Below are 72,089 nucleotides of genomic sequence, written 5' to 3'. Positions count from 1 at the left end.
AACCGGCCATCATCTTCTTTTTAAACGCTTGTGTGGAAAAAGAAATAAAATAAAACAAGTTTGTATTTCGAGGTGTTATGGGATTCTAGATGTCCAACATTTGAAGGGGGTTTGGGTTTCTTGAGACTTTTTTCTGAAAACCTGTATCCTCATGGACACGTCACAGTAGCAGAGACGTGCACGCCGACTTCTAAGTGTGCAAAAAAACCTGTCATTTCTTTTATCATTGAGGAAAAATGTGTTGCAAGAATTCTGATTTGTCGTCTTCTATGCAGTTGAGTGCGACGAAACAAAATATTCGGTTCTCGCACGTGAACGCCGCCACTCTCACGGCTGTCGTAGGAGGTATTTTGGATCAATTGCGGTTAATGGTGTCCTGGCGTGCACGGCGTCACTCAGGCACTGCAACTCCCTCTGAGGACGGAGCTTAAAGGACTCGGGGCGGAGGCTCTGTGCATTTATTCTTTTTGACAAACACAAACCACTGGCAATTTAAGGATTCATTTGCACGCGCGTGCAAGAAGTTGATTGAAGCAATCAGATATACATCAGCAAACGCTACGTGCCACGTTGCGCACGTGACATCGGTGACTCGTTCTCGGTTTTCCCTCTTATACTTTGGCACAAAGAGATGCCACGAAGCTTGTCATGAACTTTAGAGAGAAAAAAAAAAAAAAAAAAACGCTCACTCCAGTTTTGTTATCAATGCCCAAAAATGGGATTCCTCTGGCCTCTGGCAATTAATACATTTGTGTCCTTTTTTAACACTAGTGAGCGGAGCTTGAAATTACCAATGACTGGCTGCGATTCATTTGCATATTTATTGCGGTGGAGGACGAGGTGGCGGCGGCGGCGGGGTGAAAACCGGGGAGAATGATTGATGTGGAGCCTGCCTCGTGCATTACAAACAGCCCATTATTAGGCAGACGGAGGAAGAGAGGAAGACGGAAGGGGGATGGAGAGACAATAGGATTGACTGAGAGAAAGAGATGGAAGCAGAAAACCGTCCGGCGTTCGGTTGATTAAAGTTGAAGACGACGAGATCGGTCGGCGCCGGAGCTTTTTCGTCCTCCGACCCTCCGTCCTCAATTTTGCTCCTCTCCTTTCTTTTCTACCTCTCCATTCTTTCTCTCCCTCCACGCATCACGGGGGAAGACGGCCGGGGCGGCGGCAATAAAGGCGGCGTTAATAGATGTTGACAAGAAGTGGACCAACAAAAGCCGAAGCCCGAGGATCGGCCTGAAAAGATTCAATCAGACATGTTTTCACTGAAATTAATTGGCGGACGGGGAGGGATTTGGGGATGAGGGGATGAGGGGATTGGCAACTGAGGTGTGAATTAGTGTGATTGTTGTGAGCGACACCCCCGACCCCACCCTTCCCCCACTGCCGCTGTCATTTTGAGCAATAGTTTGGAAATGTCCTTTGAATGATGCTAAAGAGCAAACTCCTCCTCCCCCTCCCTCACCTGCCCCTCCTCCCAGTGAGTTATGAGTATTATATGTGCCATGTGGGGAGACAGAGATCAGGACAGCACTTCGCTGAATGAATCTGACCCGCCCCCTCTACTATCACACACACACACACACACACACACACACACTCACGCATTGCTGCATGTCCTTAGCGTGTAGCCAAAGAGGTAAAAGCAGTGCTGATGACCTCAGTCTGAACCTTGGAGCTTTAACACCACACTGTATCCTGACATTACATCTGACACCTCAGCAAGTCCCCCTCTCCACACACACACACACACACACACACACACACACACACACACACACACACACACATTTCCCAGACATCATTTTCTGGCTATGAATCATCCAAGGGTGTGTTGTGTCGTTTCAGTGAACACAAATGATATTTATATTTAAATCACAAAACAGACCATCAAATTATTTGGATTTCTCACACCTTTCACAGATCTAATTGGATTTTATGTGATAATCATTATTCCATGTCATTTGCTGACTCTTCGTTAAGTTCCTTTTTCTTTTCTTTTTTCATAAAAGTATTTTATATTTTGTTGATAAATGATACTCTGTCACAGTAAGTAGTATTTTGCTTGCAGTTTGGGCTCCAGGGCTCTTGAGCCGTACATTATGTGCCATATCAACAGTCACATGTCCTCACAGAGATGAGCCTGATTTGAAGGGACCGGATTTTCTAAGCTGCTATTTTTCCAAGGTGAGTTGCAATCATTTGCAGTTACACTGTTAAAAGTGTCCCGAACTAAAGTGTTCTTTCCTCAATGTTCCGTCTTGGGATCCTTCTGGAAGTGTCAGTCCAACACACATGCTTGTCTTTCACCTGGACTCTTATAGCTGTCATATAGAACCAACCCACTGTGACATCATTGGCATTTGCTGGATTTTGGAGGGAGTGATTAAAATAAAACAAGTATTTTCAGGCGTAGTAGAAAAGTATTTCAAGAGAGACTAGATTTGTACATTTTATCATAAATGTTTGTACATCTTTGCTTGGCAAGAATTATTTTGAAACGTTCCCATTTATTTAGTTTTACACCCAGCGACTCATTTTATTTGTATTTATTATATTTGTATTTATTTGTATTCTAGGGTCGATCAATTGGACACTCATGTTTTTTTTCAGGCAGCCATAACATGATATGCAAACGGAAGGTCTTCTGATCTACAGCCTTCGGATTCAAGCGCAGTCAGAATGTGATCTGAGAGTACATGGGAAAATTGTCCATCCAAATATCATTGCCCTTGTTTTGAAAGCTCCCTCTGTTTCAGTTTCTTGACAAAATACTACATACATAAATAAAGGTACTGCTTTTTGCACATGTCAGCCAAACTGTGACATAAATGTATTTTGCATCCAATGATGTTCAATAAACATGAATCAGCCCCTGACAGTCTTACAGTCTCTCTCTACGTTGAGTGATTTGCAAAACTTTTGATGTAAAAAGTCAACAAAAAGATTTGTACTACTGAAAATTAGTTGTGCACAGTAGTGGCACCACAGGATTGAACCCAGTTTATTGTGTGTGTGTGTGTGTGTGTGTGTGTGTGTGTGTGTGTGTGTGTGTGTGTGTGTGCATGCGCGTGCTTGTAACAATCTTCTTCCTTTCAAAGTCAGCTTTATTGTCAATTTCTCATCCATTTCCTGTCACTCAGTGCAGAGGACAGTGGGTCGTAACCTCAGTGTCTGCAGACCAAAGCAGCGAGATGGTTTTCTCAGTGCAAAGTAGCAGTGGTGCAAAAAATAGATAAGAGAGTGACAATGTTCCCTTGGTCTTTTCCCTTCGGTGTCTCAGCAGCGAATCATCTTCCTCCATCTCACCCTATTCTCTGGATCCTCCTCTCTCACACCAACTACCTTCATATCCTCTCTCACGACGTCCGTCCGTCTTCTCTCTGGTCTTCCTCCAGACCTCCGATTCAGCATCCGTCTATTCTCCCTCCTCTGTCCATGAACCAACCGTCTCAGACCTTCTCCAAAACATCTAGCATGTGTCGTCCCTCTGATGGACTCCCTCCTGATCCTCTCCGTCCTGGTCGCTCCCAAAGAGAACCTCAGCATCTCCATCTCTGGGTCCTCCAGCTCTGCCTCCTGTCTTTTGGTCTTTGTCAGTGTTTGTAAACCATCCAGCCAGGCTGGATGGAACAATAGTTAAACAAAATAACGGAAAAAATGCAGCAAAAAATAGCCCCCCCTACATATGAATCTGCATTTGATATTTGGGGTAAATATTCCTCTGAACTTGCCCATCAGCCTTTCACTTTACTTTACATTACATTATCTGGCGGACGCTTTTATCCAAAGCGACTTACAAAAAGTGCAATTCAGTCAGCGATGAACCGAAGCACCAGTAGTTGGAAGTCAGAAGTGACCACTCAACCAGGTGGCCATCTCAGAACCACATACATAAATACATTTATTTCATCTTTTCTTTCCGGGGGGATTGGGAGCTAAGTGCCATTAGCAGGGTGGTGCTTGGTGAAGACGTATGTTTTCAGCCAAGACGTGCTGTGTTTTCTCTACACAAGGTCAAGGTAGAGCCCATGAATCTCACTGTAGAGCTATCAGTCTCATCCACAAGTTAAACGCATTATGTGCACATATATAGCCTTCACAACACACACACAATAATAATAAAAATAATAAATTGTCACGGGTCTAAGGTGCTGTGAATGAATCTCATCTCCCCATAAATTATAGCCGTAAACTTTTACCGTCAAGCAGCCTCGTTAATTTTTGTGCGATTACACAAAAGGAAACATGGAGTGACAAATGGGCGGCGAAGATGAAAGCTGCCGGGTGTGCATAACATTTTACTTTCCAATTTTAGTCTATTTTACTGTTAATCATCAACCTCAACTGCCTACTTCAGAACGCATGACAATATGGAACTTGTCTAACATGAGAGCAGGAAAGAATACATGGCTGTACTGTAGGTACTGAAGGAATGAATAAAGATGTCCAAACAAATCAGGGGTTTTTAGTTTTGACTCCCTCGGCAGTTGATCTTTACCTTCATTTCAAAGTGTTTTCCAATATATGGACTGTTTTGTGCCAGCAAAGCTGCCAGTATTATCATCCATTACTAAACTCAGTTGGACAATTCAGCCCAAAAGCTGTGGATGTCCGGCATCTTCTGCAGGTCAATCAAAGCTTTCACTCAGTATCTGGTCGTCTGGAGCAGACAGTCTTTACATCTCATTTTTGAACCAAAAACCCACCCGTGACTCCTGGCGATGCAAAACAATATTTTGTTTGGTGTTGAGATTGATTGCGTGAAGCTGATTTGTCCATTCTTAGTTAGCGCTTTGGTATGAGAGATGATCAAAACAAGAGCTTTCAGTTTGGAGGTGACCTCTCTGAGCGCCTGAGCCGCCCAGCAACTTGAGAATTTTACAATATTATGTCGATGAGATCCGTATTTTGTCATCAAGCGGTTGACATTTTAGAGCCCGTCGGTTGGATAATTAGAAATGTGTCTGCGGTAGACATCGTTGGATAACGTCCCTTAAATTGCCGTCTGCGCTTCTACAAACATCTCATCTTGACACCTTTTAGGAGAGGACAAGGCATGAGGACAAAGAGGCTCCATCAAGCGCCCTCTCCTGAGATGAGTCCACCTTAAGGAAATGAAGGTCGGCTCTCGGCTCGTTCCCCGCCGGTCCTCCTGCTGCCGCTTCCCCGCTCACGAGCATCCAATCCCATCGGCGTCCAGCCTGGGCTCGACATGGTGGACAGCGTGGAGCCATGTGACCGAGAGCGTCACCTCACGCCGGAAGAAAGCTCACTTTAACTCTACATTGATCAACAGGCCGGTCGTCGGGCTGATGGAAATACCTTTGCGGTGACGGACGGAGACCGGACCGCCTCGGCGCAGCCGTGAGGAATTAGTCCGCCCGCTACCCGCCGCGCAGAGATCTTTCATCAATGTCTGGAGACCCCGAGCCAATTTGAATGTGACTGAGGCACTCAGTGACTGTGACAGTGACGAAAGAGCCCCATCGGAAGCAACGGTTCAATGACTCATTATCCGAGGGCCACAAACCATGTTTTCTGTCTCTGGTGCGGAGCGAGGATTTAAAAGCACTAATTGGTGTGTAAATGTGTCCTTTCACTCACTTTTTGTGCTCGTCTCGTCAGAGAACGAGCCCGTGTCAGAAAGGTCATCAATCTCGGCGTGATTTACACGGAAAATTTTGCCCTCGAGGCCATAAGTTCGGATCGATCGGATCGATCGGATGTTGAAGGAGAAAAATTAAGTAGCGCAGATAAGAGCCCGGAGATATCGGAGATGTCTTGAACAGAATTGCAATGGATAAAGTTTGCTTTGTGGAGCCAAATGTTACACTGAAACAAACCGTCTCTTTCCTGAATATACAAACCGGTGTCTGTACGCAAATTAATTATCACGGGTTTTAGAGGTAGTGTTTGTCTTTACTGCCACACTGCACTTTCCTGTGCCACATGGCGGTGCAGGGTCTCTGCAGGGGGAGCCTGGTCCTCTTGGAGCAGGAGAAGCTGAGGAAGGGTCAGATCAGAATGAGGACAACACCATCCATCCAGTTCGATAAGGAGAAGGAGAAACCATCAGCTCCCTGGAAGACAAAGAGGAGCCTCCTCCACGCAGCACAATCCTGGGAGATGAAGGTGGACCTGGGACGGAAACTCACTCTTCCCCTCCATCCTGCAAACACTGCTGAGGCCAGATGGGGTCTTATGATCGCCTTATGAGGAGGTGAGGAAGACGGTCCTGATCGAACTGCCTGTCCCTCAGGGAGGAGGAGGCTTATGAGAGGAAAACCACCAAATATTTGGACGTCGTTGAGCAGTGCGGGGCGAAGGATGGCAGACCTGGCTACTCCCCGCCGAGGTCGGGTGTTGGGGTTTCCAGCCGGGAGGAGACGGACGGTGACCGGCCATCACTGCCGACTCACCGACCGGAGGCCTGTGCGGTTCGGACATCTTCTCCTTCGCGAAATCCACAATCCTGCGGACATGATTGATTTAGACGGCATCAATGAATGAGTATTTTATCGATCCTCAAGGGGAAATTGGTATGTTAGTGTAGCGGTTGAGCCGCTGCAACAGGCTGATGTCTTCCTGAGCCATCTTAAAGGAAAGAAAAGACAACGAGGGCAAGGAGAGGGAAAAAATAGCCCCTCCCAAACTAGGCTCCCGTAGGGGCCACAGTTTGAGATGAGGAACAAAAACACCTCAGCACACAACAACGTCACAAGGCATTACAACAGTCCTGGAGACTTGCAGGTGTGGGAGGATGGAAAAGGTGTCGCGGCCCAGACACCAGCCGCTGCATGCTGCCCAACCAAGGCGCTCGCACCGCCCTCCGTATGCTGCCCTGCACCGAGGCCAATGTACATGTATTTAACAGTTTCTATCAACTACTCATGTGCAACATTTGTTCAGCTCCACCAGTCAGCAAGAGAGTTTTAAGAAAGACATATTGAGTGATTTTTGTTTGTTTTTATCCTGCTGCTGACTGTATGTTCCATGGTTATTTAAACGGGACAAATTCCAGCGTCATATCCATTGGCTTCATTTGCACTTTATATATCGCAATGTTATATTTCTTATATTCCAGTTCCAGATCACCTGCATGCACCATCTCTGACTAAACAGGCCACAGGTGTGACTGAGTATGACCGCTGGTATGGCTCTGGGTCTCCCCTTGTGTTCCAAGGATTCCTGACTCCCAGGATTCTGTGTGCCGTAAAAGAAAAACAGCTCATGAATGAACAATAACAAATGAAAGAATCCCATTCTCAGTGAGGCGGCGGATTTCACCTCACAATCAAATGTTGTCAGTGACACCGGGTTTCACTTATACCTGGCATTTATGTAATCCTCCAGAAACTATGAAGAACATTTAAAGTGAAGTATTTTTTGTGTCAGGATGAGGAATGACAACGGACATTAAGGCGAGTTCAACTTTATTCCTCGACACCTTCACTGAAGGTACTGGAAAGGACGGGGACGTAAAGCGCGTCCCGAGTTAACAGCCCTGGAGGGTGAGAAGCACCGCCGCCGCCACCACAGTATCTGTGAACGGACATCTAAGATACGACTTTGTAAAAACACGATCTGCAAACCGGAGTCATTAGAGGAGTTCACTTGCCACCGTAAGATGTGACAGCAAGTTGCCATGACTTGGCTGATTGAAAACCGTCCCAAACGCTCACGGACAGTTTATTCTAAGTACAATGGTATGTTTGCTAACAGGCCAGGCCTCTGAACTTTAACCATGATTTGAGTGCAAAAGATGATGGTGAATGTCAACGTTCACGCATTAGGTCGAACATCACTGAAATCTAAGCTTAACTTAAATAAGATTTACCAGGCGTGAGGAAAGTTACCTATAACAGTATCTTGTCTTCTAAGTATGATTAATGACTGCCAACTGTCATGTCTGTGTCAAGAACAGACTCATACATCATGCAGTTGGCAAACAAGACAAGAACACCGAAGCCCTGCTACATAACCAATCAGAGAGCATGATTCAAGGTTCAGCACTTGATTGAATACTCAAACGCCAACGTCCAAAAAATATCTTAATTGAGGCTAAACAACTCAAACATACACAAGCGCTCATACAATGACCCTCTTCAAAGTACACACTCCTATTCTCTCGTAGTGATTAGATATTTTACAAGCCAGTGCAACATCAAGCAATGAAATGAGACGTTGTAGTGCCAGAAACAGGTAAAGGCTTTAAACACTGAAAAATCCGTAAACGGCTGTCAGGGTTTGCTGAATTATTTAATCCTCTTCACAATTACTCACACTTATTCATTTGCTCATCAGCTCCTCTGCGTATGCTGCGTTCAGGGTCCCAGAGGGTCTGCAGCCCTGCAGCCTGTTCGGCTGTCACTGGGAGAGCCAGGATACACCCGGACCCGACACCGGACCATACACTCACTCATTTACACATCTAGGAAAGTTAACCTTTCACAATCAACCTTCTCCACACACACACACACACACACACACACACACACACACACATATATATGTGCATATACATACATAGAATTATGTAGATGAGAATGTCGTCACTGAGCCCGACACAAGAATCAGACCTCCACTGATTCTAGACTTCAGAATTGAAGAAGCCTGTGAGATGAGAGGTGAAATGTCTGAACGAAAGCGAGTCCCGTTGTCTTTCCGACCCGAGGCTATCAGACTTTTTAATTCCTCCTCCTTCAGGGAATCTCAAAATCTTTGTGCTTAACCCTCATATTATGCTAAGGGTCAATTTGACCCATTTCACCCATTGATCCAATGGGTGAAATTGATCCTTAACATAATATAAGGGTTAAGACCTTAAAACACTTAATAGCCTTGACTTTGACACTTTATAGTTTTATTTGTATTTCTTATTCTCCCTCCCTTTTTTTTTACTGTTTATACAATTTCCTACTATTATTTCTTATTGTTATGCTTTACTTGAAACTCTGGCACAACAATTTCCTTCAGGATAAATAAAGTTGTTCTTGTTCTTCTTCTTCTTCCTATTATTATTATTATCATTATTATTATTATTATTATTATGAAATTTTTGCTCATGGCCTGGCTCACTGAGAACCCCCATTCACGCTGTTCCTTTTTGTCGCAGATGAAACGCCACGATGCAAAGCTGTTTCTCCCCCCCAGGCTATGAGGCTCCTGCCCAGATCCAGAAGGAGCTCCGAAGTTACGGAAAACCATGCCGATCAAGTCGACTCGGGCTTCGCGATGTTATCTGTCGAGGTGATTTCTACGTACACAACAGGTTTCGCTCGATGCCATTTGTTTGAATTGTAATGTTGGTCTTCAAAATAACAATGTCTCATGTGTAAACGCCTGCCGCAACGAACAAACACTCATAAATCAATAAACTGACATATGAAAGTCGCTGCAGTCTGTGGCGCTGGACTCTATACTTTGTGTTCCACTAGAAACCGCTTGCCATTATACAACTTTAATGATATTAATGACTATTCCATTTTCTTATCAAATCAAAGAAAGCTCAAATGGCTACAAGTATTTTTTTCATTTAATCTGACATTTCCACCATTTAGACAGTGTGCACACCCTGGGCCTGTCACACCAAATCACCTGTGCAGTTGATTGCATTGTTATCCAGTGACACCACTGACCTCAGGCTTCAAATAGAAAACATCATTTGTTTGCCTCTTTGCATCAGTTACTTGTCCATTTTCATCTCCGTATACAATATATGCAGCATATACACACACACACACACACACACACACATCAACAAATACATAATATAATATAATATAATATAATATAATATAATATAATATAATATAATATAATATATCTATATATATACTGTGTTTACTCTGATGAGTATTGAGCACACTATGTACAGTGTCTTATATATCTATATATTATATATAATGATGATGTACATTTATGTACAGGATATATAAATATAAATATATGCTCTCCATAATGCACTCGATACTCATCAGAGTATGCACAGCAACAACATTGGGGCAAGATTAGTGCCTGTGCAATTTCCACCTTCCACAAAAGTGAATTAAACGAATGAATTAAGTGTCGGATGGTTTTAAATTGAGCTGGCGTGCTTCAGATATGAGTTGCAAATCTTGTGCTAATCCAGGTATTTCCTATTAGGATAAGCATGAGATTGCTTTAGTTTGTAACATGCTTGTGTGTGTTGGGCACAGTAACATTGTACACTTTGGCTGATAAAGGTTTTCTACCTTGGTCCATTTAGCCACTTCCTCTAACACGCACAGATAATGCCTAAAAATATAAGCTGATAGAAAATAGCAAAACATATGAATGTCCAAAATAATCACAACAACGGTGCAATGTCAAGAATAAGACTAGTGCAACTTTGGTGTTTTGGCTTTTCAAACTCTATTTGTCTTATATCCACTTTTGTTTTAAATTCAGGTGTGTTGCCCACAGTTGTCAGGACCGCAGTGAGTCAGTCTCAAATCCCTTTCCAACTGGATGGAGTTTGCGTGTTCTACCTGTTCATGACTTCAAGATACAAAGTGTGTATTGTCATGTGCACGGCGAGGCAATATGTTTCCCTGTACTGTGATCTTCTAAATTTGTTGGCCGCAGTGAAACTCGCCAACATGGCAGGGTGTTAGTAACCCAGAAGTAATTTAGTAAAGACGTACTGTAAAACAATAAATAAACAAACATGAGCCGGCATGGTTCGCGCTCCTGCCTCCTGGTGCAAAGGACGCTGGTTGGGGGATCCTTGTCTTTGTGGAATTTGCACGTTCCCCCTGTGTGTGCGTGGACTTCCTCCGAGTTCTCCGGGTTCTTCTTACGGTCCGGAAACATGCGGCAGGTTCGGTGGAACGATTGTCCAGATGTGTGAATGAGAGATCGAATGGTTGTCCGTCTCCATGTGAGGCCCCGCGACTGACTGGCGACCCGTCCGAGGAGAACCCGGCCTTCACCCAGCGGCAGCCAGGAGAGGCTCAGGACCGAGAGCTACACATGGTGGACGGCTGGAAAAAGGACCGTGTATGAAAAAGAATTGTCTCACATTTGCAAAGGTGCAAATACAGACTTGTGAATTGGCAGGTGAATCATCAGACGCCGAGGACTCGTTCGTTAGAATGCCGTTCTTAGACTTCGACGAAGTGAAGCTCATCCACGAACGGGAGCCTCCTGAGGATGCGTGCTGAGCCTCCTTCCGGAGGTCGACGTGTCGAACTTATAGATCTGCTATTTTCACAATTTCCGTGTGACACTTTAGTGTGACGAAGTCTGGCAGAGGTGCCAAACTCACGGCCCGAGGGGTTTAATCCGGCCAAAGTTATTAAAGCATAAAAATGAGCTGCAATTTGGCGATGAAAGAAACTGTTGTTATTCCATGATTGGACCCGTCCGGCCCGCTCCAGAAAGAGTTTCCTCCACGTGGCCCCTAAAACTTGTCTAACACCCTGAAGAGATGACAACCCCGAAGTCATCGGACATCGATTCATGAAAAAAAAAAGTTGAAACATTTTGGAAAAAAAGGTCAGAAGTTGAGATACAGAGATGAAAGATTTCTGTCCAGCAGCAACGTCCAACACTAATTAACCTAAAGTAATTTAGTCATTCAAATAAATTACACTAAAACCTTGGGCTGAAACTTGAACTGGACTAAAACTATTGCATTTAGAAATGTTAAATCTGACTAAAACCAATAAGCGTTTTAATCCCAAAAACTAGATCGGTGATGTTGCGGTGTAGCCGGCGCTGGCGGCTGCAGGAGCCTGCAGGCATTTCCAGCTCTGCTGGTGTGAAACGAGTGAATTTCAAGTGCGTGTGGGAGTGGGAGTGGGCCGTGTCCAGGTGTGGCTGCCTGCTGGTTCACTCAGGCATCGGTGCACCAACAGAAACCCCGGTGGTCAGTTTCCTCCCCACCGTCCATCAACATGCATCAGGTTAATTGAAGGCACGACATTGTCTGGAGGCGTGAATGAGAGAGTAAATATTTGTCTTGATATCTCTGAAGGCAGCCCCGTGAGCAGAACCCGACTGGCTCGGCACCGTTCATCCCACATCTTGCCTGCTCGGAGCTGGGAACGCCTCCAGATGATAAACGCCGTGTAGAATATCAAATCATTAAAATCATTGTAAATTTGGGGTTTCATCGCTGCATGTCGGCACCCTCCATTTCACCTGACCTGTTTGTCTATTTGTACATATAAATACACACAAATAAAGGATGTTGAACACCTTTTTATGTGTTGAATTTGTCCCCATATTTGGATCATAAACTCAATGAAGAAGAGGATTTTATTGATCCAAAATTATCTATTGAATAAAATCAAAGGTGAATTAAAAGATCCAAAGCTTAACAACTGGGAATGTCATCCAATCTATTGCAAGTTCAAAAGCTACATCTTGTATCCAAGTACATTCAAGATACAGTAAATGTGTTCAGCCAATAAAAGTAAAAACTGGATATTAACACGTATATCGGGGGAGCGAGGCCAAGTAATTAGATAGGTGATAAAAAAACAAATGATTATTTGTTTCTATAAGTTAAGTCTACAAGTTAAGACAATTCATATTTCATATTTCATTATATTTCTTATTCTTCCTCCTTTCTACTATTATCTATTACTGTTATGTTTTTTACTTGAAGCTCTGGCACAACAATTTCCTTTGGGATTAATAAAGTTGTTCTCATCTCATCTCATCTCATGTAAAACGCAACATTAGCAGCTTCTTTTCTGTGGTCTTAATACATATTCACTGTCTAGAAAATGATAAAAGTGCATTAAAGTGTTCTTGCAAAGTGAAAGAGTGCGGCTCGTGGTTGCGATGCTTTACTCTGTGAAGTACAACGGGTTAGTTTACGTGAAGTCAAGTCCGGCAGCCACCTTCCACTCTGTTGGCTGCATTATTCCTTGTCCATCACTGTAAACACTGTGAACATTAGCACTTGCTTGCTTTGTTTGTGTGAACAACCTCAGAGACAAGCGACCGCTGCGCTCCTTCTCTCTAAGAAGGCTTCAGCACCTTCTGCTTCACAAGGCCAAGGCTTGGAGCGAAGGATGACGCAGGATACAGAGATCAGGCCATTTCTGTTGGACATACAAAGCAACATGTTCCTTTTGAGCGCATTTACTTCTGTCAGCACAAACTGTACTTGACAAGATACGTTCTCTTTGAAAACCTTAACCGTGTCATTTTTCAGGAAGTGGAAATATTAACTCCAGGCAAGTGTTGGAAAGCACGTTAAGAGTGAGCAACATCAGGAAAAAGAATAAATGTGTCCAACCTACCAGACCTTGTAGATATTTTTGACCGTCCTTGCAACCCAACAGTCCCTTCTGACTCCTGCTCTCCTGCCGAGTGCGCTTGAGCAACACCCTGAACCCCGACCTGCTGCTGCTGCTGCTGAGGGGCTTCATTCTGCTCATTCTTCTGCCACGACGCCCAAATTCCACTGATCTCGTGCTTGTATGAAGGTCTTCCTTCGTCTTCTTTCTTCTTCTTCATCTTTCTTCTTCTGCTTCTTCTTCGTCCTCTTCTTCTTCTTTCTTCTTCCTCCTAAAAACTATCCACCCTCTCATTCACACGATTTGAACAATCTTCCCAATTTGCTTCCAGTTGCCCTCCAGGGATCTGGAGCCCCAGAAGGAAACGCTTGCAGCCCCAGGAGGAAACGCTGGCAGCCCCAGGAGGACATGCCAACTCCCGTGGAACGCAGCCGTACATCATGCTGCGAGGACACTGATTACACCTTATTGAGCTTTACACCTTTTATCCATAAGTATTTCCCAAGCGCTACAACCTTTTCCTTCAATATTCATGAATGTAATCAATAATTGACTTGTTTTTTTTTTTTTAGTAAATCCAACCACATGTTTACTTTCTAAACCAATCACAAATGTCGACATAGTTAACTTATATATATAAATGATATAAAACAAATGATAAAATGATATAGATGAAATCATCCATTAAAAAGTGTTGTTGGGAAAAATTATTTGTGTGTGTGTGTGTGTGTGTGTGTGTGTGTGTGTGTGTGTGTGTGTGTGTGTGTGTGTGTGTGTGCTGTAATTTCAAACAGCAGTGAAGATATTCCACACAATAGGAAAGTGAAGTTTGTAGAATTTTGCTCTGAGATTTGAAGGTTGTGTTTTAGAATGAGGACTGTCACACAGCGACACACACACACGGGGGGAAGATTTACATGATCGTTGGATTGGACTGTCAGACTGTTTCCATCAGCATTTATGGTCACCGTCTTCAGGAACGTCTCCATCTCCAGGTGTGAAAACTAACTTTTGACTACTTGCTGATACCGATTTTCAGTTTTAAAAGAAAAGGCTAAAATGACAAAGGTCTGTTTGATCACAGGGGTTTTGGCAAACGTGATCTGACGATTGACTCCATGCAGGACACTCATCACATCCTGCTGGAGATCCAATGAATTTAAAATTAAAGTTTTTGTCCATGAAAGAAAGAAAGCCACTCTTTTTGCTTGTTGAACCTCTGAGCAGATGTTGCACTGAAGAGTGCATTCAGTGGAAAGAATTACAGTTGGAAACGGCAACTCACTGAGAAAACACCTGCCCTGGCAGGTCAGAGGGCGCGCACACACACACACACACACACACACACACACACACACACACACACGCACACACACACACACACACACACACACACACACACACACACACACACACACACACACACACACGCACACACACGCACACACACACATACACACACACACACACACACACACACACACACACGCACACACACATACACACACACACACACACACACACACACACACACGCACACACACATACACACACACACACACACACACACACACACACACACACACACACAAACACACACTCCATGCTCAACACATGCAGGCCGGCCTGCACAGCTCACACACAAGTCACAACACACAGCTAACACACAGCTCACACACAGCTCACAACACACAGCTAACACACAGCTCACACACAGCTCACAACACACAACTCACACACAGCTCACACACAAGTCACAACACACAACTCACACACAGCTCACACACAGCTCACACACAAGTCACACACAGCTCACACACAGCTCACACACAAGTCACACACAGCTAACACACAGCTAAAAGCAGCACACTGGTTTAACATGAACAGAATAAATGTTGGATAGACTCCGGCGAGCCTCGTGAGGCCGCGGGCCGTCAGACTGCCGGCTCCCATCCTGGCTCGCGTGTCTTTGTCCAGGATACTAGTTGAGGTTGGATGACGGAGGGTTAACCAGTAGCGTTCCATAAAACCATAAATGTCATGCCGAAGGGGGAGCGGTTGAAAAACTACGGTCAGTCTTACAAGAGAAAAAGTATGAAAATCTATTTGAAATTTGTAGATGTATTCATTTGTTTCATTTTAAGATATGTATTCTGATTTCCAGCTGTTTTTAGAATTGAACGTTCCTTCCCCAGCGGTTGGCGACAGTCTTTTCAGTGGAATACTGACATATCCATTGTATTTTCCTCAAATGGATGTTTGCTTTCAGTTTCCTCATGCCTCTTGCACTATATTTGGTTTAAATCCATCAAAGTTGCACCTGCAACGAAAATATTCAACTGGCATGTGCAGTTAAAATACTGTGTCATATTTGTCCCATTTGAGAAAAATACAAGCATTTATATGTATATATATAAAATGCACCCTGCACTCGGGGTCTGGGGATGCTGGAGCCGAGCCCAGCTGTTATTGGCCGAGAGGCCTGGTTCACCCTGGACTGGACTGGACTGGACTGGACTGGTCTGGTCTGGACTGGACTGGACTGGACTGGACTGGACTGGACCAGACCGGTCTCATAACACAGAATACATTCACTCACTCATTTGGGCCAATTTTCCCAATGTTTTTCCAATGAACCTGCTGCATGTTTTTGGACCGTGGGAGGAAACCCACTCAGACACGGGGAAAACATGCAAACTCCACACAGAAAGGTGTGTCGAAGGTGATAAGACAAAATGTGTTAAAACGTAAGTGTGAATTGAACCGGGGTCTTTCGTGCTGTGAGGCTGAAGCGCTAAGCATATTAACATATACTGCTCCAAAAAACAAAGGGACACTTCGACAACTCAGTGTCACTCCAATTCAATCACACTTGTGCGAAATCAAAGTGTCCACCTAGGAAGCAACACAGATTCATTTGGACTTGTTTTAAGGACATTGGATCAGCCTGGTGTGTGTTTGTACACTTTCATTTGGAGTGTGACTCCGAATCCAGACCTCCAGGGGCTCAGATGTTTCATTTCTACTGATCATGATGGTGTGATTTTGTTGTCACCAAATTCAACCATGCAAACGACAAAGTATTTCATGAAAATATTTCATTCATTCACATCAAGGGGGTGTTATTTTAGTGTTCCCTTTATTTTTTGAGCATAGTATCCTTCTATCTATCTATCTATCTATCTATCTATCTATCTATCTATCTATCTATCTATCTATCTATCTATCTATCTATATTAGCAGGCATCACCAAACATCTTGGAAGCAGAGGCAGAAGGTGATGTGATCCTGCAGGTTGGTGTCAACGTTCCCTGAGTTTCCTGCAGGGAAACAAAGTGTGTGGCCTCTCCTGCAAAAAATGTCATTTTTTCGAGGAGATCAACGTTGCAACGCCGTGTGTTTGCAGGAACACATATTGTGCCTCCGACCTTCTTTTGCTAAGCATATTCAAGTCCTGCCACCTCCCCCACCCGCTCCCACCCAACACACCCACTGTCACACACACTGAAATTTAGATCCCGGTGGGTATGCAGGTTATTCAAACATCCTGACTCAGAGATTTAAAATGTCATTTGAAAGCCATTGAAGGGCTTGTTTTATTTTGCGAGCATTAGATGACAAGGTCAGTTTGCACCAACAGCTGATGAACGATCAATGGGAGATTTGAATTTAAAGACCCGTGGCTCAGAGGGCGGCCCTCTGCCAGGCTCAGAGGGTTACATTGTGTGTGTGTGTGTGTGTGTGTGTGTGTGTGTGTGTGTGTGTGTGCACATGTGTGTGTGTGTGGCGGGGAGGGGGCAGCAAAGACCCATATTATCGTAGCAAAGACTCTCCTCCCCAAGGTTGGTTAACTCTCAAGTCCATGATTAATTCATGGTGGATTATGGTGTTGAAGCAGGGGAGAAAACTTGGATTGCGTGGGTTGGGAACAACACACACACACACACACACACACACACACACACACACACACACACACACACGGGGTGAGGGAGGGAGATAGAAGTTGCTCTTGATTCATAGCACCTCTTTAGAAGTGCCTGTTCAATCCCTTTACTGTTAACGTTGAATATTTTTTTAAACTTCTCACAGATGGTACCTCAGCGATGCTCGGTGATTATTATTATTAGTTAGCACGCGTCCCTTCTTGTCGACCGAACTGCGAGAGCTCTCGGCCGCGGGGAATAATATTAATGTCGGAGCGTGATAATAAAAGCGTAACAAGCGGGAGGGCCGCGGTCACAGACGTTTCCTCCTCGTCCTCCACGGTTTGCCCGCTAACTGCCGATGACGACGAGATGATCTCGGGCGCGCCAACAGAAAACTCTAAAGTGAGAGTAAATGTGGTGAGACGGCAGAAGTAGCGAGTTCACTCCCTCTCGTGTCTGAAAAAGCCGAGCCGAAGCGAACGGGAACTCGGTTCTGATGATCGACGGACTGTCGGCGAAGACGTGAGGAACCGAAGCGCCGAAGAGAGGAGCCCCTCGGTTGAAGGTCGTATCAAAAAGCATAAAACCCCAACATCTCTCACTCTGTGCGCCTCCAATCCGTCCGATGTCACTGGCGTCCCGTGCATCAGAACCCAGATTTTTTTTTTTTTTACGCGATCATATTTCAGGAAAGGAAATTGATTTATGAACTGAGTGAGAAGCAAACGTTAAGCCAAAGAGAAGATGCTAAAAATAGCAGCAGCAGCCCTGTAAGTGGCCGCGGGCTCGTGGTGATGTTTGGCCGCGCCGACGTCCCTAAAATGGGTTAATACGAAAGTACGCTGTCACATATCTAATCCAAAAAATAAATGTTATGAATATTTTCTAGTTTATTTAGAAACACATTTTGACATGTTGTAATTATACAGTGAATGGTCTAATACGCAGTGGAGGTCACGCGAGCTTCTGCTTCTCGGAACAATCGAAGACATACCACGGGGGGCTCGGGATCGGAAGCAGCTACTCGCTGCAATATCGGATCAATTTTTAATCGTCTGAATTTTTTTTCTCCTTTTGAAGACACAAAAAACTGTCTAAATATGTTATATTAACAATTTTATGAATGCATTGTCAGCAGACTAGAAAATTCAGAAAGGAATTCTTTCTTTGAACACGTACATTTTGTCTTATCACATTCGGCAGATGAGAGCGCAAAGCACTTAGACAGTATTTCTTCTTCTGCTTCTTCTTCTTTTTCTTTTTGTTTTCCCGACGACTGATGTTGAATTCATTTTCAACCTGTTTGTAAACAACATTTTGTACAAACTAGCACAGTGAACCACAACCTCTGCAAATGTGTTGTTATCTCCTTACAATATAAATTAAATCAATACAAAAGTTTGGTTGGTTGCTTGGAACATTTTTATATGGATCGGGGTGTTTTAAAACATGGTCTTCTGGACTCCTGAATTAATTACGTAAACAGTTGACTGTCCGTTGTCCCGTTTAGGACCCCGGTAGATTTTTCGAAGGTAGACTTCAACGTTTCAAGTCGGCTTCCATTTTTGAATAAAGGGTTTGCAATCCATCGAGGGTTTTTGACACGTTGCCTTTTGAAGGCGGCCTTTCTCCGATTGAGTGAAAATTCTGAAAACAAGAAGCGAAACGAAAGACGACGAATTGTCCGGATGAAGCGGATCGTCCTTTTCGACGACCCAAAAAACAGAGCATCAAAAAAGTCAAGTGTCAATATAGCAAAGCCTTGGGAGGCGAAGAGGTCTGAGGAGCTTCAGAATAAATACAAGTGACTTTGACAGAGTCTGAACACTGCTCAGCTGTCCTGCAGCGCCAGGTCAGCTCGTACCGCACACTCGGCCGCATTATTCTCTCTGTAAAGCTATCAAAATCTTTGACGGTAGCTACCGGTGTCTCTTTTTGTTGTTGTTGTTGTTGTTGTTGTTGTTGTTGGTCTGTTTGTTGTTATCACTTTCTGGAACATACAATATGACATTTCAGATTGGTGGTTTTTGACCCCACGGGTGAGCGTCGGGGGATTTGGTTGCTACGCCAGGCCACCGACGGACGCCAGCAGGGAGACGCCAGGGGCCCGGAGCCATGGAGGTCACGGGCGGCAGTACTGCTGTTTTGCCTCGACAAAACATCGGACGATCAAACCAAAGAAGTCAATCCTCGAATTCAGAATCGGAGTAAACTAATCAAGCTCAACACTAAAACATGATATTGAAGGATACATTTTAAGCATCATTGTCAAACCAGATATTACTCATATGAAAGTCACAAATCAAGAAAGAACCAAAGAAAGAAAGAACCAAAGAAAGAACCAAAGAAAGAAAGAAAGCAAGAAGGATTTCAAATGGTGTTGCCCTAACCCTGTCGATATCCATGTTCCGTCCCTGTTCTGGATCCAACTCCGCGCGCACCGCCTCCCCTCGTCACCCAGAGTTACTTCTCTTTAAAAGCTACCACACCGTGCCTTCGTTCATTTCCGAAGGCGGATGGGAAAGATGGTTGTTGTATCCGCTGCCGTTCAAAGACAGTGAGGTAAAAGGGGCGTTGGGGCCGAACACTTCGGAGGAGATGCCGTGCAGGGCGCCCGGGATGCTGGGCTCTGGGCTGGGAGAGTCGCCCGGATGGTGGGACATGATATCGGAGAAGCGCTGCACTTCACTGGAGGGATGGTGGCCGGGCAGGGGGTGGTCCATGCCTCCCAGGGGGGTCCCCGCGGGGCCCGAGGACGGCACGAAGGGGAGCTCGACCGGCGTCTGAGCCTGTGACGATGGAGGTCCCTGAGGGAAGAAGTCGTAGCTCCCTCCCGGCCCGTAGTACTCGCTTTGATAATCTGCACATCCCAAGAAAGAGAGAAAACGTCAGCGGGAGAACGACCGAAATCACTTTAGACACCCGGAATTTCGTCGCTACGCCCCGATTCGTATTCAGGAGGTACGAGTGACACATATTATCAGATATTTCAAACGGACGTGAACCGAGTGAGACGACGTTAGACCTTCTCTGTTACTCTGAAACGTTGAGTCGTTGTGTCAGACAGAAGCAAAGACAAAAATCCAGACGCCTCCGACGACAAGATATTGTTTTACACGCTCATCCGGACATTCTATTCTAAATAAGAATCTCTGGCAGACCCTGGCCTCGGTGCATTAGGAAAGAGGAATTTTAAAAAGTGAAACGTGAGAACAAATATTTGCTGACCACGTGACCGCACGAGTAGACGATGAGAAACCGCACGTGCAAGGACCACATTCATTTCTCCGCGTTTTTCTTGAGCACCAACCTCCGTAATAAGAGAAGGGTCCGTTTGGGATCAGCTCTCCGGGCTCCAGCCGGTCCACCAGCGTCCGCATCCGCCTGGGGCTGCGGAAAAACGCGTGTCTTCTGGCGCCGAGTGCGCTCAGCTGCTTCATGCGCCTCTCTTTGGAACGGCGGTTCTGGAACCACACCTGCTCACACGCACGCACGCACGCACACACACACACACACACACGCACACATTTTAGTTATCAGACCGCCATCTTGATTGCGTGTCACGAACCGATGTGGAAGTTGGAGTTTTTGGGGCCGAAACAGACACGTTTCAAAATGTTTTTACCATAACAGCGACCCAACGCGCACGTCTGCACAGCGCAGTGATTTATCGCGGCTTCACGTCAGAGTAAATAAGGCCGCTCCCCGCGTTGTTCGGCGTGCACGATGCGGCGTGCACCGCAGCTCACGTTCCTGATGATCTTTAACCCTTTATTGAGTGTGACTGGGAGGCGCAGGAGAAGACAGGAACATCTACCGCTTCTCCACAGCAGGCCTGGCAACCATATATCACTAATCAGGGAAAATACGCACGGCCCTCTCACGCATACATCTTGGATATATGTGTACACACACACACACACACACACATGGAATATATACATATATGTATATATACGGAGCTCATATACATACACACACACACACACACACATATGGAATATATACATATATGTATATATACGGAGCTCATACTCATACATATATATATACACACAAACACACACACACACATATGGAATATATACATATATGTATATATACGGAGCTCATACATATATATATATACACACAAACACACACACACACACACACACATATATATATACATATATATATATGAAGAGAGAGAGAGCGTTTCTGAAATGTCTTTGTATAACAATGAAAATGATCAGGTTAGTAGAGCTATAATTCTATAATTCATAATTCTATAATTCACACACATGAATAATATGACAATGACTTTCAGGACTTTGTAAATTGCACATTATTCTTATTCTGCTCACTATTATTATTATCATCATTATTATTGTTGTTATTATTGTTGTCATTATTATTATTATTATTATTATTATTATTATTATTATTACAATTACTATCACTGTTGTCATTATTCTCAGTCGTATTATTATTGTTGTTGTTGTTGTTGTTGTTGCCGTTGTTTTCCTTATTATTGTTATTTGAATGTGTGCGTTGGCATAGCATGAGGACCCTGTAAACAGATTTGCGCGTCCCCGGGCTGGGAAGCTCCCAGCGTGGCTAAATGTGGTCGGAAAACGTGATGGCAGCGCGGTGCCAGAGCTCCCAGCGCTCCCAGCGCTCCCAGCAGCTCGGCGCCAGTTGGCAATGTTGCGCCGCGACACACGCCAAGAAGAGAAGAGAGAAAAAAAAGGCCGTAAAAATGACCCTGTTTTCAAATGAACGTCGTCGAGCTGAATCCCGGGGAGCGGCGGCGTGGCGGCGGCGGTGCGGAGCGCCGACGGTGCCGGGGGTGGATTGAAGGAGCTGGAAGGTGGAGCTCCGGGGAAGCAGCCGTGCGCGGCCACGGCAGCCCGGCTCCTGGCACGGGGATCTTTCCATATAATAGAAGCTGTTACCGCACACCTTTAATGGGCGAGGCGTGTGCGCGCCCTCCCGACCCGCGGGGTGCACGCTTCCGCGGGATCCGCATCCCACGCTAGTGCTCTCAAAACTCAAATAATGCGCAGCGATCTTTGTCTTCAATGCATGAGGTTTGGTTCTCTCAGGACTTGTACTTTAGCAAGAATCTCCAAGCGATGTGAAATAAAGCCTGCATTCATCGATTCTCCATCATCATCAGATGAGACCAAATAAAACACAACTCGTTCAAAATGACATGGAATTAATTTCGAAATGTCCGTAACTTACGGCAATATGCATCTGCAAACTCATAATAATAGTAATAACAACAACAACAACAATAACAATAATAATAATAATAATAATAATGACGTTGATGGTGTTTATAATAATGATGATTATAATAATAATAATAATAATAATAATAATAATAATAATAATAATGACGGTGATGATGACAATAATAATGATAGTAATAATAGTGATGATAATAATATTACGATAATAACAATAGTAATAATAGTAATAATATTATAATAATAATTACGATAATAACAATAGTTGTACTAATAATGATATTAACAATCATAATAATGATGACAATGGTGATGATGATAACAATAATAATAATAATGATAATAATAATGATAATAATGGTGACGATAATAGTGATAATAACAATACTACTACTACTACTACTACTACTAATAATAATAATAATAATAATAATAATAATAATAATAATAATTATTATTATTATTATTATTATTATTATTATTATTATTATTATTATAATGATGATAATACTGCTGGACGCAATGGGAGAGGCCGGCTTGCGTTCACCTGAATGACGCGCATGTTGAGGCCGGTCTCCTGCGCCAGCTGCTCCCTGATGTGTCTGGTCGGCTTCGGCGTGGCAGCGAACGCCGCCTTCAGCGTCTCCAGCTGCTTGGCCTTGATGGTGGTCCGCGGGCCGCGCCGCTTCCCGCCCAGGTTCTGGTCGTCGTTCTCGTTGTTCACCGTCTCCTTGTCCGACAGGGCGGCCATCTCGGTGTCCTTGAGCACGACGTCCTCCTGGAGCTGGTCTTGAGAGTCGGGCGACAGACTGGGGTCGCTGCATGCCGTCACTGCAGGACACAAACGTGGGAACGGCGTTAGCGTTTCCGCTCCGGTCAACTTGGCTCGTTTCCTGTCGGACGCACGGAGGATGTCCAGGCTCGAAACCGATCGATCTTCAGCTCCAAGTCTGCCGGATCGATTCATTTCAAAAATAGCCTCGCGAAAACACGCCGGTGTTATTTCACTATAATTGAACACTGCAAGTAAATCACTTTATTCAAATGTGTATAATAATAATAATTCATATCATGCATATGAATCATCACCATATTATTATTATTATTATTATTATTATTATCATTGTTGTTGTTGTTGGTGTTATTATTATTATTATTATTACTATTGTTATTATTATTATCATTATTATTATCAGCATTATTATTATTATTATTTTTATTACTATTATTATTATTACTGCTGTTGTTGCTGAGTCACAAACGAAGTAAAAATGGATTTACACAGTTTAGTTATTTTTAACTACATTTCCAATTGCAGGTGGAAAATGAAAAGACGAAAAAAAAACATTGTCATTGTTACGTTCTGTCATGAAGCAACGTTGAGCTTTTTGTTCCCGAGTGGGCCGAACACGCACATGGCGTCCATCCATCCATCCATCCATCCTCCCCCATCCATCCATCCATCCATCCATCCATCCATCCATCCCTCCGTCCATCCATCCATCCATCCATCCATTCCTCCATCCCTCCATCCATGCATCAGGAGCGAGCAGGGACTCCGTACCTGAGAGCAGGTTGGTGTCCTTGACGGCGCTGTTACTTAAATAATCTTCTTTGCAAACGAATTTGTTCTCGTCGATGATGTAGAGCTCCTCGCCGGTGGACAGCTGTTTATTGCACATCATGCATGTGAAGCAGTTGAGGTGAAAGACTTTGCTGCGGGCCCTTCGGACCAGGTCGTTTGGAGAGATTCCCTGCGAGCAGCCGCCGCACTTGGTGCCGAACCTCCTGCGGGAGAAGGAGCGTCAAACGCCGGTTCAACCACCAACATCACAAAAGAAAGGGCTTTGAGACGAGCTGGACGCGGCGGACAGGAGAGCTCCTATATGGTTGAATATTTAAATCAAAAAGACGAAACCCCACAGCGTGCACGCCTTGGAAATGACGTCCTTTTATACACAAACGTTTGAAAAGGTAAAGGCTGTAAAATGAAGGGTTCGCAGCGCCAGAGTGTGTGTGGCCTTTGGAAGGAGAGCCTTTTCCTCTCAGACCGCAGTCCTTTTTATCCAACTCGCTCCCGTTTCTATTTCTATTTATTTTTTGGTTTCCAATGAAAATATTACCCGGTTAAAGAGCTGCGAATTGAAGTCTGTTAGAACCTGTCCAGGAGAAGTCTGGCCGTTACAAGCGGCGCAAACCGCGATGTGTATTGCGCGCCAAGCCGTGCGTGCTGCGCGCACGGCTGTGATTGCTTTGTCTGTGGACTTGATCATTTTAACTAGTTGACTATTCAAATCCACTTATCGCGTCCTCATCAGGGGCCGGGATCCGATCCGCCTTAAGACACCAGAAGCCGAAACACATCAGGAAAGTGTGATTTCCTCGGCGTCCCACCGACCCCCGGGCGCGGGCACGCCTGCGCGCGTCCGCTGCGTGACTTCTCACCTTTTTAAAGGAACAATCGAAATCGACAAGCTTTTAATTACTCGTTCTTCATCCAAACCCGCACCCCGAGCCGGGCCCGCAAGCGCGGGAACGCATTTCTTACACCGGCGCGCCAAATAACGCGTCTATTCTCAGTTCTGGACGAGCGCACACGCATCTGGCGGCATCCACGCACACGCGTTCTGAGCTTACATCTCAGAGTTGCTGTTGTTTCATTAAAGTTTGATTCCCAAAAGAGTCGAGATAAAACTATGAGAATAAAATCACAACAAATCAATAAATCACATGAACTTGGACAATATTATCTATCTATCTATCTATCTATCTATCTATCTATCTATCTATCTATCTATCTATCTATCTATCTATCTATCTATCTATCTATCTATCTATCTATCTATCTATCTATCTATCTATCTATCTATCTATCTATCTATCTATCTATCTATCTATCTATCTATCTATCTATCTATCTATCTATCTATCTATCTATCTATCTATCTATCTATCCATCCATCCATTTCCATTTAGAAATCAACAGAAGGTCTGAAAACAAAGATAACTGGCGCCCTGTTGACTTTGTGGCATTGAAGTTTCGGATGGAGTGATCGATCGGCTCCGTTCTTACCTAAAAAAGTCGTTTTTGCAGTAAAGTCTTCCTTCTCTGGAGAAACATTTCTCAGTCAGATTGCACTTGCACTCGCAGCACTGCACGCACTTGACGTGCCAGGCTCGATCCAGCACGTTGAGGAGGAAGCGGTCCAGAATAGGCCTCTCGCAGCCGGCGCAGTGGACCATGGCTTTTGGCTGGGCTGCGACCCCGCAACGGAAGGGTGCGCGGCCGCACACACACACACACACACACACACACACACGCACACGCACACACACACACACACCAATCAAGAGTGCGGGCCGGTCATTGATCAGTGATCTGTTTTCCCTCCTCGCGATGTTTGCCTGCAGCTCCCGGGTCAGTGCGTGTGCGGGAGCCTGTCGATCAGCACCGATTGGTCCCCGCAGCGTCCAAAACACACACGCGCAGAAACCAGATGCTTCCTGTCAATGGCCAAAAAGCTGGGGCAAAAACGATACATATATATACATACATACACACACACATACACATGTGTATGTGTGTGTGTGTGTGTGTATGTATATATATGTATGTACGGATGCGCGGGTGGATGGACGTTTATGTCGGTTAGTCCTCAGCGGCTCCAAAGCTTGCGGGAGGGATGCGGGTCAGGCGAGGAATCCCGGCACTCGGGCCGAAACCACCGTCATGTGCAGGTCGGCCGTGCAGAGACGCGTCTGGCTAGTGAACGCCTCGCACGCGAGGGCTGTCACACAAGACACTCGCCTCTATGAATAATTCAACGCGCTTTGACATGGCAGCGTATCCAGCGTGCAGAACCTGGCGAGAAAATAAATCACCAACAGGAGAAAAAAGAAAGAAAGAAAGGAAAAAAAAAAGGAGTTTTTCTTTCCCCCTGCCGCTGATGATCCCGTTGGTTGGAATGTATCGGATCCGGTTGTAGTCACCGTGCACGCTCCAAAGCCGTGCGTGTGCTGGGACGCGCCGGTTCTCCAGGACTCTGCGTTGCCTCCGGAGCTCCGGCGCAGCCTTATTCGCAGCGTCCTGACGTCAGGCGGCCGCTCGGCCAATCGGCGCCGCGTCCATTCCGGCGACCGTCAAAGCATCTCGTCATAACCCTGCGAGCTTCTGCATTCCGTGCGCGCCACACGCTCGACGGCGATCCTCGACCGGTCCCCGCAAACTCGCCGTGCGTGTGTGAGGAGGCCGCCGCGGCGGAGGGAGGGACGGCGTGCCTCGGCCGCCGTGCAGACGCTCTCCCGGGCGTCAGGAGGAGGAACCGGAGCAGGTAGACGCGGAGGAGCCGTCACGGTGCGCGTTGAACGGCGTGCGCGTCTCTAGGCCTGACGCTGGAGACACGGTCCGTTGGACAACCGACGCACAACTTTTTTTTCCCTCCCCCTTTCTATCGTTCCGAAAAAAATCAGCATGCCAAAGCGTGTGACTTCCGGTCGTGCACGGAAAGCGACGGCCGCGCCTGAAACGAATGATCTTTTCCGTGACACAGACTTCTTTGCGCGCACGGTGTTTCCTGGCGCCTCGCACACCTTCAGGTTGTCTCTTTGGTCTGAAGGAAGCCGAAGTGAAAGACAGAAAGGCTCTAAAGTTGACAGCTGGTGGAGATCAAGCCGTCCGCCGCGCACGCCACGGACACGCCGGACAATTCATTAGGGGAGGGCCAATCCACTTCAAGTGCGCCGTGAGTAAATAACACCCTGAGGCGAAGCGCCCGCTGGATTATCAGTCCTTTGCTATCTTCAAGTGCCTCTCCATATCTGTCCAAAGGTGTCTTCATGTGCGCGGCGAGGACGCCTCACGCACCGACAGCTGAAGACTCTTTTCACGCACAGTACTCACAATATTTGACTTTGTCCCCCAAACTCTCTTCTGGGGGTGAGACAAACAAAAGAAGAAGAAGAAGAAGAAGAAGAAGAAGACCACGCAGAAGAAGTTTAAGAAAACCCACGTGACTCTGCCAGTCTGGTGGGAAGACACTGATATTCATTCCGTCCCGCAACGTCCAGCTCATGAGCTGCTTCTCACGCAAGACGCCCGCAAGCTGCCCGGAGCGGAGCGACACGTGATGCTGAATTAAACCTAAAAATGACAGAGTGCGTGGAGGCGCTGGGACGTGCACGTCCTGTCTCGAAGCCTCGGCTTGCACTTTCTTTGCGTCAGAGGCGGTTTCATGTTTCCACAGTGACAGAAAGCGAGGGATCGTTGAGATGCGTGACGAGCGGACAATTCAGCCTGGAAGGAACCTCAGACACCAAGGATCCTCTGTCCTCCTGTCTTGGGCCACAGAGGGTTTTTTTTTTTCTTTTTTCTTTTTTTTTTTTTTTTTTTTTTTTGCAGTGATCTGTGAAGATGACGTGAAAAAAAGGACAAAAAAAAAGAAAGACAACTCCAGAAATCTGCACATCTCTTCGGTGTCACAGATGTGTAAATGCCACACGTAAGCATGTAAGCAAGAAAAGTTGTTGTTATTTCCATGTGTAGAAGATGCCTCGATAGTCTGTCAGTGGGGATAATCTCTTCCCGATTTAGAATAAGCCCGGGGGTGCACCGAGGCGGATTAATCCACAAATAAAGGGAAATGAAAAAATAGCCTATAGGCTTAAAATATCGTAACTCCCGTCTACGCGAAGGCTCGATCCAATTCAAAGTGATTCTATCCTTCCCAGTCTTATCCGTTACTCGCCATAGATTATAGTCTCGCTTTTAATTCTGACGGCATTCGCGCTCAAGCAAACTAAACTTTTGCTTTCTTATTTGTCAACCCGTCGTCCCAAAACGCTCAAAGCTCAGGCCTGTTTTCCCCGAGCGTGCGCGTCACAAGCGCGAGCGTGGCGGCGCAGGCCTCGCCGCAGGCCTCGCCTCGCCGCGCCGCCAACACGGGGAAGCTTCCGCGCTCGGGGCCGGAGACTCGGAAAGCCGCCCGAGAGATTTGGGTTTTATGAAGTGCGGCGAGTGAACCGGCGCCCCGTGAGATAATGAATCTGAGATAATGAACGAGGCCGCGAAGAGGCAAACAATCATTAATTCTAATGGTGACATGTTTATTTGTCTCCCGCCTCCTCGGGGCTCCGTTTAGAGACGCCATGTCACAACGTAAAGCCGGGGAAGGAAACAGCCTCAAAACAAGATGGGGTCGGGGCTTAAAGGCTCCGGTTTCCCCGCGAGGAGGCCGAGCCCGTCCTGAACCGCGGGCTTTCGGCCCACTCGGAGCGAGGACGTGGCGAGCGACCGGCTCGTCGCCCTGCACCGGACGCTCGCAGGATTTTGGTCCTTTTTTACAGATGAAAACCGCAAACGGGCGCCGGCTTTCATGGTTCGAAGGGGAAACCCGACCATCACGTGGCGAGGATATATTTATAGGACAAACTGCTCACAGAGGGTCTATGAAAAGGAGAAGTTAAAATACAACGGAGGAATGACGTGAAAATGCAAATGTTTGGGACCTGTGACGTCCTCGCACAGAAAGTCAGAGGAATCCTTGTGACATTGAAGGTCAATAGAAGCAAACAAGTGAGAGCTCGTGGCCAACAAGTCAGCCAGACAAACATGGCTGCAGTATTTCAAGCCTTCTTAAAATAGGGAGGTCACCCCCCCCCTCTGTGTGTGTGTGTGTGTGTGTGTGTGTGTGTGTGTGTGTGTGTGTGTGTCTGCCGATCTATTTCACGTTTATGTGTGTGTATAGAAATGACAGCATGATAACAAAATATATCGTGGCTTTTAAAGATGGAACGCGTTCCTTCCGAACCGCCTGAAAACTGCGTTTACCGCCATTTTCCCCAGTCAGCCGTCTGTCTGGGCGGGGGCAGGAGTGTGTGTCTGCCGGGTCCAGCCTGTCAATCATCCCTCGCCGTATTATCACACACTCCCAGGACCCAAATTCGCCCCCCTCCCCCTCCACCCCCTCCACCCCCCGCTTGGAGCCGCCGGTTCATCCATCACGACGCGCGGTGCTCACGCAGCAGAAAAGGCTCTGGCTGATATTTTTTTGAAGTGTGTGTGTGTGTGTGTGTGTGTGTGTGTGTGTGTGTGTGTGTGTGTGTGTGTGTGTGTGTGCGGGCCAGTCTGTAACTCACATGATTTCCACCGCCCCCTCGGGTGGATCAGCAGTCAAACATATGCCAATGTGAATTGGATTATTGAGTCGGACGGCAACTCGACTACGCAAACATTTTCCAGACTTTCCAACTCCAGTCCGGCTCGCCTTCCCAGAAATCCAATGGGATTTATAGATCATCTCCCACAGCTGTCCCCTCTCAGCCAGACACACACACACACACACACACACACAGACACACAGACACACACACACACACACACACACACACACACACACACACATAGATAGAGACAGACAGATCCTCCTGACTCTCCGAACCCGCTCCCCAACAATAGACGGGCGGGAGTTGTTTCTCCATCAGTGCCGTCAGATCACCGCAGGCACCGTGACGTGACGTGACGTGACGTGACGTGACCCCCCCCACGGGGTGAACCAAACCAAAGCACGGTGCGTCTACGTTTTTTTTTTAAATCTGAATTTATCTCCCCCGTAATTTGTGAACCTGGAATTATTGACGAGGCCAGATAATTTGCGTGCTCCGGTTGAAGTGCGGAGGAAATGAAGCGGCTGCAGGCGGAGGAAGAGCTCGGCGGGCGGCCGCCGTCCGCCTCCCTCCTCGGTGGACAGTTTGATTTTCTCTAATCGTTGTGTCGGCCGAGGAAACGAAGCCAAATCAACAACTTTCTTCGATTTTAACGCCGCTGGAAAACGCAGCCGTCGCCCGTCAAACTGCAACGTCTCACTTTTTGTTTAAAAAAAAACCAAACACCGGCGCATCTAATAAAACACACCGAATCAGGATGAAAAGTCATTTGAAAACGTTTGGCATCGAAAACACTGAGTTGATAAGAAAAGGCTCACCTCGTCTCGATAAGGCGTCGCTTTCGCTTATTCTGCAGCTGAAGGTGCGGGGGGTGCGGGGGGTGCGGGGGGGGGTGCGGGGCTAATGATTATCATTTCATGTATTGTAATAAGCAGCCCTTTGAGATATTATCGCCCGCCGGCCGAAAGCTCAGGGGACGAAATGCGTGGCTGCAGAGCCAGATAGGAAGATACACGCACGCAGACGCCGCGGGCGGGCGGGACGCACCGAGAGCTGGCCTCTGCTGATACCCGCATCTGCGGGACTGCTCCCCGCAGAACACACACACACACACACACACACACACACACACACACACACACACACACACACACACACACCATGCTTTCTTCGTTTTAATGATGAAGCACTTTTAAGTAATTGAGGCGCCAGATGTTTATTTAATAATAATAATAATATCCTGTAGATTTTATTATTGTAAATCGTCAAATGTTTTGCAGTCTATTCACGAGTCTTATTGTAGCCTTGCAGTATTTTTAATCTTTAAAAGCTCCAAAGTTGAAGAGGTCTTCGTTGTAAAAGATTTATACGGCTCGACAAGAGTCGTCAAAATAAAACAAAAATCAATCGAATCTCCTTTTTTTATTTAGACGTAATTATATTAAAATGATGTTAGCGGAAATGAAATAGAGTAAACGGGAAGGAGCCTTTTTTCGTGGCGCGGAGGGAAAATTTCAATTTTAATTTTCTTCATATTATCCCAAACGTGTTTGAAATTCTAGCGACGTGAAATGTTTCCCAGCGTGCGTTTGAACCGAGAGGAGCCGCAGCTCCGGTGCGGCGGCGGCTGCGGACGCAGGAGGAGCTGCGGAAGGCCGAGGGAGGAGGAGGAGGGAAAAGATCGGGAGAGATTCGGCGAAGAAGCGTCCTGAAATACAAGCGTGTTTTCAAAGCTAGGAAACGACATAGAAATCCGACATAGACGAATTAATCAGGTTGATTGAACTTCAACGAGCTCCTCGTCTTCTAATGATTGAATGAAAAGGCGTGCGAGTTTCTCCCTCGCCGGATGATGGACGCTGACACGCCACTGACGAGGGCGGCCGTCCCGACGCACAGGTGGAGGGGGGCTGGGGGAGGCTGTTGTGTTGTGTTGTGTTGTGTTGTGTTGTGTTGTGTTGTGTTGTGTTGTGTTGTTTTGCCGCCGCCGCCTTTCCCCTGCGATCCGTCTTCATCTCGCTTTGTGTGCGCAAAAGGCAAAGCCGCGCCAAAGCCGCGACTCTACTTTTATATCCAATAGATCAGTGAGCGGGCAAAGCTTTATTTTCGCCAGGAGACAGATATTTTACCTTCGCCTTACGGTTTTATGTCGGAGGGCTGTCAGCCGAGAGAAATAGATGGCTAATGCATAGGCAAAGCGCCGCGCCGCTCGTCACGCCGCGCGTCACGGGGCGGCCGCGGGGAGGAAGAGCGGCGGGGATTTAGGGCTCCTGCGGGCCCCACGCAGGGGACCGAGCGCCGGGGATTCAACCACCGGGTCCCCACTCGGATCGTAACCCGAAACCTACGGCTGAACGCAAAGAAAAAATAAACCCCGCTGCGTCGGAGCCAACATTCCCGAATTGTACTTTTATCAGGATTCCAAGAAGAGTCCGGGCCCTGATGGAGCCGCAGGTTCCTGCCACGCAGGACGAACCCCGTCCCGCAAATAACAACACCGTGTGCAAAGGCTCACTGGACCTCCCAGCGGCCGCTTCAGACACCAGGACATCACACATGAGGCGTTATTAAACTATCAATGAGCTGAATAGCCATCTCTCTTTCTATGTATATCTATCTATCTATCTATCTATCTATCTATCTATCTATCTATCTATCTATCTATCTGTATATGTGTATATATATATATATATATATATATACACACACATATATATATATATATATCTATATATATATATATATATATAGATACATGGAGAGAGAGAGTGAGATTAAAAATCAATACATAGGTAGATGAAATAATGAAAGTGAAAAATCCTGACAATGAGAAGAACGTAATGATGAATAATTCAAAAAATATGGGAAATGTAGTTAAATGTGTCAAGGGAAGGAAATGACAATCCAGAAAAAAAAACACAGTTGATCTGAAAAAATGAGGAAAATATTTTTACAGGCGTCACAAAATGGCAACATGATGTCTCGAATTTTAGAATGAGGAGTTTGTCACAGTGACATGATCTATTCCACCATTTTACATTCCCTGCATAAAAGGGGTTAATAATTTAGCTATATAGACAACAAAATAAGAACTGGCAAGTATATTGAAATGCTATGAGGAAAAATAGGATTTAGGAAAAATAGCTGCACGACATGCACTGTTATCAAACATAATCTGAGAGATTTGCGATATTTCAACAGGACAGAGACGAATGTTTGAGCCAAGAATGATACTCAGGTGGATAAAATGATTTTCCTGTTTAACTCAGAATTACAGTTGAAAACCAAAAAAAAAAAAAAAAAGAAGAAGAAGTTTTGTTCACACCCTTGGTCTCTGGCCTCGGCCCGCTGCCAACATCTGAGCGACGGCGGTCCAGGCCCGGACCTGCTGCCATAAAACTTGTAGCATTCGTAGCCTTTAGCTCCTCCTGAAGGTTCTGAACACTAATGGCTTCCGACATGTCTAGAAAAGGAAAAGCCACGAGCCAGGGTCTGGTTATTTATATTACTACAGATACTCTGGCGTACGACACACGCCACCTAAGAATTACAATACAGTTAGTTGTTGTTGATTCATAAAGTTTTCACTTCTGCAATTAAATGAAAGAGGCATTGTGCAACGAAGCAACGCCGTCTGAATGTTTGTAATTTACCGCCACGGCACATTTTCTCACATGATGTAAATCTACGGCTCTATGAAATAGAATGCACACTGAAATTAGAGAAGCAAGGCTGACTCTTTAGCATCGCCCAAGGACATGTCATTATCACCAAAAAGAAAGAAATAGAAAGCGGTGATCGTTCCTTGAGAATAGATGTTTTGATTTTCTATTTGTTTTTTTCTTTATGCGAAAGAAAAATCCCTATCATGCGAGGTGTTTGGAGCCAAGCGAACCCCAACACCCACCACGGTCAGCTGATGAAGGCAGTCACATGGGAGTTCAGGATGGAGAAAAAAACAATATTCTTCACAAATTTGAGATCCTCGGATGAGGACAACAACCGTCGGACGCCTGTTCAAAAGCTTAAATCCTCAAATGCACGCGATATAGTATTGAAGGTTTCGCTGATTTCTGACCCAGAAGCCAGACGCAGTGTTCCTCACATTTTTATGGCACTTTAAAATAAGACAATATTCTTCCTCAAGCATTCTTTATTTTTAACAGATTTTAATTATCTCCAATCAAATACAAAACGCACTTTCACAGGAACTTTGAATTAACCCTTGTGGATATGTTGTTGTGTTTTGTCGTTTCGGCGCTGCCAAAGTCAAAGATAGTCACGGTTTCTGTCGAGACCATCATGCATTGACAGCCATTAACAAAAATCACTCCATTCTTAAACACGAATTAGAATGATGTGGCCTTTTTAGGCTCATCTCTACCAGAATGAATGCTTTTGCAACACATTTTTGTTTTTGCAAATTCTAACCTGAGGCAAGCGAATCAATCAATGGGAATCAATTTTGAAGTCATCATGGTCTTGCAGCCTTTCAACGCCGCACGCGAGGTCGTCCAACTCGTCTCTTCTACCAACGTACATTTCTCAATGTTTGCAACAAGAAGTGTTGAAAATACAGAGCCGGTTGGTCATATTTTCCCCTCATGCTACATGCTAATCTTAAAAAGTAAGTGGAATTCACCGCCTACCTGAATAACTACATATGAATAAGCGTGCGTTTCTCAGGAGGTTCGCTGACACTTTTTGGTGGCTGAAAAAAAAAACGTGCCTACATGATAAGACGCGGCCAATAATCAGATTTTGCCAGAGCCTTTGCTAGACGCTTGTGATTCTGTCCAAATGACAGAGGATTCACACGAGCATTTATAATTTATTAGGCCTATATAGGCAATATTTCCTTTGAATGAAAGGTTTTTTTTTCCGGGAAGGGATTATCAAGGGTGGCTGGAAACCGCGGTAGTGTATAAATCTGACAGCACTTGTTTCATTTAAACAGAACGTTTCCCCTAACATGGTGTTTCGGCGAACAAAGCAATATTATTGGGGTGCTTTCGGCGCTTTGACATAGACCGTGTCCTGTGGCTGAAAGCTAAAATTAGCTTGTTGACTTTGGCCATGTCTCTCAGACAAATTCCTCAATTCTCAATACCTTTATGAGCCCTCATCCGCTTACCAAATTTGGTGGAAAACGATGCAAATCCCGCAGTTGGGATGGGCGGTCATGCCTCTGGTTTGTCGGCCCGACGCGCTCGGGATGTAAAGTGGCCGACGCCGCCGTGACCCCTGGTCGAGAGGGCTCAGCGGATTTGGAGATAATGACATTGCCGTCTCTATTAAGATTCACATTAACCATTTCACCGCACGACCCCATTTCCCTTTGTCCTTGTCAAAAGCCTTAGAGTCTTACGGCGCCGGTCTTGATATTCAAAGCAGGCCGAGGAACCCCGGCGAACCACATGCACACAACCTCTACTCATCGCAAGGACAAATAAGAAGCTGTCTAAATGCAAAGAATACAGTGAAAATATATCCGAGTCGTTGAGAGAAAACATCCTTAACATTCATAGAATAAACTATAGGTTGGCAAATAGATGGTTGTCTGCATGGATCTGACATTGTTCATTTGAACACACCCTTACTGTCAAAAATAACGCTTCTTTGTGCTCACTTAATTAGAGGCATCGCAGCTACGACTCTCTCTCTCTGTCTGTCTGTCTCACACACACACACACACACACACACACACACACACACACACACACACACACAGTAATTCCCAGGTTCAATCCCTTCTGACTCACAGTGCTGTGACTGTAGGCAGGAGGCCAAATTGTTTGTCTTTCTGTGTGTCAAGGCTCCCCAGATTGGTACGAGAGCAGCAACTCCTGCTCGCTTTCTGGCTGATGGTTCCATCAGGTTGTGAGAGCGGCGAAATACGGAGTCTGACGCTGGAGATTAAATCTGTGTTTGACCACGAAGGTTTGAAACCCAATGGGATCATCTTTCCAGGAATTAAACGTTATGCTTAGATTAAACCCCGGGTGTCGGGTATAATCTCGGCTCGGCGTCTGTGAAGGTTCTCGGTCCATTTGGAGATTCATCTGAGCGTCCGTTGGAACTCAAGAAGCCTCTCGGACGAGAGGCGAAACTTCCTCGAGGAGAGAATTTAAGTCATGATGAGCTTTGACAACAATCTTGGCTCTGCACGTTTGCAAAACCACTTGTGGGAATAATTTCAAGTGTTGGAGGTACTTTTATGCCACTCCCACTATATTGACCGAACTCCATTTCCTAAATGTAACCGAGCGACACGTCTTCGCCCGAGACGAAGCACCGAGCCTCTGTCCTTGTTTATAATAACACGTCTGCATCGGAGCTGATAAAGATCCCGGTTTCTCCTCTGTGACTGCTATGGTTCATGCCAGGGTTGTTGACGTGAAATACAAATAGGTCAAATTTGATTGTCGCTGGCCGTCACTTGTACACGGGGGACGGCAGGTCAGGTAGATTTCAGCGGCTGGAAATAGTTTAGACATGGGATGCGACTTGCACGCGGGGAAACACCATGTTTGTTTAAAGCATGCATGAGCTTTTCTCCACATTGCCTGAAAATATAATCTTCATCTGCAAAGTTCTCTGTTGGTCAAATATTCTTTGGATATCACGTCATCTCGTGCTGTACGTATCAGGTGTGACTCGACCACCGACACACACGCTCTCGTCCTACTTTGTTATGTTGGTAGTAATAAGGAATTGTCTCTTATTTACATTTATGTAATTCATTCGATTATAGTGAACAATGGCTCAAAATCCCCAAGTTCCTCTCCCCGGTGTGTATCGGTGCTCCGGTGCAAACTGGTGGCAGAAGCAACCCGAGCGAGGCGGAGAGCTCCCAGCGACATACCGGCCCTCACCAGGGAAGTTGGTTTACAAAAAACCCAAGACGGGCCAACATGGTGTAAATTGAACGTTCTGCAGGAAAGAGTTTTGGTTTCACCGAAACGCTCCCGGCGTCAGCGTGAGGCGAGCGTCAGAAAGGGACGCCTTGCGAGGACTTTTGGTGGCGAGCTTGTGCCAAAGCGTCATGGAATCGTGGCGTCAGATCAAGTGAACACTCTGTCTCAGCGGCTGACTGAGATAAGAAAGAGGACCACGTTAAAATCGATATTTGTTCGATTAAAAAAAAAAAAAAGGTTATTCATTTCCATATTTTAAAATGACTATTATTTCTTATTTATTTTTTTTCTATCGGTTTCATATCAGAATAGTATTGTTTGGTATAGTATTGCATGCTGAATGCGTGTGAGTTGTTGAGCGAGACCGATGTTTTGATCCACTATATCTTACTTGAACTGTGTTGACAATGACCGATTTAACGGAGAAAATCTCTGTGGCTTAGTTTGGGCGGGTCGCTAGAAATACAGAGCAGGGGAAGGAGAGACACGTTAAGAAAGAAGGAAAGATTTTCTTAACTTTCTCTCTCTTTCACTAAATTCTCTGCCTTTGTTTCCCTCGTTGTACCTCGGAGGAGCTAGTTATGTCCGGGCATGAAGAGCCCTCCGGCTTACCGGTCTTCTTGTGCCTGCAGATGAGTTGAAGGGGTGAGGAGGTCACGACCTTCCCGGGGGATGTTTTATGACGACATTGCCGAGAACGTCTGATTTGTCTCCGGTGGAGCGTGCCGCCGGCGTCATCTACATGCAGCGGGAGAGGAAGAGAGCAACGGAGATAAATAGAGAATGAGCGAGAGCGCGCGCAGGAGGTGTTGTTTGCGGTGAGGTCGAGGCGGCAGGATGGAGGAGGGCCGGGCTGTAAATTAGCCAGCTTGGCAGAATGATGGTCAGCAGTGTTTTAAGTGAACAGCACCCACCTTGACCCCTACTTAGGACACCCAGCTGAGCTCAGAGAGCAGGAGGCGGAGGAGGAGGTGGACCTCAGATGCGCTTTACATTTTCACGCTCCTTCCACTCCGCAAACGGATGAAATCTCATTGCTTGTCTTGTTGCCATTTCGTTTACGGTTCATCCTTTTCCTTCCGAGTTGGTTTTGTCAGACTTTAACTGAACATGTTGAACCCATATTCAAACCACAGCTTAATCTTTGCCTCAACCTCTTCATAACATAAAGATATGATTTCAGGATATTTTTCCACTGACATCGTAGCCCCATTTTTTAAGTTAAACAATTAAACGGTTGTTAAACTGTTGTTGTTAAACAGTTAAACAGTCAAACACAAACACTTTTGTGTCATTAGTCCGTTTGTTTTTATCAAGACTTGTTTTTTTATAATTGTATTTTTTCTCATCATGGCCACATAAACGGCATCGGAAAAGATAATTTCCATCGTAGTGTTTTAGTGGCGAGGAGGGATAAATGGACTGCTCTGGGGAACAATATTGGAAATTCAGCAGAACACATCATAGCATAGCTAGCGTAGCATCATTTGAATTTGCAGAGTTGCCATGCGGCAAATTTGTATGTGGATTTTCTAGTTGATGCGTTACATTTCCACCTCGCAGTGATTTGAAAAGGCTTTTACTGGGAAAATTAGAGGGTGAATCAAGTGAGAATTTTAACTCACAGGATCACTTTCACACTTGGAATTTACAGGCAATTTCTGCCTTCAAATTTTAATAATAGATTTAAAGGTGGGTAAAACAATAGTACACAATAAAATAGTGCACAGAATTATTTCTAAATGAAAGCTGAAAATTGTGAGGAAATTGTAAAAAAAAAGCAATTATATGTCTCCTACTTCTTCAGGAAATTGGCTTTCATTTTGCTCAATGCAATATTATATATAAATGATGCTGTTTGTGTGGTTCCATGTTTCCTTTTGTATGCATATGGGGTTTGTTTCATTTTGATTTCAATTAAATCTGTTCATTATCACAACCTTTGTGAAAAAAAAAAAAATAAAAATCTGCTGCCCCTCCTTAAAATCAAACACCTCTATCTCAGATACGACAGCTTATTACTTTTCTGTCTGCGAGTCACTTGTGTTCAGTCACGGCGCTGAATATCAAGGAGTATCAACAGTCTCCCCCAGAGCTGTGGGTGGACCGAGGCGTCAGGAAACTGACTGCAGGGAAACACTGGCCTCCCAAGGAAGCCAAGAACTCCTACCTGGATGTACAAAAGTTAAGTGGAACGTCTCGCCCCTCTGCGGACGTGGTGGGAGAGTTAGCACCCCGACACACAGCGTAAACACACTCCAATAAATCATGCAAATCCTGATACTGGAAGACAAACATGGGAGCTGATCTAATCAGGATTCGTCAGGACCCTTTTATCTCAGCCCATCTCCACTCGCTCTCACAGAGAACGCCTTTGTATATTATGAGCAGGAGGAAGGGGCTTCGCTTTTTAGCTTTCTGAAGACCCCAAGGCTGGAAACTGTTATATTAAGAGGAGAATTTAAGCAACAAAAACAAAGATCGTGCACATTTGTTTTTGCATTTCTAAAACAGAATTCTTACACATTCCGTAGAAACCGACAACAGTGTTACTTGAAAACAGAGGTTTTCCTCAGAAGACCGTGTTTATAAAAGAACGATACGTCTTTTGCCGTGACAACGGTGGCGAGGAAGTGACACGGTGGGGGAATTAAATAGAAAGAGACGGGCATTGAGGTGAACGTGTGACCCTTAACTCCGTTCTTGGAACAATAACCAAGGCTGTGCGCTGCTGTACACAGGAAGTCGCTGCAAATATTTCCACAAAGAAAAACGTCTTACGATCAAATCATGTTAAAATGCTTCGGGGCCGATGGACGGCGACAAGGGCCGCTGCTTGAGGCGGAAACATCCACGCACACACACATTTTGGATTTCTCCAGCGGCGGCGGCGTGAGACGAGCTGGGTGAGGGTCAGGGTGAGTGCGGCATCGTGACGACACACCAGCACAGACGCACAACCAGGTCACGTCGGTCCAAGGTCACATCGGAGTGTGAAAACAAATGACTTCAAATGAGAGAGCCGGGCTTCGCTACCTTCCAAAAAATACTGTAAGGTGAAAGGGAGATTTCAGGATGCACCACCTTCTGATTCCCTCTAAGACTGCCCACCGTTAGTTAAGCAATTCTATTTCACCCAGGAGCCACTGGTGAGAATATACGGTATCTCTTGGGTTGCTTTCAATCTAATAGATGTATTGTGCCGGGGAAGAATATCCCGGTTTGTATTCAAGCAGAATGAATAAAAGGGGGAAAATGGAAGAAAGAAACTGGCGCGGATTTGGGTCGGGGGGGTGGAGGGATTCAGAAAGGACCTGGGAAACTATCGTAATTAGAAACAGATGGGAGGTTTAGTTGCTATAGATGTGAAATCTAATTTCTATATAATGTCATTTAAATCCTGTGATCCAGGAATTGTATTTGAACTGGGATTATTGGAATCATCAACCCGTGAATGTCTAGGATCCCCAGCACTGTTTGTTTACGTGTGTGCGCGTTTGCGCATATATGTGTGAGTGTGTGTGTGTGTGTGTGTGTGTGTGTGTGTGTGTGTGTGTGTGTGCGTGTGCGTGTGTGTGTGTGCGTGTGTGTGTGATGGCGGTGGTATTCCTCAAGTTAGCAAGTTGCAAGCTTTACTGGATGATTATACCATCCGGCGCACAAAAGAGGAGAACGGCATATAGGAAAAAAAAAAAAGGCAGGGCTGGGGTTATAACAACTGTGGCGATAACAACAACAACAACAGCAATAACAATGATAGTAATAATAATAATAATGATAATATAAAATAGGGTTTTTGAAGTAACTCTGAGACAAGAAATGAACTAATACTGCAGACTGGGACTCACTTGGGAAGATACATTATTGTTGGCTATTTTCACATATTGCAAAAATAATTTGATTGAAAATTAAAGCTTGTAATACCAATATTTGTGGCCTGTTTTCAGGCCTAAAATGGCAAAGTGAAAGTTTCCACATATACTTGGGAGAAACTGCCTCATTTCATAAAATAAATAATGTGTATGGCTGGAAAAGCAGTGAGAGCGACTCCTGTCCCATTTTAGAAATCAACCATCATTTATTTGAACTACCTTACTGAGCTAAATAAATTCAAAAATTAGATTTTAAGGGTTTTTTGAGTCTTTTGGCGAGGGTTTGATGAAGTGACGCAGAATATTCCCAGGGGTGAGAGAGCAGTAATTGGTGCAGATCCAATGCACATGTTGGTGCAGGAACTGAAGGTCAGGTTTGGCCTCCAGGGAAGGAAGACAGAGGAACAGGTGCTGCTAGACTTTGCAACAAGGATGGAAATGGATGTAGCGAATGCTTCTTCTTCCAGAAGAGGCAGGAACGTAGAGTACCTTCTAAGAGCGGAGGCAGGAGCAGGCAGGTAGACTAACGGCAGACTTCTATATGTGTTGGTTGTGGCGTGTACAGATGCAACATCAAGCCTCCACGCCAACCGACAGAGAAACAGCTGCCTTGAGGTTCCAGCAGCTGGTGAACAGTTCACAACAGCAGACGAAGGCAGGCAAGATCAGTACTGGGAGGCCAGTGAGGAGAATGCTAGCATCCACTGGTGGGACGGGGAAATGGAAGCCAGGCGAGCTGGGCACTGGGAGTCCAGGCAGGAGGCTGCTGCCGTCCACCGGTGGCTCAGGGTGATATTTTGTTGTGGGGAGACTCTTCAGCATCGTTTGCTTTGGCAGTCAGAACTTTGTTTGCCTCCTATAGTTTGACGCTTGAATGGCCAAATGCTCATGTAAGTGTCCTATACAGGCCCACATGTGATGCACTAACCCGTGCTGCACTTTTGCACGACAGGAGTGCACGATGGGGAGGCACCGCAAACAGCACTGTCTGCACCAGTAAACAATCCCTGAGGTTTTTCTGCAATCGCTTGGTTTGTAACCTCTGCATTTATTGAAGAGCATGATCATTGAATAAATGACTTCTCTACTCTAATTACCCACTACGGCATGAGACATACAACAATACCACAATATTTTATCTTCACTAAATGTCAACTCAGGCAGAGACCGCCGACAGAAGAGAGGAAATACTGAAAACAGTGAGACCGTAATATGGGAACATTCCATCTATATAGAAGAAGACCTGCAATTTTCCATCAAGGATGGATATTTCTTTTATTTTCTATCTATCCTCCCCACTCTCTATTTTCTGTATATATATATATATATTATATAAACCATTGATCAGACTGTTATTTGTATCAGGAAAATGAGCTGTTTGTTCAGGCATCAGTCCCAGGGTTTCATGCTGACAAGAAGATTGGAAGGTCCTTAAAGAGCCTCCAGGTGTGCTGCCTCGCCCTTCATCAGCGGCAGCCCTGAAAGGAGAACACACACGCCTGGCTGTGGTAAGCTTATTTGGAGTGGCGCTATCAGGCGGCCCCCTGGTGCAGTTTCCAGATACAAAGTGACAGAAACATATGCAGGTAAAAACACACAGCATCTTTTATCTCCACAAAGCAGCGGCAAGCCAGGTGAGAGTGCTCCCTCCTCTCATGCACGGATGCAGAATGCAGCCGTACTTCTTGTGCTTCTCGCCAGCGGTCGGACAGGAAAAAAGTCCATTCTTGGATTGGACTCAAAGGACTTCTTCTCAAGCTGGAGTCCCTCCTAAATCATCAACACTCCACGTACTCTATCTGCGTAGAACATTTGTGAAGACAAGATTCCCACCACCTGGTTCAGTTCTATTCAGTATTAGACTCTCTGAAATACTGAAACACAATCACATTTGGTCAGTTAATAAACAATTATTCATTAGTATCTGCAGATGTACAAGTCCTAAATAATTACAATCATATAGCAATTTTTCTGTGAGTGAGATTATGGACTGGTGGTTGTTACTGCCTGTTAGACAATTGTATTTTGACTGGTTTGTCAATCTGATATAGTTCACATGAAGGATGTAACGTGCACATGGTCTTTGGACCGTCTGCAAAACTGCTCTGCCGTGAGTTGGACTCAACACACTTCAAGCCAGAGGTTCACTTGGGTTCACTGGCCATCATTGCTATTCACAGGCTATTTGCGACGGTCCAGAAAAAGAGTCCAGAAATTTGACTGCAAAGTCTAACGACCCCATTCTAACTGGACGCGCAGGTGGATGTGGTTTCTAACTGCTGATTTTATCACGTTGCTAGGATTGTGAGAAGGTGACTGCTCGCAAGAGGGTTTCCCCCTGGCTTGTATCTTCTTCAAAATAACAGTATATTTCTCCAGGATGGTATCCATGTCTCAAAATAGAGAAGAATACTTCAGTGTTGCACTGCATGGAGAACTTGCTTTGTCTCATGATCTGAGAGTGATTTTGTTGAGCAGGTTTTCAGAACACATACAGTTCCTGCTCATATCAGTGCATCAGTGAGCAAACTGTGACACTCGGCTGGCGCTTGAGTCGACATCTTTGAGCTGGAACTCATAGTAGCATCAGGTGTATTTGGAGGCGAGAGTGAGGCTGCGAATGTCGTCTTCTACCTTTTCTTCTGCCTCTTTGTGGTCCCTTCTTGCCTTTTCTTCCTCTTTCCACACATTGTCCTGTCCCAGCACCTCCTCCACCTCCTTGTCTGTCTTTTCCTGCCCTTCATTTTGTCTATAAAATTTAATCGCTCTTAACGCCTCCTCCGCCTCATTGTGCCTCTCACTCCAACCAGCTGGGAAAAAAAAAAAGGAAAAAAAAAATTGTGAAAGAAGCAAATCTTGCGGCGTCTTATGGCATCCGTGTTTACCGACCTATAATATCGTTCTCAGATTGTTCGACTTCCAGGACGGCTCCCCGCCGCCGCCCTTATCGCCCAACAAAGACGATGGATGCTGTATTTTGGGCTGCCCCCCCTCTATCTGACTGATTGTTGTAGTGGTAAGTATCCTGAGCCGTCTCCTGTTACTGCTGCAGAACCTGGAGACTTAAGAGGCAGTGGGTAAAAAGCCAGATGCAGAAAGAGAGAGAGAGCTGTCAATGCTGCATCCCCATAACCACTACCTGAAGATTAGGCAACGCTCTGAGCGCAAAAAGGATTTTAACAAGACACCCTCTTTTACCTTGATGGGTGGCAATGGAGGTTTTGATGAGAATAAATTGCATAAATAGGTGGTATAATCTGCCTCTATTCACCATTAATACATGGAAAGTTGAAGATGTCAATGGGCTCATCAATGATTCTCTGCTCGAGCTCGGTTGATAATAGAAGTTGCCATGCGCGCACGTGTGTGTGTGTGTGTGTGTGTGTGTGTGTGTGTGTGTGTGATGGGGAGGGTACAAATCATTTCTTTGTGCATTACTCTCATCCAGAAGAGAGGCGTATGAAAGAGTGGTGAAGATGGATCAAAATAGTTACAACATATGAAATATAAGTATTCCATGTTTATGTGGTCTGAATATATACATGGAGTCCCAGGTTTCATCATTTTTCAGCAATATTTCATGCACTATTAAAGATACAATATTTGCAAAAACCAGCTGGTCTCCCATGATATGATTTCAGAAGATTTCCAGTCGACGGCACCTGGAAATGTTCTTCCCTTTTACCTTCCTCGGTCAAGGCTGGGACAAGCTGCACTCTCAACTCACACTTTATCCTTATTTTAGTCACTTTTACCGGCTGATAATGTCAGTTTAAAGTGAAGGAAAATATGAAAGTTTAAAAACCCATTTCCCCAAAACAAGATGTTCCACTGACTGAATTCTAATCAAACCAAAAATAGTGTTGTATTTGTGTTCAATGCGGTTGATGTGACGGTCTGTGAAAAAACAGAAGAGGCTCAAAGTAAATGAGCGGGAACGAGTTTCAGTTTGGCGCCTCTCGTCAAACACACAACCATCATGAAGGCCAAAGCGCCACTGAAAGACAAGAGAGAGCTTCCTGCAAATAGACACTGTTTGTTTTGGACTCAGTCGTGTCTCATTTACACCCGTCAACAGCAGCCAACGGGTTCTACTCAGATGAATAGGATCCCCTGTGGGACTTCTCACACCTTTAATTTGAAGTTAATATCATGAATTAACATACACGGATTCCAAGCCCACTAAGATTGATCAATAGATGGCAGAAAAGGATCTGCCAACTATCAAATGTCTAGAATGAGTCAGCAAGAGGGGAGGACGTTCTGTAGGGGGAATGTAATGTGGGATGCCAGGAAGTGGACATGTTTAAAGGCACCATTGGCAACCTTGGCCATTTGTCAAGGAGCTCTGCGAGCGTCCCAAAGTGGTTACTATCATGGGTACCAGTACCATCACACCGTATCCAAAGTGACTGCCGTTCGGTTGGCTCGCTGTGCCCACCATCTGCCCCGACCACTGCTCCCGCTGTGCTTGCTGCTGTTCCCAGGCACACCTTACATAGAACTTCTACAATCGGCTCCTTCCGCAAAGATCACCTCCTTCTCAGCCCGCAAACTTTACACGCTCCGCACCGATCACGTCACCGTCGACCGTAACCCCCGTTAGCTTCTTTACCACCTGCGTAACGCCGCTATTAATTCCTGAAGCTGTGGGATTCCTGCTGCACTCGGGTCAGCACACCTGAGGGTCCGCGCTCGTCCCGTCAAAGATGCAATGCTCACAGCTCGAGCCGTACCTGTTGTGCAGGCGCTGCGGTGCATCTGCACAGGAAGCTTCCCTGCTGGCCAAGCAGACAGAGGGCATGTGTCTGCTTGGCCAGCGCAGGAGAGACTGGCTGCTCGCTGCTGAGAGGACGCACGGCAAGATGGGAGCAGACACTCTATGAACTTGAGTTAGAAATCAAGAAATCAAGTAGAAACACACACACACACACATCTATCTATCTATGTTCTGTATCTAATCTCCAATGTGAACAAAAGTTCAACTTTGCTCTATGATTTATCAATTTCAAAATATAACCGCACACCGCTGGTACTCATAGTTTGATTCACACTCCTTTTTTCAGCAGACGTCTCTTTTTGTGTTTTACACCAACCACATAACGTTTGCATCTCAATCCACATCTTACTTGACGAAAACTATGAAATGACTGATGTTTTTTTCTGTATCCATTTCATGGATTAGTTTTCAGTATTGACGGACATGAGTGAACTTGAAATGTGAAAAATTACAAAACCATTTGTTCCTGGCTTTTAAATGTATCCGTGTTTTTGAGACGGTGTTTTCGAGAAATGATGCAATCACAACGGGTTCTCATTCTAGAGGCCACATCCTCGGCTACATCAAACCTGACTTCCCTCATAAACGGATGGAAAAATAGGATTCAAGAATGTTATCGAAAGTATCGCTGTTTCCAAAAACCCCCAAAAATAAAAAGATGTGTTTTAAGGAGGCGGTCTACCGAGCGGAGGCGAGGCTGCGGCACAACATCCTACCGGGAACGACCAATTGGGCGATCAGGGTTCGGGAGACCACGACACCTCCGTTCTGCACAGCCAGGGGAAGGAGAGGTGTGTGTTAATCCAGGCCGAGGTGCGGCGGAAGAGGAAGACGCCGCCTCAGCAGGATGGTGGGCAGGAGCAAGCGGGGGGCCTGGATCGAGTGGGAACATACAGTTGGCCGCAAAATCATGCCGGCAGAAATGTGGCGATTGGAGCCGCTCCGCTTCAAGTTCCTGGTCCAGTCAGCGTATGACGTCCTCCCAAACCCTCCAATCTGTTCACCTGGGGGCTGCAGACTCGCCCGCCTGTCAACTCTGCCTAAGAAGGGGATCCGTGGAGCTTATCTTGAGCTGCTGCTCCAAGGCCTGAGGAGGGGGGCGGTGCAGGCGGGGCCAGGACCCAGTCCTGCAAGCAGTAGCTGATAGCAACTGTACTGGGATCAGCTCCAGCAGGACACAACGTCCTGCAAAGTGCTCCATCTCTGGTGTTCAAAGGGACCAGTCGTGGGGCGGCGATGGTGTTTACGATTTTTTGACAGTCAGCATCATTTTTTGGGTAGAATTTGGAAAGATATTAGTGCTAAAAATGGACCCTGTCTGGCATCATCCCTTGACTCGTGGCTGTGGCTCATTGCAGACAATTAGTGCGGACTTAAAAACCATGGCGTGAGTGTGTGTCGTTTCCCCTTCAACCATGCCCGCCTTCCATTCCCCTCCCTCATCTGTGTGTCGCTTCCGCTAACTGTTCACCTGCTACCAGACACACAGTAAACCTGCTCTGAACTCACTCTGTTGGTACCGAGTCTTGGTGTTGCCTTTGGGTTCATACCTTCGTTCGTCACAATTCTGATTCTCTGCAGTTTGTGTCTGTATGTGTGTGTGTACGTGTGTGTGTGTGTGTGTGTGTTTCTCCCAGAAGGTGAAGGCATTTCCAAAAAGTTGTCTGCTAAATTGTCCACCAGACCATCTGACACACGTTCACACCTCAGCCGCCGTGACCACAAGCTAATGACACCGGCAGCCCATTCATCCTATCTGGGAGTCAAAAGTATTGATTATCGGGAGTGAGTATACATGAAGAGGTTACAACACATATCAAACATGCAAGTATGCTTGTCTTTAGATGATATTGTGGCTTTAACAGGCTAAGTATTAAAAATTTGACACATCAAATGCATGTGATAGTATACATAGAGAATTATATTCAGGTTTAGCGGCTCTATCTTGTTTCCAAGTGAAGGAAGGCTGGAGCAGGAGATCGACAGGTGGATCAGTGCAGCGTCAGCAGGGACGCAGACTCTGTGTTGGTGAAGAAGGAGCTGAGCCAAAAGGTGAAGCTCTCAATTTAACGGTCGATCTACGTTCCTACTCTCACCTATGGTCACGAGCTGTGGGTCATGATTGAAAGAATAAGGTCACGGATCGAAGCGGCTGAAATGAGTTTTCTCCGCAGGGTGTCCGGGCCTCCCCGAGAGATAGGGTGACATGCTCGGCCGTCCGGGAGGGGCTCGGAGAAGAGCCGCTGCTTGCTTCACATGGAGAGGAACTAGATAAGGTGGCTTGGGCATCTGGTCAGGATGCGTCCTGGACACCTCCCTGGTTAGGTCTTCTGGGCATGTGCGACTGGGAGGAGGCCCTGGGAACAACCAAGACACACTGGAAGGGCCATACCTCTCGGCTGACCCGGGAACCTTGGGATCCCCCTGGAAGAGTTTCTGGGTAGGAGGAAGTCTGGGCCTCTCTGCTTTGGCAGAGTACACCTGACCCTAACCCGAACTGAACCCAGAGGTGGTCTGTAATGGACTTCTGTGTTTGTCACGGACTCTCCATCAGAGAATCTGCAGACGCAGTGAGGGTGACTTGAGAATCTGGTTTTCCGTCCGTTCGGACCGTGATCTCCAGCTCTCGCTAGAACGGTTTGTAGCCGAATGTGAAGCGGCCCGTCGGCTTGAAGAAAGAGCTGCGCTCGTAGGAGAACCTCTCGGTACGGCGGCTCTACTTTCCCACCCTCACCTTTGTTCATGAGCTGTGGGTGGTGACCCAAAAGAACCAGATTAGGGGTACAAGAAGCCAAATGGAGTTTCCTCCCGGGCTCCTTTAGAGATACGGCGGGTATCTGGGTCATCCAGGGGGGTTCAGAGTAGAGCCGCTCCTCCGCAGATGGAGATGGCCATGGCATCGGGTCGGGACGCCTCCCGGAAGCCTCCCTCAGGAGGTGCAGACCCCGGGGACGACCCGGGACGGCCTGCAGGGACCACGTCTCTGGGTCGGCCCGGGAAAGCTGCCCCCATGACCTCGCCCCGATTACAAGCTGGAAATGAATGGGTGGATGGTTTGGCTGGTTACCAGCTGGTAAATTGTAATATTCCGATTAATAATAACATTCTGCTCTCCTGTTTTCCCTTTTTTCATTCTGGGCATCTTACAGAGCTGAAAACCAAGCCTCACTCCACTGTCCAACTTGTGCTCTGCAATGACAATAAGACTCTATTCTATTTATGACAGTAATTAAAGAAAGACAAACAGGTGAGCACTGTGTTTTGAACAGTTTGTTGAACAAAAAGTAGACTTTGGGGGTGCCTTAAGAGATCAAATTTATATCTATATTAATTGGCATCAAAGGTTCAGTAACCCTACCAGTACCTACATGTGTAGAAAAGAGTGAAATCACGCACTTTAATCCAATTTCTTCCAAACCAGAAAACAGAGGTTGTAAATCAAATCTTGGGCTGATTAGCAAGCTAATCTCTCCCGCCAATCCAGCGCATTAGATTCTGATGTAGGAGACGTCCCGTATCGCAGCGCAGCCACAGCTGGGGGACGAGAGAAACTCTACGCGTTGGGTGTCGGACGGCAGCCACAGCCAGCAGCCACATCTGCAGGAGGCTTTTTTCACCCGCGCTGGACTCAACAATGACTCATCCTGCAGTAAGATTGATGGAGGGTTGGTTTTTTTAATATAAAATTTTATAACGGTTTGTCTGCCGCTGCAAAGCAAAGCGCTTGAGCTCATCTCCTGCTTTCAGGGCCTTTTGACATTAACAGAGAAAGAGGCCCGGGAAGTTTGTACCGCTGGGATTTTTAAAATCCACTCCAATCCAAAGAAATGATTGTGCATTTGCTCAATAAAACCTTTGATTTCCTGCAGGGATGACATCATTTTGAAAGTCAGGATGTCCTGAAAAATGTCTGCCGACCAATCTGTGGCTAATTACTTCTTTAGAAGCTTAGCATTGTCATTAAACTATCTTGTTTTTGGTTTCACTGGGAAACAACACATGGTGAGTTTTAAGCAGGAGTGTTTAGGAGAACAGCACCACCACAAAAATGCTGGCGACACAGTTTAACTTTTTAACCAAAGTGAGCTGGAGCCGAAGATACGCAGTGCAACATGATGTGAACAGAGGCGGCAGTGACAGCAGTCGCCTCTTGTCCGATGTCATCCTGCCGGCCGAGCAGTCCTGTTTACAAACATGTTCATCTGGTTATGACTTCCTACTCCACTGGCCGAACGGCACCACAAATGCTTCCACTATTCCAGCCTTTACAGGTACATTTTTGAAGGCGGAGTAACGTAATTACAACTTCAATTCCCACCTTGAACCAAATGTGTGTTTGGAACCTACGATGTATTGAGCCTTTGCCAAAGCAGCCTTCAGAATACTCCAGCCAGTTGCTTTACAATAAACCCTTCAAGGGCCACCTAATGCTACACGGGGTTGACACACACACACACACACACACACACATGCACATGCACTGCAGACACAGCAATCACTTGGACAAGAGACTAAGACAAAGGCCAGCAGTCATACAGTGACAGACTGACTGGGAGAGAGATGGGACGTTGCTGCTAATGTGTCATGAATATTTAGTAGAACTTGTTGGACTGAAGATAGTGGAAGATAGAGCTTTGCCACGCACATGTTTGCGTGTTTCTTTTACCTGCTCGGACAAATTTCCCAAGTGCACGAGTGGTGCCATTGTGAAAATATGCCCGTGTGTCTGTATTACATGCAAAAATATTTGTCTGGATTTGACTTTGCATTTGTCCCATTGTGGCCTTCTTGCAGGCGGGGACGGCGGTCACAGGGACGGCTATTCCCCGGACGGCAGCCACGCTCCACGTGTCAGAGACACCTACCTGTGAGGACAAAGCCTGCGTGCCTCTTTGTTTTTATGCAAAGATGATTAGCAGGTCATACAAGCAGGTTCTGTAGATTTCTCCGTGTGTGTGTGAGTGTGTGTGTGTGTGTGTGTGTGTGTGTGCGTTATGGTGGATTGGGGTCCATGTTGTCATGGCAGACTTGACAAAACAAAGACAACTCACTTTTCTGGTCCTCTGCCATATTTGGTATTCAGGAGCAGGTCGTGGCTCTGGCTGCAAGGGGCCGATAACAGCTCCCCCCCTCTCTCGGTCTTGTGTTGTTTCTGTGGTGTGTGTGTGTGTGTGTGTGTGTGTGTGTGCGCGCTAGCGTGCGTGCATGTGTGAATGTGTGTGTGTGTTGGTGGGTGGGTGGGAATGGTCCCCTCACTCCAGACAAACCTAGCTATTCGAATGCAAAGTATCAGCTGCCACAAATCCAGCCCCGGTCTCACCCGCCGTGTCACCAACAGCCTTTTATTATTGCTGGAATTGACAGGTTTCGTGGAAGACGAACCCCTTAACAAATCCCTGCCGCTGCACCATTTAATGATACGCTGATTTTTTGGGAGAATTATATGGAGAGAAAATGGTCAAGTAATAAGTGATAGCTCTCCCTTCAGCTACACAAAAACCCGTTCACGTTTGTAGAGTACATTCGGCCGATACGTTTGGTTTATTCTCCGAAAATTTAGTCTCATCATTTCCAGACCGATGAGGTTAATGATGGAGGTGAAATATTTGCCCTCACAAATGACATTATTGCTCAGAAACAATTGGGTCCAAGTGTCCAAAACGACAGCGGGGATGTACTTCCTTCACGGGAAGCATTGACTTTTTAGCCTCTATTTCCTGCCTTTTTCAGTAATGGTCATATTAAAAATGTTAGTGTAACAGATATAGTGTTAAAAGAAATAACATATGTAAATTAGTGAATTATGCTGGCTGAGAGCTCTCCTGTCCCCAGGGATGACGGCTTCCAAGTGGACAGGCCTAAGATATGTGAAGATTTTGTCCTATTTTTTTGCAGCAATATGAATTTAGCATAATATTCAGCATGCGAATTTTTAACTTTCTCCCAAAAATAGACAAGCCATAGCAGGGAATGAAGAATGATTTAAAACGGCATTCAAAGGTTTAAACAAGCAGCAAGAGGGCAGATGTGGTGAACTATGATACAATTAAAAAAATAAATGAGAAGCTATTCACTGCAGGCCCACCGAATTTCATACTCTAATCTTTTTATTGCTCAGGATGTTTCTGGAATGAAAAACCTCCATATACTTTCCAAGCTGTTCTATACTTTCCCTGATCGCAGATTAAACTCTGAAATCCATCTGCTAACATACACTACACCATTTTGGTCAAGTTAATGCAATTTTTCGATGGAACAATAATGCCTGGAGTGAAGAATGTTACATCGCAGTGAAAAGAATAAAAAATAGAAATAAAATGTTGACAAAATGAGGCCATGAAATGTTGTCAAGTTTGTTTTCTTTTCATCCGGTCATTAACGAAAAGATGCATTTTCTCTGATTAAAATGAATAATGTTGTTTTCTTACCGTCAGCGTTGCTATAGAGTGAGCAGAATGTCTATATAGGTACGAAATAAACCGCTTTCATGAAATGTTGTTATACCAAATTGTAACAAATAGAAGAACAACATTTGCACTCTCTAAATCAAATAAAGCTTATCTGGATGGTGTTTTTCATTTTATATATCTCTTTTATCCACTTGTCTTCTTTTCTTGAGGCGGTGTCATTTATGATTTTCACTAGTTCATTAGTGAAATAGAGACTTTTAGATTCTTTTCATCAGGTAGGACAAGAATTCTTTCTTTTTTGGCTTATATTTTAATAAAAAAACATCTTCATGGTCCAAAATAAAATCTGTCAAACCAAAAAATATATATATTGTAAAGGCAATAATTGTTATTATGGCCTTTACTATATATATTTTTTCGTAGAATATATATATGAATGAAGTACAATAAAAGTACAATAAAAACATGAAGTACAATAAAAAAGTAAACAACAAAAAAAAACACTATCATTGTTTTCTAAGCATTGACTTCTCAATGATCTCCCAGAAACAAAGTCTAAGTGATTCTAAGTCCTGTGTGACTTCAAATCACTTATTCATTCATTTCCTGCGTCCAGATTTTGTCTGTAACCTTCACTTCAGGCTTTCGCTGACTCAAACCACAATAACAGGCTCAGAAGACCAAGTGAAGAAGAGCCTACATTAAACTACATGGAATGATTTATCCTTTTAAGTCAGTGCTGGATATCATGGAGACAATGTGCAGCTCTTTAGACATTCAAGGAAATAATGATTTAATGTTACTCAATGTACAACTGCCAACCATTTTCTAAACAATAAATGTGTATTTCTCTCGAGCTGCGGTCGTCCCCCATCAATATCACATTTCTGTCTACTATATATCGGACAATGTTCTTGATCGGGGAAATCCTGTTTTAGATGCACTTTTTAAAAGCAGTTTAAATATGAGCTCAGAGACAATTAATACTTTGAAGAATGAATCTGATGCCACCGTTCTGATGGAAAAGTGTCCTCCAGGTGCACGATGGAGCTCAGACAGCTGCAGCAACAAGTGAAGCAAACAAACTTGATGTGTTTCATTTTTCTACAGTGCTCTTGGAAGTAGTGAGAGCAGCCAGGCCGGTTCCTCTACAAACACTGACACTGGAGGCAGAGCTGGAGGTCGCAGAGACGGAGATGCTGAGCTTCTCCTTGGGAGAGACCAGGACGGACAGGATCAGGAAGGAGTCCATGGTAGATGTTTCGGAGAGAAGGTCAGAAGAGCCTGACTGAGATGGTCGGGTCATGGACAGAGGAGGAGAGTGAAGATATTAGTAGACGGATGCTGGAGTTGGAGGTCTAGATGAAGAACATAGAGAAGATAGATGGATGTAGTGAGAGAGGATATGAGGGTAGTTTGAAGAGCGAGGAGGATCCAGAGAATAGGGTGAGATGGAGACGGTGGATTCACTGTGGAGACCCTGAAGGGAAAAGACCAAAAGAGAAGAAGAAGAAGAAGAAGAAGTAGAAGAAGAAGAAGAAGAAGAAGAAGGAGAAGAAGAAGAAGGAGAAGAAGAAGAAGACGGCTCTTGGAAGCTCTCATGTTTATCTGTGCTCATCTGGCCTTAATAAATCAACTTGATTTGCATTTTGCCACAAGGAAATTTGCCTGATTATTTACCCCCCACACACACCCAACAACAAACACATAAAATAAAAAGAAACAAACAGACGGACGGATGAACAAACAGCCTGAGAGTCGGGCTGAAAAACAGACATACAAGTTTGGATGGTGAACTTTCCAATGTTGAGCATCACAGCGACCGTTTGTTTCCAGGTCATTGTAAGGCTGGGATGTTAAAGTCGCTCTTTAATTCACTTCAGCATCGCTTTTCAAACCCATTTCAGATTCAGCTCCAGCTTATCAACGAATCAGAAGTTCAAGCTGGATCCAACATGAGACACATGTCTTTAAGCTACCACATCCTTTCCAGCGGCCGGAGCTTCAGTCTCACACACTCACACTCACTCACTGGGCAAATTGAATACATTGAATAAAGGGGTCGGACAGTCTGCGCAGCTTTCCAAGGGACGAGGAGAGGAGGAAGGAGGAGTCGCTCGCGGACGTACAAAACTCGCCCTGCAGATGCATTTGACACATTTAGCTCACGGGTGCTAAAGCTAAGAAGCATGCTAACGGTTTTCTTTGACAAGCAGAAGGTCATCATGAAACGAGTGAAGGCCACTTGAAGAGAAGCTGCGGGCAGGAGACACCTGTCGCTCTCCAGCGAGGACGCCAACGACCCGTCGCAGCAGAAGTGGCGTCCGATGACGACAGACCGGCGTCGGCACGAGCGCGGAGGAGGCGGAGGACGGATCGCCGGCCGGTCAGCTCAGCAACCGTGAGTCAAAAAGAGAGGGGATTTTCACCGTTGGGTGAACGGAACGGGACGAAGCCCGGGGAGATTTTGTTACGGCTCTCATGTACAACTATTGATCTCGGGATTATCATATCATTTTAAGGTGAAATCACAGCCAACTGTTTTCAGTCAACAGAATTCAAAGTATATAGAGATTTAAGAAAAATAAAGATTTAAATGACAATTCTCTGGAGAGAGGCAATTATTGAATGACGGCGGCGCTATCAGGCGAGCTGCTTGCTTTTATAAGGCAAGACGTTCATTCTGTGTTTGCCCAGCCGGCACAGACCTGAGTTTTGGAAGTACCAACATGCCACTCGCCTTGTGGAGTGGAAGGAACGGCCTAATTGATTCGGCGACGCTATAAGAGGTGGCCGGAGAGACCCGGAGCCATCCTTCCTCGTCTCCTTCCCTCCCTCCTCCCTCCTCGAGGGACTGGGAAGTACATCTCACTTCCAGTACAAATGTTGCCACGGGCACAATCAAGCCCCTCCTACGGCCCCTCAAAGTTTCCCCGCTAAAACGGGGTGGCTTAGCCTCCACATAATCCCTATTGACTGCCTCTTGCTTTGTCTGCCAATACCCAGCATTGGATTTGTCTCACTCAATGATGCGCTCCACTCCACTTTTCCAACATGAATCCATACTGTTATTACTTTTCAATACCAACGTTATTTATTTCCCCGCCCAGACACGAACAAACATATACCCGTCTCACTCCATTCTGACTATTCAAAACAACAAATGCTGCTTTGGGTACAAAATAATGGCAAAATAAGAGTGACTACGTTAAGAGCCATGGGAAAGAGGCCAAGTATCCCATCCCGTCCCATTGTTGCTGACAGGGTGCAAAGAAAAAATCGAATGAAATCATTGCTAAAACTGAGCGCATGCTGACGCGAAGAGGCCGTCCCGACAGCGATGGGACGCATGTGATATTTGAGAGGCTGAGAGCGAATGAAAGACATTTGTGTCACTTCATTAATAATTCCTTTTGTATATTAGCTCTAGCTGCCAGGGAACACCTGGGAACGTGGATTTCAATGTCAATTCATTCATTCGTTCATTTTTACCTGCGACTGCTCGCCATGTGTCGCCGCTCACCTTGCCTTTTTTATCTGGACCAGCAACATAAGAACAATCATAGAACCTATAAAATCGAAGCACCGCTTTATTTGTGAGTACCTTAACATTTTGTATTTTTTCAATCAATTTGACTTAGAGCATCATCTGATTTCCAAACAAGTCCCCATTAAATGTGAAAAAATATCCAAAAAATGGATGGATTCGGTCATGTATCTAATGAAAAAATCATCTAATATCAAAAGAAGTGTGGCACTTCATTCGCATGATTTTTAGGCCAAATCACAGTCTTTTGTTTTCAGTCAATAGAATTGAACTCAGGTGTGAGTGGTTGATGTGAATCATGGCGTGAAAAACCGAGGTTTCCGAGGACCTCTGAGAAAGAGTTGTTGATGCTCGTGAAGCTGGAATAAATTACAAGACCGTCTCTGAAGAGTGCCGGACTCCACTCAGACAGATCGTGTACAACTAAACACCTTCAGGCCTGCCGTTACCCTGGCCAGAAGAGGTTGACCAACCAAATAACTCCAAGACCGACGCGCGTAATCGCCCGAGAGGCCACCAAGGAACCCCTGCAAGAACCTTGTCTCTTTGTGAAACATGGTGGTGGGAATGTTCTGCTCTGGGCCCTTTTTGCTGCTTCTGGGCAATTCACCACCGCTGATGGACGACTGGATTCTGAACTGCATCAGAGGATTCTAAAGCTGATGTCGAGTCGTCACCTATTGCACCCAGCCCACATGGACCCTCCTGTGCGTGGTGAACCCGAAGGAAGGGGGACTCTTGTTGCCCCTCGAGGCTGAGCCTGGGGCGAGTCCGCCCGACGGGGGCAGGCCAGACACCCAGCATTGAGCCCCGGCTCCAGGCGTGGCTCCAGGCGTGGCTCCAGGCGTGGCTCCAGGGAGAAGCCCTGAGGACTCATGTCAGGGCAAAGGGACAACCAGCTCCGTTTGTCTTTTTCTTCTTTGGAGTCTTCTTGAGCCAAGCTATGTCTGGTCCTTCACCCAGGAACTGTTTGCCTTGGTTGATCCAAGCCGGGGGATAAAAGCCTCCGACAATATTAATCCCTATATATATATATATATATATATATATATATACTGTGTATATTTCTGATCATCAGCATATATGAAGCATATTGAATCTGGCAGGAAATGACACAGTATAACACGTGCATGTGTGTGTGTGTGTGTGTGTGTGTGTGTGTGTGTGTGTCGGGAGGGTCAAGGTGCAAGGGAGCAGATAGCCCAACTCTATGCATACTAACCACCTTGGCCAGAGGGTGGAGGGGGGTTGACTTGCATCCAAGGGAGCACCTTTCTTATTATATTTTGTGGATTTCAGTATCTGATTCTGCATAACCAGTGTACACGTATGCTAAAGATTGGTAGAATTACATTTTCTCCCTAAATACATATAAACATATATATACATATATATGCATCAACATATGCTTTCATGTAATAAATCAGACAAATTATTGATTTTGAGAATTTTTCATCCAGACACTACATGGGAACGGACATTTTTCTCTCTGGTGCAGTTTTATGATGTGGCGCATCAACACTGCAGGTGAAATGTATTTTAATACACAATGACAACTTTCCTTGCATTACTTGTGGCTCAGTTGTCTGTGAGGAAGGACAATAACGTTCTGATGGAAATGTTGAAGTTCTATACTCTATGTGTCTACACCTGGGCAAAGAAGAAGAAAAATGAAACTAACATGCCCTTTAAAAACAAACACACTATCTACACAAGAGTCAGTTCACTGTTTTAGCAGGACCAAAGGATACAAGCACTCAAAGAGATGACAAGCTGTAATTGTCCTTTTGATTGATCGAGCATTAAAAGAACTCCGCATTCCTTCTCCACATTTACTTTGAAATACAACAGGCTGCACCTTTTGTTAACCCTGACAATATTGAAGAGGTTTATCAGGAGTGATCAAGTCTTACTTTTCCAGTTTGCTCAACCAACCCCCGCATAAAGAATAAATATGGAATATGTGAAAATGCAAATGGCCTATTGTCTATTTTCACACCACAGAGCACAAGAGTTACATAAAGTTCCTCCTCTCTTTCTTTTTTCAAGTGGCTCGATAGCTACAGTGAACCAGAGACGTGTATTCTAACTTCTGCAACTTTCTTATTTCCTCTTCTTTTGTAAAACAATTATATTGTGCAAAATTACACAAAACAGATTTGCCGGACAATTTTGTATTGGCATACATCATATTATTCAAGTGTGATTAAACTAGTCGTTTGCACTTCAGAGTTTGGTAATATTTAACAAAATTACTATTTTAGAATAGCAGTATATTTTACTCGAAGTAAGAAACATGAAACAAACACGGGAGTACAATAGAATCTCTTGAGATGATATTATTACTACTACTAATAATAATAATATTCACTATAAGATATTATGTCAGCTAATATTGAATTTATCAGTCCTGAAATAGTTGTATTTTGTAGTCAGAGTTCTTATAATTGCATTCAGCCATTTCTTGTAATTGTTTCACCTTTGTCTCGGGTAAAGGATCATGTTTATGTGTCCACAATAGAATTATTGCTTTATCCACAGTAAACATTTGAAAACAATCCAAAACCAAATTTCCAGAACACATCATCCGACGATGAATCCAAACTGGAAATGAATGCTTATAATGTTTTTGAAATTTGTCTGAGAAGCAGGTACAAATATGGATGAACAAAGGATGCTCAAAAATATGACAAAAATTGTTTTTAAACACAGATTGTGGAAGCAGACTGCGGTCAGTGTTGATGTTGGAGTGTTCTGGCTCTGCTGGTTAAGAATAGTAAACAAAAGTGAACATTAGACTGGAAAGATACGACCATTTCACATCCTTTTCACTTATTTGCTCCATTTCCTATCTGCTATCTGCGTCCATCTAGTCTCGCTATCTACACACCATGTGTGTGTGTGTGTGTGTGTGTGTGTGTGTGTGTGTGTGTGTGTGTGTGTGTGTGTGCATGGGGAAAGGGACACAGTCCTCTGCAACAGGACCTAAGGGACAGCCTGGCCTCCTCATGATGATTGATGCTGGCAAACCCTGCACACCCCAGACGCCCAGCTAAATTAAAAGCCTATTTTGTAAAGTTGTAAAGAGAACAGAATGGTTAGAGGGCTGGCTGGTGTGTGTGTGTGTGTGTGTGTGTGTGTGTGTGTGTGTGTGTGCTGGGGTGGGGGTTGTACTGGGGGGTCGTCAGTGTCTTTAGTATCATCAACCCCTCAGAGGATAGTCAAAATGGGGTCTTATTCATGCCTGATGCTCTCTTTCTTTATCTCTCTCTCTCTTTCTCTCTCTCTCTCTCTGCCTCTGTGACACGAGCAAGCACACCAAAGGTGGAAAACAAAAAATAAAAACCTGCCTATACACGCATGTGTGTGTGTATGTGTGTGTGTGCGTGTGGGGGGGGGGGGTATCAAAGCATCATTTTACATTTCAACGTTGATGCTGTTGCGCCCAAGTAATGTAGATAACATTATCTGATAAATAACAAATATGAATACTTTTCATCAACCACTATCAACCAATGTCTATTTTCAGTTTTTTCACATTAGATTTTTGATTTTCCTCTAATGCAGGAAGTGGGTAACACAAACTTCCGATTCCTCTTGCTTTACTAATATGCCTGTCTTGTGAAATGGGTTAAAATCCAAATAGAGTTGCTTTGTCAGACTTCATATTTACAACACATCTCAGAGTGCTGTCTGGATTAGCGAGGGCTGCACGCTGTTAAATTACAGCGTTTTAATGATTTCATCATTTCACAATAAGAAGTTATGGACAAGTCCAACCTGACCATCTGTCAGTCATGAGTGAAGTAATCAAAACGGAGTGAAGGCATGGCGATGACAGTGACTCCTGCCACAGACGTCCCAACACATCCTAATGTGGGCTGGGGTTTGCAGGTGGAAGGAGAAGGACCGGAGGTGCATCCGTATGCCGAGAACTGAGACTCGGAGCCCTGACAGGAAGCTGCTCGCGATGCCAGGAGTTGGGAACCTGACTGAAGCTCCGGCGTCCAGTCAAGAGACCCATGACAGGGACGCTTGGTGAGATGCTCCTCCAGAGAACTAGGACGGGAATTCTTGACAGGAGGCATGCCGGGAGTCAGAGACTTGATGGGAGGCGCTGATAGAACACTAATATTTGGTGGCTCGACAGAAAGCAACGGTCAGGCACCAAGAGCATGTAGCTTGTTGGTCGCAGGTTCCAGTTTCCAGGGACGAGGAGTCAGGGGCTCAATGGAAACTGTTTCCAATAGATGGACTCTCGGAGCCCGGGCCTTGACGGCAGCAGGTTTGCCTCCTGAAACTTGACGGAAGGCCTGAAACTTGACTGAAGGCTCTCGAGGCTCAACACCGGGAACCTTGGTGCATCTCCTGAGGCCAGAGACTTGTAAACCTGACCGAGGGCTCCTGGGGAACGTGGTTGGTCTGACAAGCTGCAAGACAGTGACTGATTGGCAGGCGGCGGCACCAGATCACTCACAGCTGTGCCTGGAGTCGACCAAAGGCTTGCTGGAGCAAGACGGTCGCTGGAGCTGACCAATCATAAGACCTGTCTGCTTATCAGAGGCTGATAAAATGCTCTCCTACTGATTGGCAAGCCTTCTGATGACCTGCCGATGACGCGTCAAATCTTCCCTAAACAAATATGGTCATCCTGAATACGATCGCACTGCCACGGTTAGCGAGGGCTGGACTCACAGGGTTGTAGAAAGACATCGCTCATGTAACGGAAGGTGTTTGGACCCACCGGCAGTAACGGCTTCTCTGCACAAACAGACTTTGCTGAAGCGCTGGTGGAAGGAGAGCAGCTCATGATCACAGTGCTCTGACAAATTGGCGGAACAAAAACAAACAAGGTCGGTACCGGGAAGGGGGGCAAGAGGATGCTTGGGGTCCGGAGGAGAACCGGAAGACAGGATAAGAGAAGGTCAGAGAAGCCAGACTGAGATGGTTGGGTCATGGACAGAGGAGGGATGGAGAATATATTGGTAGACGGATGCTGGAATTGGAGCTGCCAGGCAGGAGGTCTGGAGGAAGACCAGAGAGAAGATTTATGGATGTGGTGAGAGAGGATATGAAGGCAGTTGGTGTGAGAGAGGAGGATCCAGAGAATAAGGGTTAGATGGAGAAGGTTGACTCGCTGTGGCGACACCTGAAGGGGAAAGCTGAAAGAAGAAGAAGAGGATGAAGGTGAAGAAGAAGAAGAAGAAGAAGAAGAAGAAGAAGAAGAAGAAGAAGAAGAAGAAGAAGAACCTTTTCAAATTGCATGTCATTGTAGTTGGTAATCCTTGTCAAAACACTGAGTTTCAGGCTAAGGGTTTATAAATGGTGAAATTCAGTCACTTTTCTGGGTGTGTTGCATCTGAAAACCATATTTGGACAAACAATTACAAGTCCTCAGTGATGTTTCCAACACAATTTGAAAAATGTGATTTTAATAACTTGAGAAAGGCCGAGCAAAAGAGGCCATTTCTGCTGATCAAAGCATGAAAGAACTGCCCTCCAGTCAGGAACTGGATCTGCTACTCAAGAACGGAGAACTCACTTACTTGTATATCATTTGCCAATCATTTATCCTCAATGTGAATTTAATTGACCAGGCAACTCCAGGATGCACGGGCAAATGCGCACGCACACACACACACACACACACACACACACACAGATGTACATGGTTTCTTATATCGCTCTCCGGCCGCCCCCACGCCTCGTCATGCTACGCCAGACTGATCCGCTTCCTCCCCTCCTGTTGCTGGCAGTGAGAGATGAGTGGACCGACAGCCCACCCTTAGTGTGGCTAACCAGCTGGACAAACACAAAACAGAGGTCAGAACTGTGTCAACTGGGGTATGAAGGCCAGCTGAGGTGTGAGTCTGCGCCTCTAAAAGGATGCATTTATTGATTACTAGAAGTTTACTAGAACAAAAAAGTAGGAAATTGTCGATCAAAGTAGCTTGAAGTGAATCAACCAGAGAATATGCTTTCAACGTCTACTTAGTCACTAATAATAGAGGTGCCGTCAAACTGACTTGCCTCCCCTATGATGCTAAAACATGATTTTACTGTCATTAGATTGGTATTTAATGGAGAGTTTGCCAGTGTGACAGAATTGAAAAGTTTAGACAGCATTATAACTACACAGAGTGAAGGTTGAGGTGGCAAAGGCCAAACAAAGCTGGACATGAAGGCGGGAGGTGATCGGGGATAGAGATGGGCAGGACGTGCAGCAACTTCTGCTGACTGAAGACAAAGAGGGAAACGTATTGACAGGTGCTCAAAGTGCCATGAGAAGATGGCAAAACTACTTGGAAAAGCTGATGGAAAGTGATGAGTGATGGAAATCAGAGAGACTCTGAGTACAAAATGTGACCATTGTGGACCACAAAGTGGCAGAGATTAGTAACGGCGAGTGCAGGGCGCTGAAGACCAGAGTGGAAAAGGCAATGGGTCCTGATGGATGCCAGTGGAGGTTTGGAAGTGCAGGAGATGTGGAGGCTCTTTAAGATGTCAGGATGTCTGAGGAATGCAGAAGGAGTAAAGAAGTTCTTTTTAAGAACAAGGGAGTTCGGCAACATTATGGTAACTGTAGAGGAATTTAGTCGACGAACAATACAGTGAAGTTGTGTTTATGAGAAGTGGAAACTAGTCTGGGCCATAAGTGACCGTTTGTGAGCAGCTGTATGGTTTTATGGCAAATGCTTCAGACGCAGTATTTGCTTCAGTATTTGTACGAATGATTGAGAAGGTCAGCAGGAGGTGCGCCGTGCCTTTGTGGATCTAGAAAAAGCAAGAGAAGAACATGGGCGCCGTATGATGAAGTCTGTAGTAGCACAGAAATATGATGGACTGTTGTAAGACAGTAAGAAGAGCTGTGAGCAGTGGTGAGGTGAACCATAGAAGTGACAGTCCAAAGTGTAGGTGGGCCTGCATCAGGGATGAAGACCCTTCTTCTTGGCAACGATGAGGGACAGATGAGGTCAGACAGTGATAACCATGGACCATCATGTTTGCAGACCTCATTGTGATTTGTAAATAGAGCAGGTGAAGGAAAATAAAAGCGGTGGAGGCCGTGGAAAGGAAAAGAATGTAGGCTTGCCGCCGGAAGACAAACGACAGCTATATCCGTGTGAATGAGAGGGACTGGAGTGAGGTTACAGGGAGCAGAGATGAAGAGGGCGGAGGATTTTAAATCCCAAGGGTCAACCGTCCACAGCAACAGAGAGTATGGAAATGCATTCAGTCAGATTAGAGCAGGTGGAGAAAAGTGTCGGGGCTAATGTGCGATGAGTGGAAGGTAAGGCCAACAAGACGGCGGTGAGTTTAGCAGACGGTGACACTGAGGAAAAGACGGGAAGCCAAGCTGGAGGGAACACAGATGGAGAGGTTGGAACTCTCCTCGGGAGCAACCAGGATGGATGGGATCAGGAACGACTCCATCACTGGTGAGATGTCTTGGAGATAAAGTCAGAGGCCCGACTGAGATGGTTTGGAAATTTACAGAGGCGAGATAGTGAATAGAGAATGGCTAGAAGGATGCTGAGGTGAGCGGCATCCTTCCAGCTTCCTTCTAGAGGAAGACTGACTTTTGTGGATGTGTTGGAAGAAGACAGAGGAGGCGAGGCCTTGGACTCGCAGCGCTCTGTGCTGACATCTTTCCAAAAGCAAAGCAACAGGCACGCATCTCCAAATCCATCTGCACCCCACATGTGCCCGGGGAGGTCGGCGTCCTGCACCAGGCACTGCCGCTCCTGGCAAGCCTCACCTTCAAGTCAACAAACTGACTTGACTATTGCACATTAACCTCCAGCTCAGGCGAGTTCTCCAAACACTTTGTTTCCAAAATGCCAACATTCATACAGACCACCGCATTCAGCCCAGGCGCTGCACAACAACACACTCATTACCACAACAGACCCCATTAACTGGACCAGGACGCGACACCAAACGCCTCGTAGCCTTCTGGAACCGACGAGAAACATCTTCAACTGACGATGAACCGCAGGTTTGAGAACCTCTGCAGGCTGAGGATTGTGAGGATCGGGCGGGAGCTGTTTACACCTCCTGTTGGAGGATGACGAGGGTCAAAGGTGGGTGGAAAAAACACAAATACAGGAACAAATATTGAATTATGAGGCCATACAGTAAGACGGCATGTGTGTGTGTGAATATGTTGAAGGTTGCGATGTTCTCCAGGTGACACTCAGATGTCAAGAGTCATCTTGTCTCAAAGTACATAGCTTCACTTCTGAGCTCCAAAAAAATATAGAGCCTTCCAACACAGGTACAAAATTGACTGGTACTTCCATGCATGTGTGTGTGTGTGTGTGTGTGTGTTTATATGCGTGTGTGTGTGTGTGTGTGTGTGTGTGTGTACACAAAGGGTGAACCCTTCGTAGAGGCATCCTTCTCTGGGGGTTTAAAAGCCAATCCGAGCTGCTGAAATGACTCCTTTCTTGGTATGTGTGTGCTTTTCTACAAGTGTGTGTGTTGCTCTTCTCTCTGCTGCGTGAGGCCTTTTTAATTGACCTGACAGTGATAAAGTAAATGAAGGATGTGAAGTCTGTTATATCACAGCGACGCAGTCACGTTCACAACACCCCCAAGAAAATCGGACGGCGGTTCCACCTCGGGCTTTTTCCTGTCGGGGGACCAGTAAGACAAGGACAGTATATACATATATTTATGCAGCCATCATTCACCGACAGAGTAAAAGGAGGGAGAAAGTCTCGCTCGTGCTGTTGTGAAATGAGATTTCCTGTATTGGAACAATGATAAAGCTCGCTCCTCCTTTTCTCTTTTCCCATTATATTTGAATCTGAGCTATGTGTCCGGAAATGGAATTCTGTGTTAAAGTATCCGTAACGTGTGATAAGGTTGAATGGATCTGATAGGGCTTGATAAAATTCCTTGGAAAATGTCTCAGGAGGAATTTTATGTTTCTGCGAATGATCCTCTCCGTTTTATCCTCTGGGGAATCCCGCCATTCTCCAGCGCCGATGTCGGTCCTGGCGATTATCTCTGCACTATGTACGGGCTAAAGCTCCCGCAAAACATTTTTCAACGAGCTGCTCTTGTCAGTAAACAACATTATCTCATAAGATGTGGGTGATTCTCAGAAGCATTGTGCTATCACTTTTAATTATCTTTGACTCAAACCATGAGGCATATGTTAATGGCTCCTGTGTAAGAAGCCTATTAACACTGAATCGTGAAGAAGTCATTCTTATACATCCCTTAAAATGTAAAATGAGTTCAAACAATCAGACGGACAGACGGAGAAACAAAGAGTCGTGCACGTGGCAGGCATGACTGTTTTTTCTTACAGTGTCAGATTCTAAAGCTGGGTTTAGAGTCGCTCTCTCTGCCGCTCTCCTCGGTGCCCTTCGCTTTGTGTTTTTCTTCAACAATGACCACTTTTGCATGTTTCATTATTCGCCTTTCAAGATGTAGTTAAGAAACGTGAATTCTTGCAAAATGTCTGACGGGGGAGTCAATACAATCGTTTTCTTCTGATATTCAGAAACAGATAATGAATAGCACGTTCAGTCCACTTGTGAAGGTCAATGTGGTCGGGAGATTCCTTTTTCCATCACTTTCCGATCACGGACGCCTCCTTAAAATGAGCTCAAAGATAATTTGCCTCACAATAAAACAGACCTTTTTCTGTCTCAGTCTGCTACTAATATGCAAATCATAGCATTCGTCTTCGGTGACCATGTTGAATATATCTAAGGATTAAATCAATAGAAATGTGTTTTCAGCCTCACTGAGTCATGGTTTCTTCCCCCCAGTGATGGTGAACTATGTACTCATCAAAAGTTATACTGATCTTTTGGTTAAAGTGTGAAGGCTCATACATACATGCAGGATCACACGCATGTTCCAAAGGACCAGAGCCCTACAAACTTCTTCTTGAACCCAGTGAGACTTTAACTTGATTCTTGCAACCTAATTCATAATAATAATAACAACAACAACAACAACAACAACAACAACAATAATAATAATAATAATAATAATAATGATTATTATTATTATCATTATTATTATAACTAGTAGTATTAAGACTAGTGGTATTCGTAGTAGTAGTTGTGGTAGCAGAGTTATCATTATTCATAGCGTCAGTATCAGCATCATCGTTTGTATCAGTGTTGTTATTATTGCTGCTGGTGTTGCCGTCATGATTGCCTTCTTGTTTCAGCCGCTGCAGATCCATCACTGCCCGTAGTGATGCTCAAAGATTAAAATAGAGACGGTGAAATAAGCAACACAGACAGAACTTTATAAGCAGAGTGGATTCATCCTGATTGTATCCAGATCAAAAATTCACCCTCAAATGCAACCGCGTCCAAGTGTGAGGCAGTCTTTGTTGTGTGGTGGTGTCAGGCTCCCTGCCCCCACCCTGCACGGCGCTGGGGTCCATGTCTTATTTGAATATATTGATTGAGCCATCTGTAAGCCATTTATCTCCTTCAAAAGATCAGCGAAGTAGGCCTTCCCACCTCTGAACCCAACCGGCCTCTCTGACAGACAGAATATGCATTCACATAAAGCAGGACTGGTAACACGCGCTCATCAAGGTGTGTGTGTGTGTATAATATAGTATCCATTAGATCATAAAGTAAATAAACACACAGACAAACAAATACATAAATGAATGGATAAATAAATGCACTCGGAGTTTGCGACAAATAGAAAGCCGCAGCAGAAGCAGCCGTGGTTGCTGCGATTCGAGATAAGGGTTGGAAAACACATTATGTAAACACAAAACCCACGGTGGGCGACAAAACTCCATTCTGTTTTTGGAGCGGAATGCTACCGACTGCCCCATTTAGTGTCAGTAAAATTCCCTCCAAATAATAAAAGCAATTATTGCATTTATATGGTGAATAATGTCTCCTTCCAATAATCAGCTTATCTGGGCTTGCCTCAGTGGCTTTTCATACCAGTCCGTGGATGTACACGTGTGTGTGTGTGTGTGTGTGTGTGTGTATCTGCCTATCATCACCCTCATGTTGCTGAAGCAGGGAACTGGCACATCTGCTAGCACTAGATATTATTTGAACTTGCATGCGAGTCATCAGCAGAGTGCATGCATCATCATGACTGACTAATTCTTGACATTCCCGTTGGTAAATCCTGGGTAAAGGATTACCCTCTAGTCTTGGACTACTGCCCGGCGTACAGTGCAGACTCTCGAAAACACACATTCACACACAAGAAAATGCACTCTTGTCCAATCTAATTGTCTGTATCTCTTTGGGTTTGGTGCCTTTTACTGGCTTTTTGTTTTCTTCTTTTGTTTCCATTTTTACATTCAAATTGGTTTTCCCCTCTGAAAAACTGTTGGCAGGCAGCCATTTGCAAGAGCAAGCGAGGGATAAGCACAGAGCTGGAGAGGAGACCAGATAGAGGCAGGGAGAAGAGGGGGGAGTGGCGGAAGGCTGAGAAGCCGGTACTGGGAGAGAAAACACATCGTCCAGGAAAGGAAACAAAACACGGAACCGCCCGTCTCTTTAGGCACGTTTCTTCCCTCTGCGTTCGGGGGAAATTTGACCGCTTGCTTCGCGGGTTTCACGGCGTCGCTCGGGACGTCTGGTCTCATACGGACCGAAGCGTGGCCGTCCCTATCCAGCTCGCTTGCCTCTGTGTCTACGTACAGGACTCGGGCAGATGGCGGAAAATTGGCAGTTGTACTTGAAGCATACGGAGCATATGCACATGGAGGAGTTTGCAAAGACCCAGGGCATGGGGTGTAAGCTCAGGTCCAGTGTCTGCTGAGACTGGCAGAAGACTCAATGCGCTGTCATTTGTCCAATTTAGGGTAAAATGAGTCCGGGGCTCTCTTGGAACGTTACACAACTGGAAAAGACAGATTTTAGGATCGACGATCGATATGAAATCAATCGAAGTTTTGCGTTCGGTCGACCGCCGAAACGCTCGCCTCTGTTGTCCAGCGGGATGATGGACAAGCTCGTCTCAGGCCGCTGAGTTTGTCCACCCGTCCTTCCTCTTTTCCCGCATAAGTTCACCGTCCTGCTTCACAGCGGTGGATATTTAGAGCTTCGAAGCAAAGTTGAACGGGTCTGATGGCAGCGACAGAAGAGCTACGTCTTGCGGGGCGCAGGCCTGCCACAGCCGCGGTGCATCGCAGGGGTTCGTTACCGGGCTTTGCTCACGGCGTGTCCAGTACCTGTTCTGAAGACCGAGACCGACGTGCAACTACCAAATGTGGGCGCAGGTGTCGCCTCCTTTTTTTTTTTTTTTTTCTGTAAACCCTTGTCAAATTGTCTGATCCATTGCCTGTCACACCTTCCTAAAGAAACCACCGTCGCCCCCGCGCAGCCTCCATCTCCATCCCGCTACCGGAGTTTCGTACAGGGCTTTCTTTCCGCACGCGTCTGTACACGATTCCCGGCTGCGAGTCTGTCGGCGGATGGATGACTGTCTGAAGGCCATTCATCCTCTGCCTTATCCACCGCCACCGACACTGTTTTATGTCACACTGTCACACTGACAAGTGATGGCCCGCTCTCCCTCGCTCCGGTGTGCCGGCCGCTCTGAGAGAAGACAGAAAACACCTCGTGTTTAACATTGACGCCATCAGAGAAGTTTGACCCATTGCAGATGAAGCTGAGCTGCAGGAGCGGCGCAGGAGCGGCGGCGAGCGCTTCAGTGTTTTCCCGGTTAAAGGACGGCGGCTCTAAACCTGTGAGCTTCGCCGCATGTTTGTGAGCAGCAAAGCTTTCTCCGCTCTCCTTCTTCCCCCCTCACTCACACACACTATCCCACGGCCTCTGAGCAGCTCGTAAAAAGGCCTCTGTAAAAAGGCCTCTGTAAAAAGTCATAACGCAGGGACGGAAGTGTAATGCTGAAACGTTTCGGGGCACCCGGCGTCTCGTCACCAGGGCCCGAATCGATGGCGTTGGGTGAGCGCTCAACTCGGGGTCGATGCCCAGACACCACCGTGAGAGTTAACGCTTCTTTAAGGCGCATTCTATATTTTCGAGGGAACTCGTTTACGCCAGCATAAAATGTAAGGCGACGGGGGAAGTATAAAATTGACAAAGGAGTGGGAGGGGCGGAGAGTGCGAGGTTTGATTGCTTGAACGGTCTCACTCATGTGAAAGTGATCCAGACTCTTGTGGGGGATGGATATTGATTTTTATCTCGTTTCGTTGTCTTTTTTTTTCCCCATCTTTCTAATCCGGGCAAATGACAAAGCAAAAAAAAAAAAAAAAAAATCCCCAGGCTAGTCTGAAATTCCCTCTGTTGTAAGTTCAAGTGCGTTTAGTCAGTCAGTCCCGTTATTGCCGTATATTGTGTTATCTTCTTTTCCTTTAAGCTTTTCCCTTCAAACTCACAAGGCTATGTGGCCGCTGCGGCCACTGAAATGATGTCAAACTGATTCATTCCTGTGTTACGCAAACATTTTTTTTTGTGTTTTATTGGTGCAGCGGTGCGATAACATCAGCGACTGTGTCCCGGTATATTCTCATGTCGGCGTACAGCACGGCTTGGTAAATTCTGTATTTGTGACAGTGTGCTTGGAGCCACATGCACCTCCTGGCCTGTGTGTCAGGACAAGACTATTTTCAGTTCTGTTACTGGCCTGAGCCCAGTACACTCACCAGGCTCAGATGCTGGCTCACCAGCCTCCACAGCTTTCCTCTGCCTCCCCTGCCTTCCACCTGTCCCTGGCTGTGAGCCTCCCCGGCTGGCCAGCCAGCGTGGAAAATCAGCCTTTGATGGGTCCGTGGGGACCGGGGGAGGGGGAGGGCCGTGTCTGCGGAGGGGCTGAAAGCCCGGGACGGGCGGCATTCATCCAGTGACGCCGCTTGACACTCCCAGGGCCCGCGGCCCGGCCCGGGTGCACCTTCCAGCAGAGCCAGGGCCTTCGTCCGACGGCGGCCGGGACATCCGGCATCCGCGTTACAACCGCTCAGATCGTTTGGCTATTGTTGTTTACGATAGGTAAATAGCTTACCTTTGTAAGTTGCTTTGGATAAAAGCGTCTGCTAAATGACCGCAATGCGATGACATGTTTACGTGTTTTCCTCTCATTCCATTTTCATCAAAATCCAATTTTTCAAGGTGGCCGCCAAACTAAAAGAGCATTTGACCACTCGGAGATGTTTTCCTCAACCAGTCAGACTTATACCTCTAACTGTCCCTGGAAGGGATCGTTAAATGTCAAGTTGATGCAGTCGTTCTGTTTAAAGCGTAGCTGCTACACACAGCTGAGGCTGAGTGTAATAATCAACATTACTTACATGGAATTTTCATCCACCTCAACTTTTGTTTACCATGTAGAGAGACATGATGACTTGCTTTAAGTAGAGACCGTTCTCTATGAGGTCGGAAAACAATTTGTTTTCCTTTTGCAGAAGGTTTTTGCAGTACTTTTTCTTGCTTTACGCTCAAAACGTTCCCAATGCCATCTGCAGGTAGATCACACTGCTGAGCAGCATCTCCTCCCTTCTTCACCGCTAGGTTGCTGCACTTCTTGTGACCTCCGTCTAAAATCCCAGATTTTTTTCTTTGTATTTGAATCCTGTTTTCCTGAGTTCAATCATCCTCTTACCGTTCTGTGCATTTCAACCATTTTTTTCTGTTTTTTAATCTTATTGCACCTTTTTTTGGCAGCACGCTCATCATATTTAAAAACCTGGTATGCGTATTTGATTTTGGTTGGTTTCAACGCTGTATTTTTCAAGCAAACCAAAGAACTCTGGGTTTATCCTTCACAGGTCATAACCTGCGAAGGTTGCATCTCATATCTTCAAAATGATTGGTTTGTGGACGGGACACGAGCTTTCCAATGTTTAACATTTTCCAACTTGACAAATAATAAAGAGCTTCATTTAGTTGGTTCAATTCAAATTTCGACATTAGCTTTACAACCGGCATCACTTTCTAGCATTTTCACTGTAGATAGATTGTATTTAAGTGACGGTCAGAATCGATAAAACATGTGTTTTTAACACAGAAGACGCCGAGGTAAAGTTTGATCTGTCACACTGTATTCTTCTTCATTGTCACAATTCCATTTATTCCAATAGATCTCATGCCTGTTTCCCAGTCTGCAGTTAGACAGGGCTTACTAATGATTAATTCAAATAAGTCATCTACGTTGAATAACTAACTCAGTGCAGTAAAGCCATGTTAAATGGATGACACGTTGATGTCACACCACATGCAATCACACAGAGTTTTAGGATTCATTTTATATTGTAGGTAAATGACTGATTATATTGTTGTAGGACTGAGTATGAAAACTCTGGCGTTCCCATTTACAGCCCAATTTTATATATATATATATATGTATATATATATATATATACATATATATGTATATATATATATTTATATGCGCTGTGCATAAGTGATTGCTTCTTCATGCAGCACAGCTTATTGCTAAAAGGATCAGGGTGACACACATATAAACAACACAAATATGCTAATCCTCATTAGCACGGCTGAAGCCCCTCTGATGCAGTGGTGGCTGGGAGGTTGAGAGGCGCGCATACAGGCACAAGATGGTCTTAGTTGCTGACGCAAATACAGCTTAAATCCAAAGTTGGCTCGTACACAAACACACACACACACACACACACACGCACACACACTCGGTGAATTTGATTGATAGAGGGAGTAACTATGAATGAAAGGAGGAGCCAGAGATGAGGAGCGAGAGGAAACCACTGCACCGACAGTGCTGGCACACAACGCCGGAACCCTGTTGTTTTCTGGATCCAACAATTACAATGTAATAACAGATAAATAGAGCGGGTTCATTGAGCCACAAAAGCAAACAGCCAGTGCTTGCCAAATAGAACAGAGGGAGTCAATGTCGGAGGGTGTGCAGATGTATTTGTGTGTGCATAGTGAGGAGCAGCAGAGAGAGCTAATGGCTGACATCTGGCATTAGTTGCCCCCATCTGAGTCCTGCACTCCAGCACCATACTGTCATTGTGAATGATAAAACACATAGATTGCCTCTGAATCAGCATCCCTCAGCTCGCCCCGGAGGCTCAGGCAGAAGAGCCTCTTCCAGCCATTCTCCAGTTAATGTGACAATTTCCTCGAGTGCTGGAAGGTAGAATTAGGCAATTTGCCGTCGCTGTCGGCAAATACTAATCCGACGGTCTTATGCCGATATCAATTTAATTGACCGCCGTAGAAAAGAAAAAAAAAAAGCAAAAAATTTGAATCCATTGCGGGGAAAAAATGTTTTTTAAAGTTGGGGTTCTCCGGAGTATCTGATCTATCTCAGGCTAAATTGTGTTAACAGGCTTGTATGTAAAAAGGACTTGAATGGTGCAGACCCATCAGAATTTTGTGGATTTTAGCAATGCTTTTTCCTCCAGCCTGAGCATTTTAAAATATGTGTCTCTTTAGAGATTTAGAGATTTACATTTGTCTCACCGTATCCCAAAATAGGGGTCACAACTAAACCCTTCCTTAATGACATGGACCCTCAGCATATTCTCAGATGATATGTCTGTCATATCGTGGTATATATTCCTAAATATTGACTTTTGTGTTCCGCCTACTAATGGCAGGACTCGGGCTATACAGAGCGCTGTGCATTCTAATATTAACCATGATTCAGTATCTCACATTAAAACAAGCTAGAAAACAGCGGACGGACACAGACAGTGTACAAATAACGAGTAACAAATATCCCCATTGAAATTAGGATTAAAGGTTTTATTTTAATTCACACGTAGTGTTCTGTAATCCCGACCGGCCCGTCTCCACATTGTTCTTCCATGATGGAGGACCGTCTCGCCCGCTTTCAAGGATGGCGCATATTATTTGTAAATTGAATCCTTACTCAAGCTTGCAAATTATTTGACGTTAATCTGGTAGACCTCATTCACTGGCATGAAAAACCAAGGGGGATTAGACAAAGCAGGGGAGGTAAAATAATAGAACTAAAGCGTTATAGAA

General features: G+C 45.4%; 1 protein-coding gene and 1 long non-coding RNA gene across 2 annotated transcripts; one reads left to right on the top strand and one right to left on the bottom strand.

The window, feature by feature from the left end:
• Positions 1-18,617: 18,617 nt before the first annotated feature.
• Positions 18,618-25,930, bottom strand: lhx1a (LIM homeobox 1a). The gene is made up of 5 exons (XM_086178222.1): positions 25,523-25,930; positions 24,014-24,237; positions 22,997-23,280; positions 20,523-20,688; positions 18,618-20,072 (listed from the first exon to the last, which is right to left on the bottom strand). The coding sequence occupies exons 1-5, from the start codon at positions 25,690-25,692 to the stop codon at positions 19,693-19,695; spliced, it is 1,224 nt and encodes a 407-aa protein (XP_086034348.1). The 5' UTR covers positions 25,693-25,930; the 3' UTR covers positions 18,618-19,692.
• Positions 25,931-26,644: 714 nt separating this feature from the next.
• LOC147235156 (uncharacterized) lies at positions 26,645-46,172 on the top strand. The gene is made up of 2 exons (XR_015104308.1): positions 26,645-27,955; positions 43,307-46,172. It is a non-coding gene; the product is annotated as an uncharacterized LOC147235156 (long non-coding RNA).
• The last annotated feature ends 25,917 nt before the right edge of the window (positions 46,173-72,089 follow it).

This window comes from Fistularia commersonii, chromosome 3 (genome assembly GCF_037954325.1).
Source record: "Fistularia commersonii isolate RoL2024-O1a breed Wild chromosome 3, RoL_Fcom_v1.0, whole genome shotgun sequence".
Lineage (NCBI taxonomy): Eukaryota > Metazoa > Chordata > Actinopteri > Syngnathiformes > Fistulariidae > Fistularia > Fistularia commersonii.
This window is presented reverse-complemented; position numbering and strand designations above follow the sequence as displayed.

What these genes read in the sequence shown, in the direction of transcription:
- lhx1a (XM_086178222.1), bottom strand. Translation starts at nt 25,692, where the DNA reads ATGGTCCACTGCGCCGGCTGCGAGAGGCCTATTCTGGACCGCTTCCTC. An exon ending in GGACACCAACCTGCTCTCAG is followed by an intron (nt 23,281 to 24,013) that starts GTACGGAGTCCC and finishes TGTGTCCTGCAG; the next exon opens with TGACGGCATGCAGCGACCCC. An exon ending in TCAACATGCGCGTCATTCAG is followed by an intron (nt 20,689 to 22,996) that starts GTGAACGCAAGC and finishes GCGTGTGAGCAG; the next exon opens with GTGTGGTTCCAGAACCGCCG.